This window comes from Adiantum capillus-veneris, chromosome 20 (assembly GCF_014529385.1).
Source record: "Adiantum capillus-veneris isolate H3 chromosome 20, ASM1452938v2, whole genome shotgun sequence".
Taxonomy (NCBI): Eukaryota; Viridiplantae; Streptophyta; class Polypodiopsida; order Polypodiales; family Pteridaceae; genus Adiantum; species Adiantum capillus-veneris.
The window spans coordinates 37,639,539-37,704,977 of record NC_140950.1 but is presented as its reverse complement, the minus strand read 5'-3'; the positions used below and the strand labels follow the sequence as shown (position 1 = coordinate 37,704,977).

Genomic DNA, 65,439 nt, shown 5'->3' with positions numbered 1-65,439 from the left:
GGAGCAGGATGCAGCACCAGAAGAGGAATGCGAGGAGACAACTCATATGCAAGAAGTCGAGGAGGTTGAAGACACAGTCGACCTTGAGGTTGAGTCAATTGAAGTACAAAGAAGTAAGATGCTCTCTGTGAAAACCACAGAAATCAAACTTCCATTGGATGTCAGTAACTTCACTGAGAAGCATGCTCAGATGATGTTGCCAGCTGTGCCTGACTTCAGGATTGGAGACACGACCTATATCTTCTTACATGATGTGCAAAGTGTGTTTTATTTAAGGGAGGATTTCTCCCTAGCTATTATTTCCAGAGTCCAAGAGGAGAGGAGTGGATTTGTTTCAGAGGATAGTAGTGATGATGAGGCAATGGAAACATCCAGCAATCCAATGGAATGCCTTCGAAGATGCTTTGAGAAAGCTGAAAAATACAAGGAGACACTACCTGATGAAGCCACCTTCCAAGCAATAAGACAAAGCCTAAGACCATAGAAAAGTAACAAAGAAGTGGAGGATTGGTTTAACCATTCAGGTCAGGGGTCAACTACATCTGTAGACCTGTGGCAAGAAAACCTCTTTCTGCAGGATGAGAGCTTCATGGTAACTCTCTCTCTCTCTCTCTCTCTCTCTCTCTCTCTCTCTCTCTCTCTCTCTCTCTCTCTCTCTCTCTCTCTCTCTCTCTGTTTGTGTCATTTCTGACATTGTATGTGCAGTCTTGGATTGCTGACAAGGATGACTTCCTTCGGCGCCGGACAAGAGAGTATCGAGGAAGGGATGCGGCCCTAGCACAGTACCTTTCAAAGCTCTGCGAGTCGCCGATAGTAGTTTTTCACAATTCCATGTCACAAGAGGGTTCAATAGCAACTTACACATTCAAGACACTATCACGCTTCTTGGGTGGACCGGTGCTGCCAAAAAGTGCAGATAAAGTCATTCTTGTTGACAAAGTGTTTGCTAGAGATTGTTTTGGTTACTGCCCAGGCTATACAGGTGGTCGGGCAGCGTATTACTACACCTACACAGCAATGGCACTAGCTCTTGGTAGACAAAACCCAGATGAACTTTTAGAGTATGGCAAACATCTCATGATTCGTTACAAGGGTGACGTGCCAAAAAACAAAATTGAACCTGCAAAATCTTGATACACTTCAAGTACCAATTGTATAAGATCATGTATTACATAAATTTTGTACAATGTCATCCACTCAGAGTATCTTTCTCCACTTGTGATTCACATACACCATTGTCTCTCTCCACCTTCGTTGACTTTCACGAGCTCCGGAGTTGTTGTATGCCATTGATCTTTTAGCTTTTTGTTGTTGTAAATGTCTGATGGCTTGTGCTGTTGCTGAATTTGCCAAGACTTCTTTTGCCTGCATTCGATGAATGATTCTACGATAGAACCATTCAAATAGTTCTCTCAAACTGTTAGCCTTGATTCGAGAGCCACCATGCCGTGTGTGCCTGAAATAAGCATTTCTCGCCATGTAATGAGACTTTTCCATCCCTTGGGTATTCCATATTGCCGGGTTCCCATACTTCTGTATAAAATATGGCAAATGATTGAAGATGATGTGCTGGATATGAAAACAGATTAGTTAGAATGTTTTACAGTCACATATTTGCACATAAGAGAGAAAGAAATACATGATAATACCATGTAGTGAGTAATCTGGGTGTCTGTCCATGCTGTCTTGAATGATTTTTTCAGAAGGTTGAGATTTTCCTTGAACTTGTTCATATCACCTTGTGACCAGTCATCTTTGTCTCACATCAAAAATAGGATGTCTATTGATCGCCAAACCTCAGCCTTCGCGTTACGAGTAGTTGGTTCGTGGTCTTTGACTGCAATATGTAGCTTTTTCCAGCTCTGATACTCTACCTTGCTAACATAAGATGTGTTATATATTTTTCCATGTTTTGTTAGCTTAGATAAAAACCTCCGTGCCTTCACCCCACCGATGGATGGTTTGCATGGGACATCCTTCTCAGCAGTTGATCTCTTTTCATCCCGCTGGATTTTCACATTGCCACCATGAAGCCCCATATCCGACAGTACCATTTCTAAGCACTGCAAGGCTACTTGTCGTTCTGCAGAGTTCTTAATCTTCCAAGCAAACCCGATGTATAAGTAGACCAATTTCTCTACAATTCTACAAAGGGCATGCATTGTACAAATGTGGACATTCACAAGTGGTATTTTCAAAACTGGTCGAAAAGCAGGATCCTCAATGTGACGTGTTGGAGCTTTTCTCCACCACTTTGGGTCCATGACCTTTGCAGGCTCCATGCAGAACAAACACGGTGACTTTGCCATTGCACCCATTCCACAATTATACATGCACTTTAATGTTTTAAGGTCACCTGCAAGATGCCACTGAACTTGAAAGTCTCCCCTTCCATCTAGACGTAGTACCTCTCCCTGGTTAGTCTGTCGATCAATCAGCTCCGGAATATTAGTTCGATGGAACACCCAATATAGAATCTCATGATCTTATTTCTTTACCTGCAACACAAAATAAATGAAACTTAAGTAGATCTGAACATTTGAGCTTACTTGAGAATATCGCTTACCTCAAACGCACCAAGCCACCATATGTTAGATTCTGATTGAACACTAAAATATAAAGGATCATCACTGGGACACTTTGAGAGGGCTCTATTCATTAAAGTAATAGTAACACGCTCTAGCTTTTTCTCTTTAACAAGCTCACACTCATCCAGTTTTAACACAAAATGTAATAGTCCACGTGACTCTTCAAATGTGATGTTGTAAAACTCCACCATTCTCTTCTGTAGTATCCGTAGGTCCATAAAAATATTGTTGAACTCATCATATGCCATGTTCGCTCCATGGCCACTGTAAGTTGCTTTAATATGAAAGGGCTGTCCAAGATAGTCTCCCTGTGCCTCTTTAAGCTGAAGCCTCTCTTTCCAAACACTTGAGGCTGATGGTAGAAGTTTGGATTTTATACCCTTCCTAACAAAGATGGATGAGACAGACTTTTGGATAGCCGAATATCCTCTTTTGCTTACACCAAGTGAATCAAGTGTGCCTTGTATCTCTTTTGCGGGCACTGAGTTCTCTGAAATAAAGCGGTCCACTACATTTCTTTGTAGAACCTTAAACTTCTTGTCATGTACTATATCTGCTACCAGGCTTCTACTTATAAGTGGCTTCAATCTCTTTCCTATATTGGCTTTGGGGTCAATGTTTTCCTTGTCAGGATAGATTGAGTCTCTACATGAAGACAATGCATAAGTAAATAACAGAAAATTTGCTTCACTAACACTATTTAGGCACATGAAAACAATGCATAACAAGAAAAAACAACGAGATTACTTAACTAAGACAATGTAGCCAACCAAGAAGCATCACCTTAATGCTCGGATTCTTTTCTTGAGACCTCCTGATGCAACCTGCAATGTTTCAAGATTGCGCAATTTCTTCTTTCGGATACGACCACCCAAGATGGTGTCCTTCATTTGACAACTTCGCACCTTTCCTTTCAGTTCTTGTACCTCTGTTTTATGTTGCAAAATGGTAACCTGATCTGTAGAATGTAAATGTGAAAGGCGAACAATCTCACATTGTTGAGCTTGGAGAATGCTCTTGTAAGTTCCAGCTTCTCTTGTAAGTGATTTACAATAACCCAGAAGGCCGTTTTCTCATCACCAGCAAAGGTCAATAAGCTTGTAGGATTGACAAACGGTGGAGACGCATTAGTTATTGGATTCTTAGGGTAGAGAGAGCCTCTCGTCCAGATATCTATGTGTTTAGCTCCTTGAGCTCTGAGCGTGTCTATGGAGGTGGGAGGTATATGTGTGTTTGTTTTACTGCGCTTAATCAATGGTTGGTACTCATTGTCCAAATCAATGTGAAGGTGATATTTGGCTCGTTTGTGGGTAACATTTGTGCCATTTGAGGAGTGCGCCATTAGCCAAATGTGCAGGTTTAATGGAAAGTGAATAGCGGCTACGGATTCGTCCCTCCATGTTAGCCTCATTCCCTCCGTATTGACGTTGTTCATTCAATGCAACTAAAAAGAGGATTATCCCTCAATCACTACGAACGAATGTTCAGAGGGGTAAGGAATCTACTTAAAGTACACTTTTTGAAGTTTTACTATGAAAGACCCAGCTCTTTTATTTGTCATTTTTTCTAGAGAGAGAGTGCAAAAAATACATTTTCTTAGAAGGCCCTCCAAATGACCTCCGAAATTTCCTAATGATGAAATAACTAGAGACAACGGACACCACTATTGACTTAACACTCTTTCGGCATACCTACAGGTATATGGATGACTTATTGAGTCTAAACAATCCCAATTTTGCAAAGTACTTACCACTAATATATCCCGAAACACTTCAAATTGAGCCTACCTCGTTGGATTGCGTGAACGATACAGAGCTGAATATCATTACTAAAACAATATTTCTAAATATAGAGTTATCACTTCTTTCTCCATTAACTAGGAGGTTTGTCACAAAATTCTCCTATAAAAGGGATAATCTGCACCTGAGCTTGATCGAATACGTCAAAAGGAAGAGTAATCGTCCACATAAGATAGCTGTAAAAACTTGTCTCGGCATGGTGTATTTGATTATGTACTCATCCTCGGACTCATTCTTAGCCTTTCAGGCAATTTGTCACCTTATGAAAAAATATAAGGCGAATGGTTTTTCCATGAAAGAACTACAAGGCACGGCTAGGAATTTTCTCGCTACAACTCTTGGCCCTTATGCTTGGCTGACAAGGACACTATTATTGAACTTCTAACACTCATAAACTGATACATTGGTTGTAGGGGAGGTCTCACCACTTGGTGATGACCCCCCTCACCAAGTGGAAGATCTTCCCCTGGGTAAGGGTGGGTCTCTCTCTCCCTCTCTCTCTCTCTCTCTATATATATATATATGTCCTATCTCTGGCTTGGTCTAAACACTAGACTAGATCGGACTGGATAGCATATCTACTACATTGTAACTATCTGATTTACTTTGACCCTTTTCTCTCTCTCTCTCTCTCTCTCTCTCTCTCTCTCTCTCTGTGTGTGTGTGTGTGTGTGTGTGTGTGTGTGTGTGTGTGTGTATCCTGCTAAAGGATTGGCGACTCTTCATCCATGGTAACTACCTGGGGTTTCTTTCACCCCTTGATATTATTGTGTGAAAAGAAGACTTCTTGGGCGCCTTGGACTTTTTTGAGGGTCTTCATTTTTCTAACCAAATATCTCATTGCATAATGAGGCGTGACAGCACATCATATCGACTTCAATGGCAGAAGTTAGCGCCGCTTACTGTTTTTAGGTTGCATGCACAGAGCACCGCCTGTCATCGGATGGGGGAGGAATCGAATGCGCTGCCACCCAGCCTCTCCATCTGCCCCGAAGAGGGATCCACGGCCAGTTGAATGCGACTGCGGACTTTCTTTGTCAATTCTATATAAGGTGAGCCTAAGCTCACTTAGCTTCCACTCCGCTTTGGGTTTCCTTTCTGTCTTTTTCAATACTGTTGAGATTGTGAGTGGCTTCATCCCTGCAAGTCCTTTGGTGATTGCTCCTAACAAGAAGTCGCTGGCCGAATCTACAGAGGTACCCTGTATGATTTTAATATTGAATGGCACTTTGGGCATGCTATGCTTTGATATAACGGTTTGAAATGAAGGTTTTTCTGCTGGGTAATTCATTGATGTTGCTCACACCATTATCGGTTTAAACTTTGAAAAATAATTAAAATATGCTTTCTCTCTCTAATGGGGAACATGGAAGCTCGTGGTTTGGGTTGTAGCAAGGCTCACTCTATGGTTTTTTGGATATGGTATGATTGGGTTTATCACAATAGCTCAATGGATCGTGCTGGGTAATCCAATGTGTTTAAAAGGTTGTACTGGCCTTGTATCCGTGTAGTGGTTGACACTGTTCGGGTGTTCTACTGAATGTGGTGAATAAAAGGATGGATTGTATCCTGTCTGGTGTTTGGTATGGGGTAATGTATGCTTTCTTATAATGTCCTAGCTATTTTGCAGACTGAGTTGTCTTTCTTTCTATGAATATCTTACAAAAGCTTAAGCTTCTATTTCGGTCTGTTGCATGGCTCAGTATATTCATTAAGGAGTAAGGTTTTGAGACAAGGTGTAGTCTCGGGTTGTTGGACTACTCTTCTCTCTCATTTTGAGGGGTTGGGTTGGATCTACCTTGACTCTTGGCATTATCTGGTAGTGATGTGTCTAATCAGTGGATGGACTGAGATTGATTGTTGACTATGTAAGGATCCTTGCCGTTGGTAAATATATGGTAAGGTAAGATATCCTATGCTGGTTTTGGCAGACTGGTTTGCTGTTGTTACTCACGACTACCGACTCTTAGGATTCCCTTACCCCGACTCTTGGCACTATCTGGTAGTGGTATGTTGGATAGGATGACTGGTTTTTTTCCAACTAATTGCTGGTGAATTAAACCGCTGCCTAATAGATACAACTATGATGCTTACTCTTGAATATTAAGTCTATCTTGCAATGATTGACGGATAGGATGGACTGACCTAATGAGTTGTTTAGGGCTGAAGCATATTCTTGCAATTGAGTTGGTTTGGGAACGGAACGGCTTAAAGGCTCCCCACTCTACGTGGAAAATTGTTTAATGGCCTTTGCTGGTCTTAGTTGGTGCCGGAGCCATACTCTTTTTCTCTGATTTTTACTGGCTGGTAGCTATGGCATTATTTGTTTTTCTAAAAGCCATATTTTACATACAAGGATTTGTACTAGCTAGGAGCTTTTGGTTTTTTTTGGCCTCAGAGAAATACCAATTGAATGACTGGACTGGATGTGAATGTATGCATATGTTTATATTGTTTCTATCTGGATTTAGGAGGTTGTTCGTGCTGATGCATTTTCTCACACTAGCTTGATTGAGTGACTGTATACATATGCTCTTTTTCATTTATAGGGATAGGGTTGCATGACCTTGGGACTGGCTCTTACAAATCTATACTATTTAGTCAATACAGCGTGTGTTTCGAACGGCTGGATGACATTGGTCTGGGAACGGACTGGTTTTTCCCTCAACTGACTTCTATTTTGGAGGCTACATAAAGCAATAAAGGTAGGGTATGTGGGTGAAATCATGTTAACGTGTCACACTTTTTCATGTCCCAAACAATGCTAACTAGCAGAATTTTGACATATGCTAACTATTACAATAACATGAGCTACATCTCCAAAATCTATGACGTATGATATATCGATAGAAAGCTCTTGAAACAAGGACTCCAAATGTACAACCTTTGACAAATTTTGATATTATTTATAAAAAATTATCGGACGCCCATGTTTTTTAAGATGTGCTAACTTGAAAATGCTAACTAGGACAAAAAGCGCGACACGTGAACATGCTTTCACCCATGTATGACTATTGCAGATTCTTTGCAGTAGGCCATTGTGGGTAGAGGGATTATTGTGCCAACCAGGACTAAATGGATCACTCTGCAGGTTCAGGGTTGCCTTTGTGGGCTTCCTGAACATCTATACGCCCAATGTGGCGAGTGCACGTACAAAGTTTTGGTCTCGGATTGTTCAGTCTTTGTCGCAGGTAGAGCAATGGTGCATTGGCGGTGACTTCATCATGTTGGAGGACCCCTCTGATAGGATTGGAGGTAGCCATACTACTGTGCATGGAGATAAATTGGAAACTTGGGAGAGGTTTTGTATTTCTCTGGGTGTTTCAGATGTGTGGTAGTGATGAACGCAAAGCGTGACACGGACCCCGACAGCCTCTAAAACGCCGGGAGCCAATGCACGCCACAAGCCAGTCACACAGTGAAGCGAACAGGGCCCACCACTTAGCTTTGAGCGGCTAGGACGCAGACACGGTGGTTTGAAATACAACGGACTCTCCACACACACACACACACACACACACACACACATCAAAAAGAGAGAGAGAGAGAGAGAGAGAGAGAGAGAGAGAGAGAGAGAGAGAGAATGACAGGTGATGAAAACCCTCTGGGGTGTGAGGGATAATTATTTTTTTGCAATATTTACAGCAACCTTATTTCCGACAAGGTGGCCATCATGGTGATAGAGACATAGAGGGAGAGATAGTGAGCCTACTTGGTGCGTTCTCTAGAGATGACTCACCGACAGGAAAACTTGCTAACATGAATGTGTGTGCATCGACCGTTTGAGTCGATATGTAGACATAGCTTCTTCACATAGTACAAATTCCCAAAGAAAATTGCTACACTAAGTCCCCTCTCGCGTGGTGCAAATGTTGTCGATTCCTCCCACCAAAATACTACAAATTGTTGACCCCTAATGAACTTGCCCCCCCACCCCCCGATAGTGACCTCTGAGTGCCTTTTTATAGGTGTTGGCTGCTTTAGATTAAGGTAATATGGTTTGATTAGGGTAATCTAATCAGGGGAGGCAAAGCAAGGTGGTGGGCCCTGGGTGGTTGACTCTTGCTTTGTCTTAGGAAAAATTATAAGGAAAACCTCTAGGTGGGCCTTGTCACCATCACCTAGAGAGATGAGAATTTACAAATTTGGGATTTTTTACAAGATTTGGTTGAAACTGGAAAAAAATGACGACAATCTACTGTTTTTAATGAAGAGAGCGTCGTGGACGCGATGCCGGCAAATGGCAGCCACGTTGGTGCGTCGGTGTAGTGCATTCGTCACTTTCGGGGTCGGCCGGGGCATGCCTTCGACGCCTTTGCTTGTTTTGGTGTCGGCGACGCGAGATTGAGCTGCCTCCTTTTCGTCGATGGCATTGAGTCCTTCGTTTTTTTATATTTTCCTGGTGTGTGTGTGCGTGTGTATATGTATATGTGCATGTGGATAGGCGTGTGTGTATATATGTGAGTGCGTGAGTGTGAGTGTGTATGGATAAGTGCGTCGGCCAATGTGCGTGGGAACAAGAATAATGTTATATATATATATATATATATATATATGTATATATATATATATGTATATATATATATATATATATATATATATATATATATACATATATATATATATATACATATATATATATATACATATATATATATATATATATATTGATAAATATATATTTTTCTTTTTTTTCGATTGGTTGCCTACTGCAGGGAACGGGAGGAGGAGAATGGGGGGGAGAGAGAGCTCGGGCGCCCCGGGGGGTTCACTAAATGTAAGATCACTATATCACGTGCGTTCAGGCTCTTTTTTTAAAACGCCTATTCTATGAAATTTTTAAGGAATACAATGAACCCTTTCTTTTAAATTCCGTAATTTTTTTTGAGATTTATTAAAAAAATATGCTTACATAAATTTATTTCTGTAAGTTTTAAGTGATTCAAATACCCTTCTGTTGAACTCACGTGATAGGTCACATACTATGTAAGGTGAACCCCCTAGGTCGGGCGTTGTGTGGGGGAAGGGAGGGTGTATGTTGTGTGTGTGTGTGTGTGTGTGTGTGTGTGTGTGTGTGTGTGTGTGTGTGTGTGTGTGTGTACATGTGTGTGTGTGTGATAGAGAGAGAGTTTTGATTTTACCCTGCTGCGCCTTTGGGCCGACTCAGAGAGAGAGAGAGAGAGAGAGAGAGAGAGAGAGAGAGAGAGACAGCGCTGCCTGCGTGCACCGGGGAGAGATGGGAGGGGAGGGAAGTGTGTGTGGTGTGTGTGTGATGGATGAGAGAGAGAGAGAGAGACAATATACAGTTTCACTGCGCCTGCATGGGCTGCTCGAGACAGGGCGAGAGTGAGAGAGGGCGGGGTGAGGGAGCGCGATGCCAGATGAAGGTGAGGGTGGATGAGAGAGAGAGAGAGAGAGAGAGAGAGAGAGAGAGAGAGAGAGAGAGAGAGAGAGAGAGAGAGAGAGAGAGAGAGAGCATATTCTGCGCCTTTGGGCTGTGGCAGAGAGAGCACCAAAAGGGAGTATGAGGGAGCGCGAGGCCCGGGTGGCCCGTGGTCGACAAAGAGCGAGAAGGGGGGGGGGGGGGGGGGGGGGGGGGGGGGGGGGGGGGTGTAGGGGGTGGCCATCGAAATGGGACAAGGGGGGCGATTTAGTGGTTGGAGAGAGAGAGAGTTACGAAAACATATCCATATAAACCAGTCGGGATTCATTGGGGGTAGATCTATTTTGGACAATATTTTGGTTGTTCAACTCGGGACTGAATATGCTATCAAAACAAACCAGAACTCAGTAATGCTACAATTAGATTATGAAAAGGCATTTGACACTGTAGCCTGGGACTTCATTTATGCTATCATGAAGAAAATGGGGTTTGGGACCAACATGAGTACATGCATCTTCTTGCTGGGGCAGCAGGCTACATCAAGGATTATAGTAAATGGCAGACTTTCAGGCCCAGTTCAGATCCAAAGATCGGTGACACAAGGGTGCCCCTTAAGCCCTCTTTTTTTTGCTGTCAGTACTCATCCTTTATTTTGCTTTTTGGAGAGACAATCAGCTCTAGGGAGAATCAATGGGATAAAATTTTCCAAGGAACAGTTGCTGGCTCTAGGTTTTGTTGATGACACTATGATTTTTCTACATGCTACCAATTTAAATCTGAATAAATGTATGTCTTACCTCGCCCTGTTTTCTTTGGCTACTGGAATGAACTTGAACTTGCAAAAATCTGTGCTTATTGATATTAATGCAGACCAGTTTAACAATCTTATTTGGACTGGCAGAGAATCCCAAAAGGACATGTCGTCAGATATTTGGGGTACCCAATAGGAATACACTCAAATAATAACCAGCTGGTTCAGTGGGTTTTATCCAAAGTCCGAACGAAATTCGCTGCATGGTACTGTGATGAGTGGCCGTTGCATGTCAAACTCAAAATCATACAGGCCATTCTTGTGCCATATCTGTTGTACTATCTGCCATTGTTGGACTGGAAAAAAGAGCACCTAGCTCAGATACAAACGTTGTTGACAAAATTCCTCTGGGGTAATAAAGGGAAAACTTGCGCCTTCATTAAATGGGACTTTGTTATTAGTCCTAGAAATCAAGGGGGATTGGGGGTGCTTAACCTACAGGCACATACTCACGCTCGACGGGCAACTATGGTCAAACATATGTTCAAACGGGACACTATTTGGTCTTGATGCATGTGGGATATTATTTCTCTGTCAGTGGTTTACTATCATGGCACATGGAACATGTCGGACTAGGACAAATTGTCTTCGCATGCCCCTCTTAAAACTGGTTGCATTACTTCTCAGCTGATGATTAACTCCTGGAAACACACATGCTCTAATTTGATATGGCAAGGTCGTCTTAGGTATACAGGCAATTCTCTTGGTCAGGAAAATGTTTTCTGGAGCTTTGTCTTTAAAACTCCCCCTGCCTTGATTATTAAAAAACAATCCATCAGGTTATTCAGAAAAGGTATCATATGCATTGATCAAATGTTGGACTCTCAGGGGTTGTTTGTTCCCTTTTTTGCAGCCAGGAGACAATTCAGACTGTCGAATGCTTTCAAAAGAAGTTGGATAGACTTATGTATTCAAACATTCAGGCTTCAAGTTCCCCTTACAGAGAACTTATGGGAAAGATTCCGAGACTGGCACTTACCAGGGAATGCAAGTGATTGGTGGAAATCTTCTACTGCACAATTCTACACTTTGCTTATTCCAGATTTGGACATCTCAACTAGATGCAACAGATATTGGAGGTTCAACAAATCACAAGAGTGGTGGATACAGCGGTTGATGGTATTATGGAGTCTTCCTTGTTCGAATAAGCACAAGATTTTTTTGTGGAGACTTCTCACAGGCTCTCTACCCTGTGGAGAATTGCTACTTAAGAAATGTATTTCAGATGGGAAATGCCCAAATTGTAAAGCTATGGAGACCATTAAACACCTATTTTGGAACTGAAAAAATGTAAGACAATGGTGGCTATGGATATTTCAACATGTACAAAAATGGGTCCCTGTCAAATTGTCTATCTTTTCTATGACATTTGGGTTGTGCAAATTTCCGGATGACGCAATACAGTTTTGTATGCAATCCTTGAGAGTTTGGTTACTGTTTTTTATCTGGAATGCTCGAAATTTTGCCTGTTTTGAGAAAATCTAGCTTTACAAGGTTACTATTCCTTGGGAGATTATCAAGAAAAAGATGATGGAGGACTGCCTTTGTATCATTGATAGGAAGATGAAAGAGAGATGTTTACAGTTCATAAGTCGGATCTGACATTGATCAATGACGAGATGATTGTTACGAGATTGGGCACCCTCCTGTTGTAGTGGTTAGCTGCAATTGGGATAGCTGGGTGTAATGGTTAATTATGTGCTGTCTATTTATTTTACTAATTGAGTTGATGATGATTTTGTAGAGTGGAATGCGGGGAGTTGATGAAGAGGCGACGGCAATTACTCTTGGCCATTTTATATTTGCACAGTATCTTAGAACATCATTTCAATAAGCCACTATGGCTCTGTAAATAGCTGTAGTGGGAACTCCCCTTATGGGTCATGCAAGAGCTAATGAGCTTCACTCATTTACAAAAGTGAAAGTGGTTGTAAAAGAGGGGCCTCAATTTTTGGCACCTTAAACTCAAAGTAATATATTAAATACCAACTCCACAAGAGAGGTGCCGTGGAGTTTGGGGCTAGATTTAGGCCTTTCTCTTGCAGATTCTCTTCTCTACTCTCTTAAGCTATGGTTATTTTGTTGTGTACTCTCTAATCTACTCTCCATCTCTTACACATCTCTTACACTCTCTTACAAGCTTGTCTATGTCAATTCTATGTTTACTGTGTGTGTGTGTGTGTGTGTGTGTGTGTGTGATAGTCTAGGTGAGTGTGTGTGCTTGGAAATTGAAAGAAGAGGTGGACAGTTTGATGGTGATGGCTTGAAAGCTTATGTTGAATATTCTAAGCGGTCGATCTCCCCCTCTTCTCCCAACAGTGGTATCAGAGCGAAGGTTTCGTTTCAGGAGTAATTGTACGAACATGAAGGCTCGATCTCAACAACCAAGAAGTCGATGCTAAGAAGGTCAAGGTAATTTTTTTTAATATTGTTAATAAAAATTCTACTAACCATATCAATGGCTACGCATTGGTCGAAGCAATTGGCACCAAAAGTTTCAAAAATTATGTAAGATTGAAATTGCAAAATCGAAGTTTGATTTTCTCTAATCAGATTTATTATAATGTTGACTAAGAAGCATAAAAGAAAGCAAATTTTTCATGCATATTTTTGCTAGCTCTTAAAGCTGGTGTAGAAGGGAAGAAGAGGAGCCAATATATAAAGCTTGGCATTCTTTGAATTTTTGTGGAAAGTAGCCTGCTGTAGTAGCTGATAATAAGACAAAGGAGAAGGGTTGTCATAAGCCTTGAACTATTGTCGATCGTGGCTAATCATAAATGTAATGTTGCATGTGATCTTCATTTCGAGACGAACCTCGGATCCGAAATTCCCACAAGAGTGCAAACGAGGTAGAGAGGAATCAATTAAAGGGTGAGTAATCAAGCTTATCCTTGGCTTCGCCTATCCATGCAAAGGAAGTGGATCATCTTCAAGGGATTGAGGATCGAGTGAAGGTTGAGCTTGGATCAGTGCAAGCTCTCAAAGCCATCAAACCAACAAGCTATAAGCTGAAATTTAAACATCTGACAGAAATTGCAAAAAAAAACTGTCGAGGGAGACCTCCCTTGCTTGAGAAGAAACCCCAAATTTGACCACCACAGAATGCTGAAAAAACCACTCTCAATGTGGTCGCCCGGGAAATCTCCGCACCCTTTTCTTCATGCGCGAGAGCCAAGACACCTTCTACAAGTCGTGAGCTCATCAACATCCTCTGCGCACCATCTGTGTCTGACTGACGTTACCTCCCATGCTTTTAGCCTATGACCACACACCTTTCAAAAAAAGGTGTGGCTTAAATTTTGTTTTACTTTCTGCCGCTGGGCTCTAGAAACCACATCCATTTCAACATTAGTTCGCACCTCCTCTCAACTCCTTAACTCCTTAGCTTCACAAAAAAGATAAAGAAAAAAGATGGCTCCAAATTAACCAATGCAATTGACCACCCGCTCACTCTCAAGGGTTCATAATCCTTAAGGGTGCAATCACCCCCACGCCTTGAATTCATGGTTGACCATGAGTGTTCGAGAAAAATGTCTTAGCTTAATATGGTGTCATTTTTAATTTTGAAAATGTCGGTTGAGAGCAACGAGGAAAAGGAGAAATTCCACCCCAAAAAGGGAGAAAAATAGTGGTACCCCCACCCCCCCCCCCCCCCCCCCCCCAACAAAACAAAAACAAACAAACAAAGTAAAAACTAATTTAAAAAAAAAAAACATCTTGGCAAATTCAAGAAAAGGAATTTTGTATGTTTGAAGAAAATGATTTTGTCCGAACACTATCAACCACCCACTTGGTACACAAGGGTCAAATCCTCAAGGGCATGTCCATCCTATTACACCCTTGACTGGCTGTCCCATTAAAAGATTTTCTCTATCGATTACCCAAACACGGGTGCACTTCACCAAACTCCAAAGTCATTCACTTAAATTTCTTTTTGACCACCCAATTTACACCTTATTTTGACCGCCTAACCTTGGTTATTTTGTCCGCCCTTACCACTTTTGCTGCCCATTGCATGCCTAGTCTTTTAACAGGTAATTCTTTGCCATCTAACTCTTGTTTACTAGTCTCCCATGTTAATCTTGCACTATTTTATAAAAAATGACCTTGTGACCTTAAATTTTGAACTTTGAAAGTCGACTTTCTGAGAAGCCGGCCCTATTCCCACCAAGGCCTTTGACGTTGGCCCCCCAAGTCGATACACCCCGATTCATAAGAACTCGGACCCAATTTCAAATTCTAATTTCACTCAACAACCAAACAGGACAACTAAGTTACAAATATTTTGAGACATTGACATTATCATTCCAAGAGAACTTGGAAGTAGTAGCTTGTGTTCTGACGAATACCCAAGAACAATACCATTGTCGAGCTCATTGTACAAACTGAACACCGCTAATGCTGATGATGTTGAAAACCTCTCGAAGCGGATAGAAACTATCAAAAGGGCTTACAAAGAAGCCTACTAGATTTGACACCCAGATAAATTAATTTAAATTTATTATATTTTCTTGAATTTTCTTGAAACATGTGTTTAAACAAGTTTTATCAGATGAACTTGTTTTATTAACTCTCCATGAATTTTTCTCTATTTGTAAGTTCCAGAGATGGCACCGAGAAGACAGTGGAAGAATCCACTAAGCACATGTCTGTATTTGAAGCCATTGGTATTGGCTAACCACCAACAGTCAAAATACGTATCTCAAAAGTTTATAATGACCTTGGGTGATGTATCTCTTTCTTTATTTTTCATCAATACCAAGACAGAGTGTATGTCCGTGAATATAATTCGTAAGTTTCTCTCCTTTCTATCTCTTTACAACAAAAATTGTTGACATTCATTCATGATAATAGTCAGTTTGTTATCATTTATGGATCATTACTTGACAAATGTGGTTTATCATTGATAACTCCATGTTATATGTTTTTCAATCTTCATGCTACTAATCATAGCACAAAGGCCACTTTTAGTTCTAATGTTGACACATCACACAACCACTCACTCTTTACTACACATTCTCTCACGAATTGTGAGCTTCAAACTCCAGATAAGTATTCAATTTACAATGGTTTACACTCTTTTCAAAAATCCAAATGCCAAGTTATTGACGTGTGATTAAATTGCATCATTAATTTACTAGTTATGTGCTAGCTTAAATTCAAAGCTACAAAGATGTCTGTATAATGCAATAGACCAATTGTTCCATAATGGTATTTAATTATTTTCTTCAAAAAGTGCATATATTACCACATCTCTTGAATTTTTTACATCTAGACATTGGGCTTCCTAGCCCTATAAGGTACTAAATTTTTGGTGAAGTTTTCTTTTCAGATATTCAGCCTTATGGCACATAAAGTGGGCAGGAGGACTGTTAAAATGCCTTCAGCTCATGCTTGGATACTTACTATATTTTGGGTCATGGTGTAATGCCCAAACAGATTTAAACAAGATGTCTCACCTTGAAATGTACTTTAATAGTATAATTTCCCTTCAGATTGCCACCTTCACAATGCATTTCACATTAGTCTTTTACGACCATTCAGAGGACCCCTACCTACACACCACATTTATAAAGAGCCATCTTCACTTGTAGACCAAGAAGAGCAACTCATCCCTGATAAAATAGTTGACCATGAGACCACCACTATACGCACTGGAATCATTTATAACCATTACCTTTTGACTTTCAAAGGCCACCCTAGAGAGGATGCCAAATGGATGCCTGAAAAGTTTTTTCGCAACTTTCCCGATCTTCTCCACACTTTCCATCACTCACGGTCCAGTTGATTTCTCTATTGAGCAATTGAGGACATTTGCTATCCGTGGTGGGAGGGATGTTACGAGACTGGGCACCCTCCTATTATAGTAGTTAGCTGCAATTCGGATAGCTGGCGTAATGGCTAATTATGTGCTGTCTATTTATTTTACTAATTGAGTTGATGATGATTTTGTAGAGTGGAATACGGGGAGTTGATGAAGAGGCGATGGCAATTACTCTTGGCCATTTTATATTTGCACAGTATCTTAGAACATCATTTCAATAAGCCACTATGGCTCTGTAAATAGTTGTAGTGGGAACTCCACTTATGGGTCATGCAAGAACTAATGAGCTTCACTCATTTACAAAAGTGAAAGTAATTGTAAAAGAGGGGCCTCAATTTTTGGCACCTTAAACTCAAAGTAATATATTAAATACCAACTCTACAAGAGAGGTGCCTAGGAGTTTGGGGCTAGATTTAGGCCTTTCTCTTGCAGATTCTCTTCTCTACTCTCTTAAGCTATGGTTATTTTGTTGTGTACTCTCTAATCTAGTCTCCATCTCTTACACATCTCTTACACTCTCTTACAAGCTTGTCTATGTCAATTCTATGTTTACTGTGTGTGTGTGTGTGTCATAGTCTAGGTGAGTGTGTGTGCTTGGAAATTGAAAGAAGAGGTGGACAGTTTGATGGTGATGGCTTGAAAGCTTATGTTGAATATTCTAAGTAGTCGATCTCCCCCTCTTCTCCCAACAATGATGTAATATATATGTAAATAATAAGTTTTCCCAAAAGAGAGAGAGAGAGAGAGAGAGAGAGAGAGAGAGAGAGAGAGAGAGAATATTACCCATAGTGGCGGGTTCCCACCGTGGGGAAGAGAGTGAGAGAGTGTGTGAGTGAGGGGGGCAGGGGGATATTGGATAAGAGGTTATGTGGAGGGAATGTATTGAGAGAGAGAGAGAGAGAGAGAGAGAGAGAGAGAGAGAGAGAGAGAGAGAGAGAGAGAGATTCTCTTCTATGCTTGCGGGGCCGCTCACCCAAAGGGAGAGAGTGAGAGCTAACTGAGGGAGGGGAAGACAGGGGAGGATAGGGCAGTGGTTTGCCGGTGGGAAGAAAACAGGGGGGGGGGGGGGGGGGGGGGGGGGAATAGGGAGGAGAGTGGAGCTGAGGGGGTGTGGACAAGAGGGAAGAGGGAGGGGTGTAGTATGGCGGCCTGCTAGGGCTGGAATATGGACGAGCAGAGAGAGAGAGAGAGAGAGAGAGAGAGAGAGAGAGAGAGAGAGAGAGAGAGAGAGAGAGAGAGAGAGAGAGAGAGAGAGAGAGAATTTACAAAATGTGTGGCGGTGCGCCAGAGGGGGTGTGACAGTGGTATCTCGTTTTATGTTCCCACTGGGCCAGGTGATGCAGCGAGCAGGGTAAGTGAGATGAGAGAGAGTTGGCAGAGCCAAGCAGGAGAAGAGAGAGGTCTCTATCTTCTGGAGATAATGGAGAGATGTGGCCAAATTAGTGGCGCCCCGCTAGTGGTTAAGCCTAAAGGATGGTGAATGTTAAAGAAAATTCTTTTTTCTCTTGGTAATATGCTCTCCCCTTCTTCGGGTTTGGTTCTCGCGGTCGCGGTTTTGAAAACCGGCCGTCATTAACCCTCCCGTCTGGCTAGAGGCATTCATGCTTCTAGCTCTACCTCTGATTCTTTAGTCGCGGAGTTAGAGGCTTCTCCCTCTTCTAGAATATCTAGCATGAACTCTGGATCAAACCTAAGGAAATAACTTTTTAGCCTCCATCCATTGACTCTAGTCTTGTGAAATCTCCCATCTGCTTCCATCAGCTTATAGCTACCTTTGTCATAGCGCCTTTTAACAATGAATGGTTCTTCCCATCGGGGTTGAAATTTCTTGTCCTTCCTGGTGTCAAGTCTGTTGTCATATCTCAACACTAACATGCCTTTTTCCAGGCCCTTTTCTTTAAGCCCTTCATTGAAGGTGAGCCGACATCGCTCTACTTGTGCTACATAGTGATTGATTGCATCTTACCTATCTAGTTGGAGTCTTTCCAGATCTAGGATGTGGTTGCGGAGATTTACAATTGGGCGCTGTAATTGGCTAGCCATGACTCGTAAGCTGGCTATCTGTACCTCAATGGGCAGAATTTCCTCCTTTCCGTAAACTAGACGAAAAGGGGTGAAACCTAATGATGTTCAGAATGTCGTTCGGTAGGCCCATAGAGCAGTCATGAGATGTTTATCCCAGTCTCCGGTGTGGTTATTCACCTGCTTTGTGATGATTTTGCAGATCATTCCATTTACCTTTTCTACTAGACCATTACACTGTGGATACTATGGTGTGGAATGTCGGCATGTAATGCCTAACTTTTTCATCAGTTCTCCCACCAAATCACCTCTGAAACCTGGTCCCCTATCCGATATTATCTCTAGAGGAGTGCCAAAACGGAAACAGATGTGCTCAAATATGAACTTTGCTACCTCTTGGGCTGTAATGCGGGTGGTGGTTGCTGTTTTCGCCTATCGGGTCATGTAGTCTACACCAATTAGAATGTATAGTTTACCTAATTGGGGTAGAGGACCGATTGCATCTATTCCCCATTTCTCAAATGGACCGTATGCGATGATAGGAGTCTTTGGCTCATAGGTTAGTGTGCAATCACTAGCCACTTGACAAGCCTTGCATGTTTTACACCAATGATGCACATCCCTGTTCAAACTAGGCCAAGAGTATCGTGCCTGTAGAATCTTCCTACTGGTGATATCTAAAGCAAAATGACCGCCGCAGACACCATCATGGTAACTCGAAATTACCTCTGTGATCTCACTGAAGGTTGGTACTCGCCTGAGAATCTGATCCTTGCCCTTACAATATAAGTGGTCGTTTACAAGGCGGTATCTGGTAGCCTTCTTTACCAGCCACTGTTTCTGGCCTCTAGTGTACCCTTCTGGACATTCTCCTATATGTAGAAAGTTGATGATATCAGGCATAGCATCACTACCTTGAAAGACGGGTAGTTTTAGTTTGATTGCTCCTATGGGAACGTCTTGTATTCTTTCCTTGGCTAGAGCATCTGCCTCTTGATTTTTGTCCTGGGGACATGAAATAATTGCACTGCTTCAAAATTTCTTAAAAGATCCTTAACTTGGCGTAGTTGACCAAGTAAAACCTGATTTTTGCAAACCCAAGTGCCGTTTCTATGCTTTATCAAACACATTTAGGCGATGAATCCCTTGCGAAATACAATGTTCCAACCCAGGAATTAAAGTTGCATACTCTGCTTTGTTGTTGGAGTGGGAATGTAATAGCTGTCCGATGGAGAATACCCTTTCCTGTTGCTCATTGAAAATGACTATGCCAGCTGCTGATTGGTCCACTGTTCTCTTGTATGCTCCGTCAAGAAAAGAAAAGAGAGTGAGCTCTTTCTAGCTTAGGACTTGTAACCTAACTAGCCATTTAGAGATACTAGATGAGACATCCATGTGTCACATTACATACGGAAAAACCTTCTCCATTGGTAGACTTAAAAAAGGTCTAGGCAGTAGATAAGAGCGGAACTTTGTGGTAGCAAGCATTAGTGCGAGCACCATGTGGTCTACTCTAGTGAATCCCTTTTCTGATGGGGTCATGACACGACTAGAGAAGTAGATAGGATGCATGAAAGAAGTTTGGGGGTCCTTTTGCATTAGTACGGATCCGAGTGTATCACTTCCTACACTGGGGCTCACATAAAATGGCTCGTCCATCTGGGGGGTGAAATGGTGGGGAGCGTGGCTAGGATTTGCTTTACTTCGGTAAATTGTTGGTCATTTTCTTCACTCCATGAGAAGACATCCCTCTGGGTGACTTGTTATAGAGGGAGAAATACTTCAGATAGCAAGAGAATGAACCTGCTTAAGTATCTTACCTTCTGAAGGAAAAAAAACAACTGCTTAACTGTGGTGGCTGATGACAAAGATACCAGAGCTTGAATCTTGCTAGGGTCAGCCTCAATCCCTTTTGCTGAAATTACATGGCCAAGGAGAGTGACTTTGCTTTCACCAATGTGACACTTATCCACGTTGAGCTGGCCACCCAAGGTTTGCAGCCTGGTCAGGCCATCATAGACTCTCCCTTGGCCGTGCTTGTTCCTACCATTGTCCTGACATTAATCCCCCCTTCGAGAAGGGTTTTCGTCCGCGAAAACACAATTGATGGTATCTTCATAAGAACACTAATTTTTTCTACCGTAACATTCCTCATAGATCCAACGGTTCATTTAAGCGGAACCCGGTTCCGTAGGACGTTCAATGAAACCAAGTGTAACATCTTGATCTTCTACATTGTTGTCCATTTGTAACCATCTAATGGTATCGGTTCCTATCCAAACATAGTGTGTAGACTCCATTTAGAACGCTCATGAGCATGGTAAACAAGTTTATCACAACAAAGATGTACCACAAAGAGTACCTCTTTGCACTTTCCATGAAAGTAACTTGCTGACATAACTCATCAGCCAAATTTAAGTCCTTGACTTGTTCCCAATTTTCATCATCTATAAACAACCCCACCCTAACGAGTGTTCAAGGTTGATAACCTGAGTTATACATGAAGAGACTACACCTAGTCGCAAACATGCTTTAACTTATAGTAAGAAAACTCTAAGTAGAGCAATAAATGCTTACTGATTGGATCGCTTGGTGCTAACGTATGCACTTTGCATATCCTTCAGCACCATATTACACTTTGTAATCTGCCTATCCCCTTGGATAACTGACAGTACTGAAGTGTGTTCCCTCACGGTTTACAGACAGTCGTTGGAAAGGGGGAAATGGGAAAACCACCAGCACATACTATCAATGCCTCTCTATAGCCCAGTGATCTCACAACACCCTTATCCCCTAGTAAACAAACACCTTGACTCACAATCTGGAGACAACTATTGACCAATCCCGAACACAACCATCTTTGACTGTATATACTCGGTCGCTAAGCATACAATAAACTATCTCGACCTCTGATCCTTGATAGCACCATACACTCACACATGAGCAATTCTTACACTCACACATGAGCAATTCTGACGCCCTTAGGCACCTCAAGATCATTGGCTGACTCAAGTTTGCCCACAAGCTTCCATCCTCACAACCATATAGATAGCATTCACTAACTCAATATATCCGACATACCACAAGACTTTTGTAGCCCTTTGCACACACCTTGCTTGCACAAAAACCATTCACATACACAACCCGCACATAGGCATGAGAGCAAAAGACAATGTTATATATTTGCTATATTTGCTCAAACAATGAGCAAAGGGAGCCAGATTTTCTTAAACTTTAGATCATATACAACAATGGATTACATTGGAAAAAAATACCCTCGGCATAGCATACGGAAAGTCTATGGTGAAGTATGGGCGAGAGAGTGTGTATGGATGCGCTCCTCCTTCAATTTTTTTTGCGTGATTTTGTTTGTGCAACCAACGAATCCCTCCTGAGTCCTAGTGCTGCTTTTTTCCCTCTATTGCGATGCCCTACCTCTCTACCAGCTCATAACCGTGCTCACCTCCATTGGTTCTTGCAATATTACCTTCTTGCCTAGCTATTAAAGCATCACACTCTTGCTAGCACCCCGGCCTGCACCCTCTTGGAGCCCCTCGGATTCTATGGAGCTGGCACCTCAGCTCTCCCTCACCTTCTATGCTTTTGTAGGCTATGGCCCCTATTGTTCGCCTCGGCCACACCGACCATTCATCTCCTAATTCCCACCTACAACTGATCGCCTTCTCCTCCTCTGCAGCGTTCCCTTGACTGTAGCCGGCCCCTCAGCCTCTCTGTAATCAACCCCCCATCCTTAGCTTGTGATTTCGCACCCCTTATGAGTCGCTCCTTCAAAAAAATTCTTTGACTTGGGCCTTGTTCCCACCGAAATCCATGCCTTTGTGTAGCTTTGCTCACCAAAGCATAACCACCCGATAGAATGACCAAGAGTAAGCTTCAAGGCTCCTCTATTGAAAGCATCTCCAGGAGAAGAACTCGCCAAGCAACACAATGTGATCATTTCTTCAGCTTTGAACTTAATGCGGCATCCGACATAACGTTATCGACCGCAATGATTAGGCTGGCTCGAGCTTCATCTTGTTACCCTCTTCTCAATCCAGTAATACCTTGAAATAACGAGCCCAAAAAAATCGAGCCGTGTTGTACTTTAGACACCTGTAAATATTTCGATCTGTAGAGCTTCAAAACCAAACTTGGCTAGTAAAAGCCGCGTGTGGCTTACACATCACTGTGAGACCTGCTCCAAAATGCATTTGAGTCCTGCCAAAATCCGAAATCATCATCCAGCCTAATGTCGGGTACCTGTTGTTGGCTTCCCCATGTGTCGACACAAACTGGGTGCACCATCATTACCCACCCCCTCGTTGAGCATTCATGCTCAACCATAGAATTATTTAGATTAAATATGACTGTATAAAGAGAATGATATAACATAGATATATAGTGGCTATATAGATAGGATAGAGATAGAGAGAAAAGCATCTGCTATTGCATCACCCTCCAAGGTCAAATGGAAAGCTCGAAGCTTCCCCAAGCATGGTGTAGAGTCCACTTGGATCAAAAGTCAAACATTGGCCATAGCCATCCACCTATGCCCCCCTTTGCACGTGCAATCCCAAAAAAAAGGCCACCCTTCCAGCTCTTTATATCACGGAGCGTTGTCACCCTGCATCCATAAATCTTCGTGTCCGCTATAAGCACATTTTCCATCACTTGAGAAACCTGAATCATAAGCAGATATCCTGCCATCTGCTATAAAACCCTCCATGGTATTGTCTACTTCAAGAAAACCTCGCTGCTGACACAAAAATACCTGTAAAGCAACCTCCAATATCATAGTTATTAACCATACAACACATAGCTTCAAAACCATGCCATTTTCTTGAGCCTGCCGCATAGCCAAGCAAACCTGATCCCTTTGCAAACCTGTATCCAAACTGTCTGAAAACGACTCCAAGGCCACCTTTTCATACTCAAGAGTATGACTTGCTAGAGCTTCAACCTGTTCATCAAATACCTCATCTCCTGCAAGGTTGGCGGCACCTTCCTCTTTGCATGGAACCTTTCCCTTAAAGGATGCACCTTTATCAGTTTCCATAGAGTCATCTGTCGGAGCTAACTCTCCACGGCTACACACAAACTCTGAAACTATACTATGCACCTCTACATGCTCACCAAGGCAAGGTTGCCCTACCCCCTGCATAGAAAAATCAACTAAACATACCTCCACTTCTGCTTCTAGCTCCTGCAAGTCATCCTCGAAAACCTGCTCTTCAATTAAGTCTGATGCACAATCAAACCATACCTCTTCGTCCGATAGGGACTCACCATCACACAACATTTGATAGGGTTGCTCGACAAGGGGCTTCCACACTTGCACTATGCTTCTCTTCAACCTTTAGCTGGATGGCAGGCAACTCGCATGCATTGTTCATCACTTCATCCACATAAAACACATCATAAGTCTCATACCTAGAAGACATGGATTTTGTCTCCCATGTAGCATTGGTATCCAAACTGCTGCTGGAGCTATGAGAACTATCAGACTCCTCTTTCAAACTTGCCAATTCTTGGACCACTGCTACCTTCCTCGTTGTTGGTTCTAGAACCAACACTTCGTCTTTAAGATCTTCTATCGCCTTGTCCTCTTGAGCAAGCAAACTGGGTGGCACTCTAAATATGCCTCGCTGTATATTTTGAGGCCTGGTTGGCACTTCTTCTACCTCTTCTACCCTGGCATCAACTTCACGTGCTTTGATCACATTCATATCAAAAAAAGAAAGGGCTTTTACCTCTTGATGATCATCCATCTGTTTGGGTTTAGGTCCACTGGCTACCGTGATTGCCGACTGTAGCAATCCTGCCTTCATCTTCTTCTTCATTTTTTGACTCTTTGCTCTGGCGACTCTGACATCTTCATCATAAGTGCTTGGATCGTCATAGTCCACTCTCTCACGAACATAGGGATGTAAACAAGATAGAAACCTTTCCCGCTTAAAGTATCCCGCATTGGTTGCTTGGGTAGTAGCCACAAAATCCCCTCAATAAGCTTCAAATTTATCAACAAAAGCATCAAAATTTGCACTTACATCCTGCTGCAAGCCTTTTATCTTCCCATCTGCTTCCGAGGCCGACACAACCTTTCGATACCTTTGTAGAAAGTGCTCTCGAAATCCGATCCAGTTCTACTTGTGCACATCTTTTAAGCCATCAAACCAAACTTTTTCTTTACCTCACAGCACCAAAGGTAGAGTCTGGAGCTTTGCTTCATCATCTGGCATCTGCAATACTACCAGCATAAATAGCTCAAAATCGGCAATCCACTCGTCAGCATCTTCATCTCCTTTGAACACTGTACCAAACTCCTGCTTCATATTGACTCACGAACACTTTGTTAGGAAGCAATCAGTGGATCCTCCGTGGGGCCCCCACAAGATGGAAAGGGGAAATGGGAAAACCACCAACACATACTAATCAATGCCTCTATATAGCCCAATGATCTCATAGCACCCCTATCCCCCAGTAAACACACACCTTGACTCACAATCTGGAGACAACTATTGACCAAGCCCAAACCCGACCAGCCCTGACTGTATATACTCGGTCGCTAAGCATACAATAAACTATCTAGACCTCTGATCCTTGATAGCACCATACACTCACACATAAGAAATTTCGACGCCCTCAGACACCTCAAGATCATTGGCAGACTCAAGTTTTCCCACAAGCTCCCATCCTCACAACCATATAGATAGCATTCACTAACTCAATATATCCAACATACCACAAGACTTTTGTAGCCCTTTGCACACACCTTGCTTGCACAAAAACCATTCACATACACAGCCCGCACATAGGCATGAGAGCGAAAAACAATGTTTTATATTTTCTCAAACAATGAGCAGAGGGAGCCTGATTTTCTTAAACTTTAGATCATATACAACAATGGATTACATTGGAAAAAAAAACCATCGGCATAGCATACGGAAAGTCTATGGTGAAGTATGGGCAAGAGAGTGTGTATGGATGCGCTCCTCCTTCAATTTTTTTGCATGGTTTTGTCTGTGCTACCAACAAATCCCTCCTGAGTCCTAGTGCTGCATTTTTCCCTCTGTTGCGACGCCCTACCTCTCTACCAGCTCATAACCGTGGTCACCTCGACTGGTTCTTGCAATATCACCTTCTTTCCCAGCTATCGAAGCATCACACTCTTGCTAGCACCCCAGCCTGTACCCTCTTGGAGCCTCTCGGATTCTATGGAGCTGGCACCTCAGCTCTCCCTCACCCTCTATGCTTTTGCAGGCTATGGCCCCTGTAGTTCCCCTCGGCCACACCGACCAGCCATCTCCTAATCCCCACCCACAACTGACTGCCTTCTTCTCCTCTGCAGCGCTCCCTTGACTGTAGCCGGCCCCTCGGCCTCTCTGTAATCAACCCCCCATCCTTGGCTTGTGATTGCACACCCCTTATGATTCGCTTCTCCTCTGTACCATGAGCCCCCTCCAAACCGGTTTCCCTGCGCGTTCTGGTGGCGGACCCCCCACAGGCAACCCCCTCCTGCACTGTATATCGGTGGGCTGCAGCCCCCGTCACCCTCTCAGATGCCGCCCTCCTGCTTGGTGCAACACTTGGCCTTCCCCTCTTCTGCATGCGCCATCACCTGGCTTCCTCCATGCATTCGGACCCACACACAGATGGTGCACTTTCCCTGCTCGCGCTGCTCGTCTAGTGCAGACAGACATACGTTTTTTTTTTCCTTTTAATAGCTCAAAGCTATGCTTTTTATAAGCTTGCTTGGCGATCGGTCCCACCACCCTTCAAAAAAATTCTTCGGCTTGGGCTTTGTTCCCACCGAAAGCCATGCCGTCATGTAGCTTTGCTCACCAAAGCATAACCACCCAATAGAATGACCAAGAGTAAGCTTCAAGGCTCCTCTACTGAAAGCATCTCCAGGAGAAGAACTAGCCAAGAAACACAATGCCATCATTTCTTCGTCTTTGAACTTAATGCGGCATCCAACATAACGTTATCAACCGCAATGATTAGGCTGGCTCAAGCTTCATCTTGGTACCCTCTTCTCAATCCAATAATACCTTGAAATGACGAGCCCAAAAAAATCGAGCCGTGCTGTACTTTAGACACCTGTAAATATTTCGATCCGTAGAGCTTCAAAACCAAACTTGACCAATAAAAGTGGCGTTTGGCTTACACATCAGTGTGAGACCTGCTCCAAAATGCATTTGAGTCTTGCCAAAATCCGATATCATTATCCAGCCTAATGGGCACCTGCTGTTGGCTTCCCCCTGTGTCGACACAAACTAGGTGCACCATAATCCCAAATGACTGGTAAATGGGAATCACAATATCGTGTAGCATTGTTGAGTCCGGAATAACCATCCTGGTTAACTTGAGAAATTCACAAACACCCAACCGAGCCATGACCTCTATTGGGGATTAGTAGACCCAAAAGCAATCTCATAGAGATACTGCACATAGAGTGCAAAATGCTTCATAAGCAACAACTTGAGGAATCTGCATGCCATTCCAAATCAACCTTTGCTAAACACTAGGACCCATATCACCTAGTGTGCATGCATTTAGCAAAAAAGAGATCCGATCGTGTATATCCATGGTGATCCTTGCCAATACTTATGAAAAATGTGATGCGCCTAGCACACATTAAAAAGGAATGTAAATAGTTTTGAAAAGAAACTAAATACTTTCAGTTGTGCAATCTTTTGCAAGCCTTGCTGAAATGTGTGAATCACAATAGAAGGTGAAACATTGATCACTTCTAGGTACAGACAATGAAACTTTTCATTAACAACTTAGAGCTTTGCTATATGTATAAACAACCATCTGTAATGTTGTTTAGCAGTACTTGTACCTCAACAAGTCATTCTAAGTATCCGACAATTTTTTGCCACCAAAATTGCTCTTGATACATCGTGCTGAAAGTGGTCTAGAACACAGATTTGACTAGCACCTAAGGACTTTGTCATGACACATATTTTAAATCACTACAAGAGGTTGTGTGCTCTTGTGACGCTTTTAGCGACGGAAATACATTGGGTTTTTATAACCCCCGGCGTCGATACGGGGACGTCGCTATAAGCATCACTATGCTAGTCGCTATAAAAATCACTATAAACGTCGCTATATAGCGACGCCTATGGCGACGCTGCAGGGCCATTAATAGTGACGCTTATAGCGACGCTGCAGAGCCTAATATAGCGACGCCTGAGATGAAATTTTTTTGGTGGCAGGGCATCCATCAACCATATTGAATGTTTCATTTGTCTAAATACCTTTGAAAAAAAGTGCAAAGGTAAATATAGACCCAAAATAGTCACCCACAAGACAATATAATCATTAAGTCCATCATCCATAGTACATATTGTTTGCAAAATAAAGATACAAAGATAACAATCATGAATTGATGAAAGTAAATCAATGACAATTGTAGACATAGGCAATGTTGGACGGATACGCCGCGACGGACGTCAGCACAACGAGAACTCACCTAATAAGATTTGTCAGTTAAGGACGAAGCTCGACCCGCAGGCGCGTGGAAGTAAGCATAAGGTGTCCAACCTACACTCGACCAACTCCTAACTAATTCCTACAGAGGTATCTACCAATTGTCTAAGTCACAGCCTTCCAGAGTGCATAAGAGGAAACTTCCTACAACGCTGTCTAGAGCCGAATACCCATCAAACAATCTCGAAACACCATAGAACTTGAAGGAGACCCTACTAACACCAATAGGTTGCTCTCCCTAAGGTCTATGAACCAAAATCCCAACCCAAAACACCCGGTGCAAAATCACGTAGGATGTCTGGCCAAAATTTGCAGGTCTTCGTTTCCGAAATCTAAAGTGCCTAATGTGTAGCTCTACTCAATGTGAATGCGTGGATATGATGCAATGCAAAATCGGGACAACGTATGCTCACCAAATCACCAGATGAAGCTCGTAGAAGGAGCTCACAAAACCGGACCGTACGCACGCAATGTAGGTATCGGCGTGTAGCTCTCGTCGGGGGCAACATGCTGCACTTCTCCGCACTCGATTCCGACCACCGGTGCACACGTAGCGTCAAGATGAAGCTCACACTCTCTCTCGTACACAGTATGCTCACTCAGAGACTTCAAAACTTGTTTTTAAAATGACAAAAAGGTCCTTCTATTAAGGTCAAAAAGTGGTATATACCCCTTACAATTCTCAAACCCTAAAGTTCCAAATCAAACATCTACTCCATCTAACTATCAAAACTGGGATACAATCTGGAAACTTCTGTAAGCCCCAATATTTACAAGGTGAAAAACCAGGTTTCCTCAATAAATGAATAATTACAAAAAATGATAATCTTCCGAGTAGTTAGTTGTCGTGGGGTGTATCCAGCTTCTAACACTCTCTACCTCCTTGCTCATGTCGTCCCCGACATGGCCGCCGAGCTGCTTCTTCATCATATGGTTTCACACATCTTGATCAATGATTCGTATCTTGCATGTAGATTCATCATTGTTGGGCCAAAAATATCAGTGTTTATTGTGAAGAAGCCGGTGTAGAACACTTCTTCAAAGGCCTGGAGGTGATAAGACGGTAGAAAAATTATCCTTTGATACAACGCATGTATCACCTCCTTTGAAGGTTGACCAGACAGATCATAGGCACATCTGTAAGTATCTTGGAAGAAGAAGATATTATCTGTCACCTGGCCTAGCTTGAATGTCTCAAATACTGCTAGAAGAGTTTTGCAGATTTTCTTCATCATGATGCACGTAAGGTCAGGAGAGCCAGTGAACAATTTGATGGCGCCCGTTAGGGTTTTCACCATGTATTGGACACTTATTCTCTCACCTGCATTCAAGCCCGGCAGCTTAGGATAATTCACCCAAGTGGGTTGGCTCCTTTGTAATATTTCCTGGGCCTTCCATGTCCTGATCCTTGGTAGAGGACAAAAGCTGAGGTTATCTCTGATGTTTTTCGGTGCCTCTACCAAATGGATTAGGTATTGTGGGTACTTCGTCAGCCAAGCCTTCCTCCATTTTGTCTGAGAGTCAACTATTAGCCTGACCCCTTCTAGTTGGGAGGTATCTGCATTGTAGAGTGGTACGGTTGGCTCTACTCTATCCGCTTATTGATGGTGGCTGCTTCATATTTCAACAAAGGATATGGGAGAGAGGGTTGAAGCCATTTGCGCCTGAGGTTGCTGGCATCAATCTTTTGGATGGTCATGGAATTCAAAACCCTCTACTCCCACTCCAAGGCTTCCTTTGTTGTCTCTCTGATCTCCACCTCTATTGCCTTACACATCTTTTCTTCCTCCTCCTGTGTCAGATCTTGTGGCTCTTGAGAGGATCCTTCTAGGATTTCCTCTTGCATAGGTGTGTCCACCGGATCTGCCACATTTTCTAAATCTATTCCTTCATTGGCTGCTGGCCCTATGCCCTCTTGCTCTACGGCTTGCTATCCTCTCACCTCCTCAATCTGCTTTAGGAGTTTCTGTTTTTCTGTTTCAACTTCTTCACCCATATTCACGAGGAGGTCGTTCAATTCGGCGTTTATCTTCTCTGCCTCCTCGAGCTTTCTTTTGATACTTTCTACTTCCTCTTGCAGGGCTTTTTGATCTTCTTCCATTCTTGTCTGCATAACTATTGACCCCTCTACCATCATCAATCGTTGCTTTTTCTCTAGAGTCAGCTCCTTCTGAAGTTCTTGCATCTGTTCTTCATAAAGTTGGCTTTCCATAGTAATGTGAATCGAGCTAGTAGCTCTGACTCTGGCAGAAGATGCCCGCAGCCTCTGGATGGTTTGATCTTTCACTTTGAGCTGGTCTTTGATCTCAAGGACCTCATCCTGGCTAGCTTCTTGATCTATCTCCGCCTTTTCTTTGGCGTTCCGCATTGCTTCAACTTATTTAGACTCCTCCGCCAGCTGTAGGGTCAGGTTATTCCTTTCCCTCTCGGCATCTATCAGTGATTTGTTGAGTTGCTGACATTCCTCTTCAACTCCTTGCATTATTTGGGCTGCTGCCTTATTTTCCTTTTCCATTTCCTAGAATCTTTGCAATGCCCTTGCTAGGCTGGCCTGTAGCTCCGCTTCTCTCTCTTTCTGCCTTTGACTTTGTCCTTGCAAAGCGTCTTGTCAGGACAAGGGTCCTACGGGGCAAGGCCCAACCTAGGGGTCCACGGACCTAGGCCAAGGGCCGGCTGGACCAGTGCGGACTGAGGATCCGTTTAGGGAAAGTGCTAGGAGCTAGCCTATATAAAAGGCGGTAGGGAGGAGGATCCCAGGTTCAGTTACCCTAGGTCTTATATTGGTATCAGAGCTCAGGGGAGAAGGGCATGGAGGAGTAGCCATGGAGGAAGGAGAGGACTAGTGCTTGCTCTTGCATGAGGTTGCATGGTCTCTCTCTCTCTCTCTCTCTCTCTCTCTCTCTCTCTCTCTCTCTCTCTCTCTCTCTCTCTCTCTCTCTCTCTCTCTCTCTCTCTCTCTCTCTCTCTCTCTCTCTCTCACACACACACACACACACACACACACAGCTCATGGACAAACCCTCTGCCAAGAGAGGTGCAGGCTGTCGTGTGCAGCCGCCCTAAGCAGGGGATGGAGGAGATCTCGACTGCAGCGGGCATGGCCCCTTGAGTAGGAGAAGGGCCGTTTTGGCCGAACGCGGGGCAGAGCCGCAGGAGCCACCCCTTAGAGGTATGGTGGCTCAAAGGAGATCCGTGGGAAATACCCCCTGCACACAGGCGGGCAAAACGGCGAGCATCACCAAATCAATAGAGGTTTGGATTGAATTAATTGCGCTGCAATCAGGAACACCATCCGTCATTGCACCATGCGCGTTGGAGCGCCATACGCAGAAGTCCATGCACCCGCCTGCTTCGTGCACGCTGCTCAGAAAGCCATCGCTACATTTTATTTTTATTTTTTTTAAAATCTCTTGTTTTTTGTTTTGGGGTCTACAATCGGGCGCCCCAGATTGGGCACCCTAGCCATAAGAGCCTTATCCCACGGCACAAATCTCTATTTTTTTGGCTAATTGCAGACACGCAGCAATGCGAAGCCCTTGGGGTTTCGTAGCCTTGGCATAAGCGATTTTTTGGTTCTCAACCGTAGATGTACGAGATGCTGCAGATTTTGGCATTGTGTGGTTCACACAAACAAGCCGGAAAGAGGTCGTTGAGAACCATCGACAAGCATAAGGGTTATTCAACATCGCCACCGATGTGTTGCCCTGACCTTTACGTCCATAATTGCTTCATATTTGTTGGAGATGGCGATCATGACGTTTTCGATGGACGGTAAGTACTGTACACTTCAAATTGATGTTTCTTATTCATTTCGATTTTGCAGAAGTTTGCAAACAAAGTTGTTCATCCGTAGTACATGCAAGTATAGGCCAGGTGTCGCGCTTAAACGGTAGACTTGTGAGTGTATGAGTCAAGTACTCCGCAAGGCCGATCATTACCTGCAATCCCAAGTAAGTTGCTCGAGCTTCATTTCTAGCCAGTTATCTGCTCAAGACATCAGTGGAGCAAGGCTCCGTCTACGTCATCATGTCAAGAGGCATATCTATTCCAACTATTCTTCTTTTTTCAGCACATTGTACAACTGGACAAGGTCGATAATTTGTGAATGCTCAACACGGTCGACTTCCTCTTGCTATTCCATTGTGCCTCGGTAAGATCATCTATTACGTCCAATTTTGGTAGTCATTACCATGATTTGGACTACAGAGCACGGCTCCAATAAAGATAACCTCTGTACGGGTTTTTCCACGAGGCATGGTTGTCTCATAGTAGAGGCAACTCGGGCATGGCTTGTGCCTTATACAGCAACGGTGATTGGCAAGTCAGATTCCGATTATAAATTTCATTCTCAACAGGAGGCACTCAAAACAGGTGAAGTTGAATCCATTGTCAGCCATGTCTATTGAACCAAACATCAATATCTGGAAAATAGTTTCTTGATTTTCTTCTTGATGCCAACTCGTTCAATTCTTACAACGGCAATTTCATCAGTAGGCGTACTTCACGAGCATTTGTTGGCAATAATGGCAGACATAGTTCTACGAAGCAAGGCTTCAATTTCTACATCTTGCACTGAAGCTGGTCACGTTTGGCATATGCTATGAGCATACACAATGGGGAAGGAATAGGCAAGGTGTTTGCAGGTGAATTCAAGTTTGCAGATTATGGCCTTATGTACCAGACAGGTGTATAAGACATACGAGGGTGTCTGTGCAGATATGGCTATGGGCCATTTTGGAATGATTTTTTCTCCCAACTTTCATGACAACTAGTTGCAGCAACAACGACCAGGTTAGCCAAGTTTAAGTTTTTCTTGTTTTTTCCTATTTACACTTTACGTGGCAATTACTGTCATTGTGCAAAGAAAAGTGCTTTGGCAATTGTATATGCACCAAGGCTTCGAGGAACTAGCCTAATAGGGATATCACCTCACAGAATCCCTACCAATCTCGCCGGTACAAGGCACTTATGGTTTTGGGCTCTCACCTTTGCGGCCGTCACTCTCGCCAAGGGCTTGCCACTCTACATGCACGGCATGCTAGCCAGGTGAAATGAATTCCATCACTTGTTGGTTTATGCTTCCGCTATAACACCAGACACTCTGTCAAGGACAAGATACATTTTGGATTGTTTGACATGATTTTTGGGTTGTTGTCAACGCACAACAACACTAAAAAGAACCTAAAACTTGGACTTGATTCATGGGCAAAGTGCCAATGCTAAGTCGTCCTCATACAATCACGACCCCTGCAAGATAGGTGGATTGGAATGAGTTTTATGTTTTTCTGTTGCCTCTCTTGATGAGAGCGTTACACAGACAGATTGTGGAATGCTTTTAGGATAAGCTGCAATTCAAGCATAAGATGTCTAAGAGCACACATTATGGGCACACACTCTACAAATTTAAGGAAAGTTCCTTAGCCCAGCATGCTCTTCTTTTCTCTCTTCTTCTTATTTCTTTCACGAATAACGAAACTCTTCTAAGAAGCTTTTGATACATATTCTGCTTGTGAGCCAGCTTGGGCCACAATGCTCTCACTCGCAGGTAGCACGTGGCTAAGATTCTACTCAAATTAGTCTTCATCGCTTCGTCAATTGAACACTATTTTGCATAAGGACTATGAGCCAAAGAGGGTAAGAGCCGTTGTCCGGACAAGGGTAGGACCCAGCTATTGGCATTCTTTGGGTGATTGTTTTCAAACTCTACCGAAGGAAGTACACATCGATGTTAAATGACAAGCAAGAGTCTTGTCATTACGAATGTTTAGGGTGTCATTTTTGCACTACATGTTTTTAGTGCGACACTCAACGTGAGTTTTCAATAATCTTCAACTCACAGCAGCTTATCTATACAAGAAAGTATAGATGCAGTAATCAGTTGCGACAGCATGGCTGTCCATAATAGCTCAGAACTTCACTTGTGTGGATTTCTTGCTCTATCTATAGCACTACGGAGTGCCTATGGACATACTGATTTAGGGTAAGACCCAATCGTTGATTGTTACATCACCCCATAGGCATTAAGGATCATAGTTTGATCTGCATTGAGGATCACAGTTGATCTCTCCCAATTATACTTTCAAGGAAAGAATTCCGCAATCTACCAACGCGGTAGTAGACGGACACACTTTTCAATTGGAGTCTTACCAATGGGTTTGACTACGTAGATTCTAATCTAAGGGCTTGGATTGCAAAGGAAACACCCAGGGTTCTTAGTGCAATGCTGTTTATTTCTCTTAGGTAGGGGACGTGCTCCTCTCCATTTGAATACAGGGAAGTGTACATTACGTTCACATCTCTAGGTACGCATCTATTGATTTGGTGTTATTCCATTTTTAGTATGCTTTGCTTGGTTTTCCAGGACGTCTAAGTAAGATTGAATGCTACAGAGCCATGCCAAAGGAATGTCAACACAAAGTATTTTGGGCAAAGTGTCCAATCTATCTTTCTATCTTATGATGTTACGAACATACTTGTAGGGTTCAATTTGGCACACGTTGTCACATGGGATACAACATGGTCTAGGAACTCAAGGAGTTCGGTTTAGCCAGTGTGGAGCAAGGATACTGAGGGTCCCTCTCACTCTCGTCGTAGGGTGTTTGCAGTTACCTCCACACACAAGTACATCTTGTACTTGAAGGATGTTCTTTTTTACACATCCTTACATGATACATATTCTACATGTGGAGAATATGAGTCTCTGAACTGACACTGGCGCCATTATTTCAATTTTGTGTCACGACAAAGTCCCTAGGTGCTGGTCACATCTGTTTTATAGACCATTTTTAGCATGACATATCAGGAGCAATTTCGTGGCCAAAAATTGTCGGATACTTAGAATGACTTGTTAAGGTACAAGTACTGCTAAACAACATTACAGATGGTTTTTTATACATATACCAAGGCTATAAGTTGTTAATGAAAAAATTTCACTGTCTGTACCTAGCAGTGATCAATGTTCCACCTTCTACTGTGATTCAGACATTTCAGCAAGGCTTGCAAAAGATTGCAACTAAAAGTATTTAGTTTCTTTTCAGAACTATTTACATTCCTTTTAATGTGTGCTAGGCGCATCACACATTGCCATAAGTATTGGCAAGGATCATTATGGATATACAGGTTCGGGTTAGTTTTTGCTACATGCATGCACACTAGGTGTTATGGGTCCTAGTGTTTAGCAAAGGCTGATTTTGAACGACATGCATATTCCTCAGGTTGTTGCTTATGAAGAATTTTGCACTCTATGTGCACTATCTCTATGAGATAACTTTTGGGTCTACTAATCACCAACACAGGTCATGGCTCGGTTTGGGCGTTTGTAGATTTTCTCAAGTTAACCACGATGGTTTTACACTACTGTGATTCCCCATTTACCAGTCATCTGGGATGACTGTCTGTAAACCATGAGGAAAACACATCTCAGTACTGTCAGTTATCCAAGGGGATAGGCAGATTACAAAGAGTAATCTTGTGCTAAAGGATCTGCTAAGAGCATACGTTAGCACAACGCATTTCTGAATAGATGATTTTCTTCCTATTCTAGAATTTGCTTAAGTACGATCTTCGACTTTGAACACCTCTTGTGGTGGGGTTGGAGATTGTATAAATACTTTCATACGTCAAGGACTTATCAGGTGTGCTGACAAAGTATGTTGACAAGTAACCTTCATTAGGGATGAACATGTAGTTCTTTGTGTTCCAAACTATTCAGAATTCTAACACGAGGACATTCCCTATCTACGGACTTTTCAAGATACTCACGCGAGTAGGAAATCTGGCTCACAACTGCATGGAAAGTTACGCCAAGGTTTCCTTGCATTATTCCAGTACCTTCAAAAGATCTGAAAACTGGTTATGCCTTTGGACAACTCTTAGTTGTGGTTACTCCTTTACAACACTCAAGTGAGTCATAAATGGAGTTACCATTTTAGACCCAAGTGGTTGCAAATGGACAAAAATGTTGAAAATCAAGATGTTGCTCTTGGTTTCATTGAACCTCCTCACTGCACCAATTATCGGTCATACAGACAACTGGCTCACTTATGGGACGTCAGTAAATAAAACATCAGTATTCTTAAGAAGATATTACTACTTGTGTTTTCGAGGACAAAAACTCTTCCTTAAGGGGGGAGTAATGTTAGGAGAAGGGTCCTACGCGGCAAGGCCCAACCTAGGGGGTCAAGGACCTAGGCCAAGGGCCGGCTGGACCAATGCGGACTGGGGATCCGTTTAGGGCAAGTGCTAGGAGCTAGCCTATATAAGGGGCGGTAGGGAGGAGGATCCCAGGTTCAGTTACCCTAGGTCTTATAAGTCTACTTCCAACTTTATCTTCCACATCCCAATCCTTGGAGGGCGGGTGCAGGTCCACTGTATCTGTGGCTATCTCTTTTAGTTCTACTAACCTGATGCTTTGCATTTGTTCCTTAGGCTCTGTGCTTGCCAAGTCGAATGCGACTATGGCAGCCTCTTATTTCGTGTATCCTGCCGCTAGCAGGTCCAAAAATGTGTTATATGAATCATTTGGCTCTTGTTGCCCACTTTGAGGCTTAGCCTCTTCCTTTGGTTCCGGCTCCTGGCTCTGCTCTTGCTTGGCCTCTTCTTGTTCTTCTGGTTTGTTTTCCTCCTCTTTCTCTTCTTGTGGAGGGCTGCTAGGAAATGGGGAGGGTGGTGGGCTGGCCGGTAGAGATGTAGGCTTTTTCTTTGAATCTCGGTCTGCCTTAGTCTTTCTTTCTCTCTCTTGGCTCTCCTGCTCGTCTAGCAGTTTCTGTCGTCCCTGCTCCACTTCTTCTTCTGTAAAAGGTACATGCGGAATATTTTCTGATGTGGTGATAGCCAACTTTCGAAAATCAAAGGAAAAAAAAGGAAAAAAACTCATTTCCCCCCCCCCCCACTCTCAGTACCCCCCCCCCCCAGCTTATTTCCCCCTCCCGCCCGACGGGAATTGGATAAATAAAAACCCCCTCTCTCTCTCTCCCTCATTTTCCTTGCATACCCCCCCCCCCCCCCCCCCAATATCCTCTCTCCCAATTTAACCCCACTCTCAAACCCCCTCCGGCCAGGCGGAAGCTTTGAAAAAACCCCCGGACCCCTCTCTCGTGCTCCCTCGGTGTGAGCCGCATGGAAACCCCCACCCTCCACTCTCTGTATTCTAACACTCACCCTTTACATTCCCCCCTCACATTTTCCCCCTCCCACTCTCATTACCCCCCCCCCCCCCCCCCCCCCCCCCCCCCCCCCCCCCCCCGCTAATATTCCCTCCCCGACCCCTCCTCCCTCTTCCCCACCCGCTCGCCTCACCCTCCCTTGGTCTCATTCCCCTCCCATTGGCCTCATTCCCCCCCCCCTCTTGGCCCGCTGATATATTCCCTCACTCCCACCCATTGACTTATTTCCCTCCCCTCGTCCTCAAGCTTCCAGGTAAGACAATAGAATCCCCCCCCTGATCTCTCTCTCACCCACACATCTCCCCTATCCCACTCCAAAGCCTCACCCCTCTCTCTCCCTCACATTGTCTCTCTCTCTCTCTCTCTTATCCAAAGCCTCACCCCTCCCTCTCCCTCACAATCTCTCTCTCTCAGCACAGTCCGCAGGACCACTCTCTCTCTCACCCGGGCGCTCAGACCACGCAAGCATAAATCATCTCTCTTCTCTCCTTCTCACGGACAGCAGCAATAGGACCACTCTCTCTCTCTCTCTCTCTCTCTCTCTCTCTCTCTCTCTCTCTCTCTCTCTCTCTCTCTCTCTCTCTCTCTCTCTCTCTCTCTCTCTCACACACACACACACACACACACACACACACCATACATACACACACACACAATCACCCCCCCCCCCTTCTCCCCTTCAGCGCTGTGCGCTCAGTCCGCAGGACCACCCTCTCTCCCACCCGGGCGCTCACGCACCGCAACAAGCCATCCATACACACACACACACACACACACACACACACACACACACACACACACACACACACACACACACACACACACACCGCACACACACTCTCTACCCATACCCCATTGCCCCCCCTCTCCGCCTCACGCAGTAGAAAGTGGACCGCCGGCCATCCGCCATCAACAAAGAAAAAAAAAACTATATATATATATTATATCTATAAAGCCCCCTTCCCACGCACGTTTTTCGCACACACATACATATATATACACACACCCGCTCTCATGCATATACGCACCCCACCACAAATACAACGGAGGAGAAACGACTACGACATCGACGAATAAAGAAGAAGGATCCAAAGCACGTGCCGCCAACAACAAAAAGAGAAAATGCGTCGAAGGCATGCCCCGGCGGACTCCGAAAAGAAGTACGCTCGACACCAATGCACCAGCACCACATCATTCGTTGGCAACACGCAACCACGATTCCATCCCAGTATTTTATAGGTTATTTTCATCATTATCTTCAGTTTTCACCCGAGCCATTGTAAATTTCCATTTTTTGTAAATATCCTCTCTCTAGGTGATGGTCACGAAGGCCCACCTAGAGATTCCCATCTTTTAATAACCTCCCAAAAAAAAGCAAGGGTCAACCACACCGGACCCACCACTTGCTTTGTCTCCCCGATTAAGCTTACCCTAACCACACTAGGATTACCATAATCCAAGCAGCCAACACCTATAAATTGGCACTGAGAGGTCACTATCGAAGGGGGGCAATTCATGAGGAGCCAAGGATTTGGTAGAGTGTAGTGGGAAGGTTTGACACTATCGCCATCACGAGGAAGGGGGTCTTGTGTGTTGGGTTTGCCTTGGAAATTGCACCATGCGAAGGGAACCACATCCATCTCTCGACTCCAATGGTCGATGCACACACACATGCATGCTCTTGGTGGTAAGTATTCACAATCATTGAGTCGTCTTAGAGAACACACCAAGTAGGTTGCACCACCTCCTCTCCCTACCTCTCTACCACCACGGCATGCCACTTTGTAAATATTGTAGAAATAATTCACCCTCACACCCCTGAGGGTTTTCATCGCTTGCAAATCTCTCTCTCTCTCTCTCTCTCTCTCTCTCTCTCTCTCTCTCTCTCTCTCTCTCTCTCTCTCTCTCTCTCTCGGTGTGTAAGTTTGCGGTGTTCATATCATCGTGGTCTTGCGTCCTAGCCACTCAAAGCTAGGTGGTGCCCCCTGTTCACTTTACCGTGGCAGACTCAAGGCACGCCATTCGGCCCCTGGAGTTTTAGAGGCCGTCGGGGTTCGGGGTCCGCTTTGCGTCCATCATTTGGTGCCCCCACTGAGGAGGGCTTTATTAAGACCCTTCATTTTACAATGCTGAAAGTAATGCCCACTATCAATCATGGACGATTGGCTGAAGGAATTTTCTAACTGGAGGATGGAAGAAGAGGAGATGAAGGAGGCACTAGAAGCCTTCATTGAGGTGCTACTGCCAGGCTGTAGTGTTGTCAGCATTCAAGAGGTAAATTCTCCATCTCGTGTCGCTCCTTCTAAGTATAAATCGAAAGCATCAGGTGGGAGATTGGTGAAGTGCCATCACTGTCGTCAACCAAGGCACACTGTCAATGAGTGCCAGCAACAAAGGCAGCAAAAGGGCTGAAGTCATCTACATCGACATTCATCACAAAGAAATCATTCACATCAAGGAAGGGAAGCAAACGGTGAGACCTCTTTTCCCTAAAGAAGCTGCAGTCAAAGATATAACTCCAAAGTGGCCTAAAGGGGCTACACGAGCCAAAGGCAAGGAGAAGATAAGCCAGTCTGGAAACACATGACCCCGAAGGGGGAAGCATCTGGCTAAGCAAGTGCTTCAAGCTCAGAAATCCGGGTTGTACCTACTTTGTCAAAGAAGAAGTCATCTGAAGCTAAGCGGCAGAAGGTCGCTACCGATTTGCACGACGCATGCGAGCACTACCAATCCACTTTGACAATCTAGAAGAAGAAGTGCTAAGAAGATTCCCATGTCCTAAAGAAGAGTGGTTCTGTTACTGCTCTCGCTGTTTTGAGAAGCGAGTGGAGAACCTTCCTCCTCTCCCTGTACAACTTAACCTGAAGAAGCTCTCTACCATGGGAGAAACCCAGTGGGCTCAAATTGTATATTATTTTCACAAGAAAATAATATTGGGCCCTCCTCTATTTGTTTAAGCATCATACACTTGTGAAAAAGCATGATTCCCCTTGGATGCATACAAGCAAAGGGCCCATACAAGAAGACTTGGAAGCAAAAGGTTCCCTAGCCTAGTGTGGACCTTCCAAACCGAATTCTTTGGTGCATGGGCGTGAAGAATAGTCCAAATTCATATCAAACATGTTGAGAAGGTCAAATTTTCCTTTTGAAGCATGTCATTCCGAGCTACAGGTAAAAAGTTATGGTCAAAATAGTGTAAATCTGTCAGATTCGCAACAAAAGGGAACTGTAAATCAAGTAAACCAAGAGGGTGAGATCTTATTTTTCCCCTACTCATCTTCTAGAAGATCAATGAGTGTTCAAGGTCACTTGCATGTGATGGGACCAACCTAAAGATGCTTTCTAAATGCCAAGATAGACAAGTTGAGATACCCCGCAGGAGCCACCCGTAGGGCCTCATGGTGGGGCCCACCTACATTATGCACCCCTATGGAGCCTTCACGGTCTAAAATGATATTTTTGGTGAATAAATAGTCCCTTTTATGTCCAATATTCAATGAGTGGTCAAAGGACACTTAATTAGGGCTAATCACTCACCCTAATTAAGTGTAGCATAATCCCACTCCTACACAACTATAAATAGCCCCCCTTGGAAAGACTCAAGGACACACACCTATATTTTCAACTTCATGTTATTCTTGATCAATAGTAGAGGAACCCCCAACTCTCCCTCTTTCACATCCTCCCTCCTAACCCTCCTTTTTGGAGGAAGTGCAACTCTATCCTCCACTCTTTCTATTCTACAATCTCTTACTCCATCAACCCAATAAATCATTGTAGCATCTCAATAACTTGTAAATACATCATGATCTCTCTTATGGTTATGTTAATGATCATTAAATCATCTTCAAACAATCAAGTGTCACAATTCGTGATGGTTAGCCAGCGTCTGTCTACCCCTTAAAAGGTGTGCGAGAAATCAAGTGTTCTACTCTCAATTTACCATTGGTTTGTTTCTCCACACTTATTCAATTAGTCTAAAGAAAATTCTCACTCCAACTCTCTTTTGCTTCATTACATATGCATGTGGCTACCTCTCATGGTGATTTTATTTGTCAGGGCATTGCATAGATGGAGATGAGCTCTCTATGCAAAGTGTGTTAGTTCGATGTAGGTGATTCTCTTGTGTGTTTGAGAGGCAGGTCTTGTGCCCATGATTTTTTGATGAGTGCTTGAGAGAGGAGGAGTTTGGATGTATCATGGGTATTCTTACGGGGAGAAGGTGAATGCTATTCCACAAATTGCATATTTACATTTGATGCACGGCATTGAGTTGCATAATCGTTGATGGTGTCAAGTGTCCAAAGTGTACATAGAGTAAGGGTTCTCAAAGTGTGTTGCTTGAGTGGGTGAGTGCAAATGTTATTTTGATTGGTTTCCTTCTCCACTCCCAAAAGAAGGTGGTGCCCCAAGTAGTGTGTGTACCTCTTTAAGAACATTTTGTGAGGGTAGGCCCATTGGTTTGGGTTTAGAGGCCCCATTTCAAAAAGCTCCCCTCATAAAAGTGGTGCCCCCAATGAGGAACATATTTCCAAGTTAACTTCAAATTTTTAGTGATGAACAATGGAGTCTCCATCTATCCATTTCATTTTGCACAACACATTAGAGTAAAAGTTCACATAGATAGAAAAGTCTTTTTCCAGCAATGCATTGTTTTTATGTTTGGTGCCGAAAGACTTAGAGAAATACTGGCATCACCCAACCCAATTATACTTCCAATCATCAATTATGAAACTTCTTTTGATGTTCACGTTTTCATTTTGTTTTAAAGGCAGGAACAAGGAGTGGTGAAGGGGTGCTCAAGGGCCATATGAAGGAACGAGGTCTTCAAACCAACAATGAGGAGTAGCACATGAATCACGATCAAAAAAATGAACCTTTTAGGCCTATTTCTCGGCAATCCATTCATATGATCATTGCAACTAAGTTTAGGTTTAAAATCATGGTGGTGCACCTAACTTTCTAAAAAAAGAGAGATTCATGGCTGGCTTGTATCCACTTTTAAAGGGGAAAGTGGAGCTAAAATTCCCATCCACCTTCGAAGCAGCACGTGAGGTAGCCATCATCAAGTTTAGAAAACTACACTTCCAAGCACATAGAGCAAGGGGTTTGAATGAAGTGAGTGAGAGGGAGTCTTCACAAACCATGGAAGCACCAATTAGGGCCCCTCTTGCACAATATTCACAAATAGGAGATAACTCTCAACAAGAGGTTTTACAAAGGCTAACTCAACAGCTTAAGAACCTCACTCTGAATTTAGTACAGGGTCTACCTCAACAATGACAACCAAGAGAAGGGAGTCTCAATCAACGAAGACAAGCTCAAGAGTTGCGATGTTGGAATTGCAATGAAATGGGCCATGGCATGTACAATTGTCCACATCCAAGGCGACTTCCGGGAGACATATATCCCCTCAGACCGCCTCCTCTCACTGTGCAGCAAGAACTAGCTCAAGGCCCACAAATCCTTCGTCGACCACCACCAGCAAATATACCTCCTATCCCACATGAGGAGGAAAAAAGAGGAGTCAACATCATCAAGCTAGAAGAGGTAATAGATGAGCAAACTCTAAACTTTGATGTTATGCCGGCAGAAAAACGCACAAGAGCACATGATAAGGATGAAGACATGAGAAGTGAAGGAACAAATTCAGCCAGAAGGGACAAGAAGAAGAAGTCAAAGATGGAAGAAGCTGAAAGTAGCAGGAAGAAAAGATCAAGGCGAAGGGAAATTGGTATCAACGACTTCCCATTGGGAAAGGAACTAGAGCCCTACAACATCTTGGAGGATTTACAAACCCAAAAGCCAAACATTTCATGGCCTCAACTTCTACACCTATCAGCCAAAGTAAGAAGGCAATGGCCAAAGTTGGTAAGTACAAGAATTCCAAAGAAGAAAGCAAATCTTTCCATTAAGGTTGTGTCCTCAAAGCTACAAAAAGATGTGGAACCCATTGTGGATGCTTACATAAGGGGTGAAAAGGTGTCTAATGTATATGTTGATGGTGGAGCTCAAATGTGTGTGATCACGGAAAAGTCAATGAATAGGTTAGGGCTTGAAATTACAAAGTCCTCTAATTGTCAAGCTAGTCTAGCCAACAACTCAAGTGTGAAGTGTTTGGGGATCATTGAAAATGTAAAAGTCTCTGTATGTAACATAGATGCACGAGTGGATATGTATGTCATGCCAGTTAAGGGAGAGGGCTATCCCATCATCCTAGGGAGGCCTTGGCTCATTGCTGTGAATGCAGATCAAAAATGGGGAAGTGGTCGTTTGATTCTTAAGAAGGGTCAACCGGTGGTGTATGATTGGCGAGAAGGAAAGCAACTAGATATCAACTATGAAACCACGGCAGATGAAGAGAGCGAGGAGGAGAGTCCTTACTCAAGTGATGAGGAAGCATCAACCAGTGCACCAGCCAGTGAAGAGGAGTCTTCTTTGGAGGTAATGGGAATTGTATTTAACGCCAACACCCGAGATGTTTGTGTAGAAGAAAAGCCAACAGACAATCACACATAAGGGGATGAAAGATGCCACCACCTTGAAGAAGGATTTGAGAATATGCTTGCAAAAGATCTTACTTGTGAGGAGAAGAGGTCCTACATGAATATGTTAAGGAGGTATCCCAATTTGTTTATCAGTGACTACTCACAAATAAGAGGTGTAGATGAAATAGAGCATCGAATTGAATTGAAACCAGGACCAAACCCGTGGCTCAAAAGTTAAGGCGACTAGGATCTGTGCAACAAAAGGCTCTCCTACAAGAAGTGAATCGACTCTTGAAGGCTGGCTTCATCTATCCAGTATCCAACTCCGAATGGGTATCACCTATTGTAGTCACTCCCAAGAAGAATGGTAAGTGGAGGGTCTGCATGGATTACAAACCCCTCAACACTGTGACAAAGAGGGACCACTTCCCTCTCCCTTTCCAAGATGAAATTTTGAATGAAGTAGCAGGTCACGAATGCTACACTATGTGTGATGGGTATTCAGGATATTTTCAAATTAGAATAGCAGAAGAGGACGAACCAAAAACCACCTTCATCACACCTTGGGGATGTTTTGCATTCAAAGTAATGCCTTTTGGGCTCACCAATGCTCCTAGCACCTTCATGAGATTCACAATATTTGTATTTTAGCCATTCTTTGGAAAATCTATAAGAGTCTTTATGGATGATTTCTGTATTTATAGTTATAGATCACTTCACTGCCAAAAGGTTGAAGATGGGCTTAAGAGGCTCCATCAATTTGGGGGGCAACTCAACCGAGAGAAGTGTCATATCGGTGAATCTCAGGTGGTTTTGCTAGGCCATGTGGTTTCTTCACAAGGAATTCAAGTGGATCCCTCTAAAGTAGAGGCCCTTTTGTCATTATCTCCACCAACAACAACTAAGGAGCTAATGACCTTCAACCACAAAGTGAGGTACATGTCTCGCTTCATCCATCTCCTAGCAGAAGCCATCGCCCCTTTGCATAGGTTGGCAAGCCAATCTACATTTGAATGGGGGAGGGAACATGCAAAATGTTTTGAGGAAGTGAAGGGCATTCTTAGCTCTCTCCCAATCCTAATGCCACCAAATCCAAAGGAGACCTACTATGTCACTCCAAGTGTAGGTTTCGAAGCAATTGGTGTTGTTTTGATGCAAAAAGATCCTAAAACATCATACATGAGGACGATCTATTTTGCAAGCAAGGTGATGACTCCGGCCGAGAAGGGATACACTGAAATGGAGAAAGTGGTCTTTGCAATCTTGTTTGCGGTAAGGAAGTTTCGATCGTATCTTCTCCCTGTGCCATTTGTTTTTCTCACCTTAGAGCACAATCTACCATATGTAGTACAACACATGAGCCTCTCATCTAGAATAGCAAAGTGGGTGCTTGAACTCCAAGAATTTGAATACACTTTCATTGTAGAAGATAGCACAAGAGCAGGACTTGCAGACATTCTCACCTACAAAGTGAGAGAAAGGGAAGGATCACGACTACAAAGAGAGGAAGGATCAAAACAGTTCAAAGTGAAGGAGATTGATAATGCCCATACTTTATGCTTTGACAGAGCTTATCAACGCCAACAAGACAAAGCAGCAGGGGCAATCATCATTTTGAACCCACAAAAGGAGGTAATGGTTAGAAAAGGTATCACTCTACCCAATGTTCACTCTAACAATGAGGCTGAGTATGCTGCTCTAACCCTTGGGTTAGAAGAATGCAAAGAATTACGCATACAAAGACTTATTATAAAAGGTAATTCTTTGCTAGTGGTCAGGAAAATCCAAGGGACTTGGAGGTGCAAGAATCGTACATTTTTTGAGTGTCTTAGTAGTGTAAGAGCTTTGATGAAGGGTTTTAAAGCAACACAGGTACAACACATTGTGAGAACTCATAACAAGGAAGCAGACTTACTCACAAATGAAAAGATTCAAATGGCGGTAGGAGGTGTGAAACTATATGAACCCAAATATCAAGGTCAAGAGGAGATAAAAGACATTATCTTCTTTCTACAAGCAGGTGAGTGTCCCAAACACTTAGACAAGGTGCAAAGACATAGACTAGTTAAGAAGGCCACACCTTACCAGTTGATCGGGGATGATTTATATCACAAAGGGAAAGATTTGGTCTTGAGGAGAGTACCAAGTGTGCAAGAGATAGAGAAAATTCTTCTTTCATGTCATGATGATGTCTATGGTGGTCACTTTTCTCAAGATATTACAAGTAGGAAGATTTTACAAGCACGGTTTATTTGGCCGAGCTTACATCATGATGTCCAATATTGGTGTAAGGTATGTAAGCCATGCCAAATTGCTAGGGATAGAAGACTAACATATGAGCCTCGAGTCCCAATAATATCTTATGGCCCTTTTGAAAAGTGGGGTGTGGATGCAATAGATCCCCTACCTCGTACTTCTACAGGGAAGGTTTTCATCATCATGGGTGTTGACTACATGACACGATGGGCGGAAGCAACAAGCACAACCCGAATCACAGTTGAAGAAGTATCAAAGTTTATTTTTGACCATATTTTTAGTAGGTTTGGAACACCCCTAGAAATCTTATCAGATCGAGGCCCGGGTTTTAGGGATGACCTTCTTAATGATCTCTTGAGGAGGTTAAAAGTGAAACACCTGCATTCCACACCCTACTATCCTCAATGCAATGGATTGGTGGAAAAAGTGAATGGAATGATATGTAAGATCATTTCTAAGCAGGTTGTGGACTGGCCTAATGATTGGGATCGCCATTTGACGGCTGCTCTTTGGGCGTATAGGACATATTTCAAGGTATCTACCCAATTCACCCCTTTTCATCTAGTTTATGGACAAGAGGCACTTCTCCCCATTGAGGTAGAGCTCTCAAGCTTGCGCGTTCTTGCAAGAGTGGCAAAAAAACCAAAAGAGGTTCTACATGAAAGGATCTTAGATCTCCAACGACTTGAGCTAGATAGAGAAGAGTCCATTGATCACTACATCACCAAAGCGGCAAGCCAAAGGGACAAAATCAACAAGAAGCTCAAGGGGAAAGCATTGAAGGAAGGTATGTTGGTTCTTCGCTATGATAACCGACTTGATACTCGACTTGACAAAAAGTTTTTGCAAAGATGGGAGGGACCTTTCATGATAAAAACAAAGTTTGGAAATGGTAGTTACAGATTAGCAGATTTATCAGGAAAACTCCACAAGACCAGAATCAATGGATGGAGATTAAAGCCCTACTTTCAACGTATCAATCCGTTGATAGGCAGTCATCTGCCTACATCATCTAAGCTCCAAATTGGCATGGCTCCCTTCAGCTTGGCAAATGATCCACCTATTTTTAAAGCTTTGATGTGCAAAGAAGAACCAGCCTTGGAATCTGAACATACCCAAGACAACCCTCCCATCTCTGATTTATGGGATTGAGGTAATGAAAAGCAGGTCTAATGGAGTAAAAGAGTGCATGACACTCCTCCTATTGAAAAAAAAAACTGGAAAAGGAAAATGACAAAAAAAAGAGAAAAAAGAAAAAGAAAAAGAAGCAACACCGTCCTCCTAAAGATATGAATATCTCTAGGCTTGGGGGAGGGCTAAACTGAGTGGCATAAAATGGTAACCATCTTTTTGCAACATTTTTCAGCCTACTCAACGTCCTCTTCCTCATATGTGTATATATTTTTCTACGCTATTAAGTTATCTAGAGTAAATTCCCCCTCTTCGTTTAACCTTTGTGGCAACACATACATTGTACTCTTCCCAAAAAATGTCACCTTAGTCATATATTTATATTACCACCCTTTTCTTTTTGGCTTTGTAAATAAAAGTAAGCATACAATAACCAACTATCTACCCCCAAACTTTCTTACCTCTTGTGAATTAGTAGTAGAAAAATAATATATCCATCTTCCATCCCATATAGATAAATTACCATGCAAAATCAACTCTCCACTTGTCTTTACCAAAGATTATGGTCCATCTCTACAAGTCTTCAATGCCCCCTACATAGGTGGCCCAATATCTCTTAAGAATATACATATAGTTTTTCTCCTTTCAAAAAAGACTCAAATTGTATATTTTTTTCACAAGAAAATAATATTGGTCCCTCCTCTATTTGTTTAAGCATCATACCCTTTTGAAAAAACATGATTCCCCTTGGATGCATACAAGCAAAGGGCCCATACAAGAAGACTTGGAAGCAAAAGGTTCCCTAGCCTAGTGTGGACCTTCCAAACCGAATTCCTTGGTGCATGGGCATGAAGAATAGTCCAAATTCATATCAAACATTTTGAGAAGGTCAAATTTGCCTTTTGAAGCATGTCATTCCGAGCTACGGGTAGAAAGTTATGATCAAAATACTGTAAATCTGTAAGATTCGCAGCAAAAGGAAACTGTAAATCAAGTAAATCAAGAGGGTAAGATCTTATTTTTCCCCTACTCATCTTCTAGAAGATCAATGAGTGTTCAAGGTCACTTGCATGTGATGGGACCAACCTAAAGATGCTTTCTAAATGCCAAGACAGACAAGTTGAGATACCCCGCAGGAGCCACCCGTAGGGCCTCATGGTGGGGCCCACCTACATTATGCACCCCTATGGAGCCTTCACGCTCTAAAATGATATTTTTGGTGAATAAATAGTCCCTTTTATGTCCAATATTCAATGAGTGGTCAAAGGACACTTAATTAGGGTTAATCACTCACCCTAATTAAGTGTAGCATAATCCCACTCCTACACAACTATAAATAGCCCCCCTTGGAGAGACTCGAGGACACACACCTATATTTTCAACTTCATGTTGTTCTTGATCAATAGTAGAGAAACCCCCAACTCTCCCTCTTTCACATCCTCCCTCCTAACCCTCCTTTTTGGAGGAAGTGCAACTCTATCCTCCACTCTTTCTATTCTACAATCTCTTACTGCATCAACCCAATAAATCATTGTAGCACCTCAATAACTTGTAAATACATCATGATCTTTCTCATGGTTATGTTAATGATCATTAAATCATCTTCAAACAATCAAGTGTCACAATTCGTGATGGTTAGCCAGCGTCTGTCTACCCCTTAAAAGGTGTGCGAGAAATCAAGTAAGTGTTCTACTCTCAATTTACCATTGGTTTGTTTCTCCACACTTATTCAATTAGTCTAAAGAAAATTCTCACTCCAACTCTCTTTTTCTTCATTACATATGCATGTGGCTACCTCTCATGGTGATTTTATTTGTCATGGCATTGCATAGATGGAGATGAGCTCTCTATGCAAAGTGTGTTAGTTCTATGTAGGTGATTCTCTTGTGTGTTTGAGAGGCAGGTCTTGTGCGCATGATTTTTTGATGAGTGCTTGAGAGAGGAGGAGTTTGGATGTATCATGGGTATTCTTATGGGGAGAAGGTGAATGCTATTCCACAAATTGCATATTTACATTTGATGCACGGCATTGGGTTGCATAATCGTTGATGGTGTCAAGTGTCCAAAGTGTACATAGAGTAAGGGTTCTCAAAGTGTGTTGCTTGAGTGGGTGAGTGCAAATGTTATTTTGATTGGTTTCCTTCTCCACTCCCAAAAGAAGGTGGTGCCCCAAGTAGTGTGCGTACCTCTTTACGAACATTTTGTGAGGGTAGGCCCATTGGTTTGGGTTTAGAGGCCCCATTTCCAAAAGCTCGCCCTCACCAACCTCCAGTGAAATCACATAGGTAATTTCAAGTTTCCATGATGGTGTCTGCGGCGGTCATTTTGCTCTAGATATCACCAGTAGGAAGATTCTACAGGCAGGATACTTTTGGCCTAGTTTGAACAGGGATGTACACCATTGGTGTAAAACATGTAAGGCTTGTCAAGTGGCCAGTGCTCGTACGTTAACCTATGAGCCACAAACCCCTATCATTTCATATGGTCCTTTTGAGAAATGGGGAATAGATGCAATCGGTCCTGTACCAAGGGCCCAATCAGGTAAACTGTACATCATAGTCGGTGTAGACTACATGACTCGATGGGCAGAAGCAACGGCCACCACCCGCATTACAGCCCAAGAGATCGCAAAGTTCATTTTTGAGCATATCGTTTGCCATTTTGGCACTCCTCTTGAGATAATATCAGATAGGGGACCAAGATTCAGAGGTGATTTGGTGGGAGAACTAATGAAGAAGTTAGGCATCACACGTAGGCATTCCACACCATACTATCCACAATGCAATGGTCTGGTAGAGAAGGTAAATGGAATGATTGGCAAAATCATCACAAAACAAGTGAAAAACCACACAGGGGACTGGGATAAACATCTCATGGCAGCTCTTTGGGCCTATAGAACAACATTCCGAACATCACTAGGTTTCACTCCTTTCCATCTAGTTTAGAGGAAATTCTACCCATTGAGGTACAAATAGCCAGCTTACGAGTCTTGGCTAGCCAGACACATCGTCCAATTGTAAACCTCCGATACCACATCTTGGATCTAGAGAGACTCCAACTGGATAGGAAAGAAGCAATCAATCACTATGCAGCACAGGTAGAATGACGTCGTCTCACTTTCAATCAAGGGCTTAAAGAAAAAGGAATGGAAAAAGGCATGTTAGTACTGCGATACAACAACAGATTTGACACTAGGAAGGATAAGAAATTTCAACCCAGATGAGAAGGGCCATTCATCATCAAGAAACGCTATGACAACGGCAGTTATAAGCTGATGGAAGCAGATGGGAGAATTCACAAGACTAGGGTCAATGGATGGAGACTGAAAAGGTATTTTCTTAGGTTTGACCCAGAATTCGTGCTAGACATTCCAGAAGAGGGAGAACCCTCTAACTCTATAGCTGAAGAAGCAGAAGAAGGGCTAGAAGCATGAATGTCTCTAGCCAAACGGAGAGGGCTAATGATAGCCGACTTTCAAAAATCAAAGGAAAAAAAAGAAAAAAAACTCATTTCCCCCCCCCCCCCCCCGCTCTCAGTATCCCCCCCCCCAGCTTATTCCCCCCTCTCGCCCGACGGGCATTGGATAAATAAAAACCCCCTCTCTCTCTCCCTCATTTTCCCTACATACCTCCCCCCCTAATATCCTCTCTCCCAATTTACCCACACTCTCAAACCCCCCCGACCAGGCGGAAGCTCTAAAAAAACCCCCCGACCCCTCTCTCGTGCTCCCTCGGTGTGAGCCGCATGGAAACCCCCCCCCCCCCCCCCCCCCCCCCCTCCGCTCTCCGTATTCTTACACTCACCCTTTACATTCCCCCCTCACATTTTTCCTCCCCACTCTCATTACCCCCCTCCCTCTTCCCCACCCGCTCGCCTCACCCTCCCTCGGCCTCATTCCCCCCCCCCCCCTCTTGGCCCGCTGATATATTCCCTCACTCCCACCCATTAACATATTTCCCTCCCCTCGTCCTCAAGCTCCCATGCAAGACAGTAGAATCCCCCCCTCTCTCTCTCACCCACACATCTCCCCTACCCCACTCCAAAGCCTCACCCCTCTCTCTCCCTCACTCTCTTTCTCTCTCTCTCTCTCTCTCTCTCTCTCTCTCTCTCTCTCTCTCTCTCTTATCCAAAGCCTCACCCCTCCCTCTCCCTCACAATCTCTCTCTCTCTTAGCCAAATCCGCAGGACCACTCTCTCTCTCACCTGGGCGCTCACGCCACGCAAGCAAAAATTCTATCTCTCTCTCCTTCTCATGGATAGCAGCAATAGGACCACTCTCTCTCTATCACACCATACACACACACACACAATCACCCCCCCCCTCTCCCCTTAGGCGCTGTACGCTTAGTTTGCAGGACCACCCTCTCTCCCACTCGGGCGCTCACGCACCGCAGCAGGCCATCCATACACACACACGCACACCCACACACAGCGCACACACTCTCTCTCTACCCCTACACCCCCCCCCCCCCCCCCCCCCCCCTTGCCTCGCATAGTAGAAAGCAGGCCGCTGGCCATCCACCATTAAAAAAAAAACAAAAAAACTATATATATATTATATATATAAACCCCCTTCCCACGCACGTTTTTCGCACACACCCGCCCTCATACACACACACGCATATACGCACCGCACCACAAATACAAAGGAGGATAAACGACTACGACATCGATGAATAAAGAAGAAGGATCCAAAGCACGCGCCGCCAACAACAAAAAGAGAAAATGCGCCGAAGGCATGCCCCGGTCGACTCCGAAAAAAAGTACGCTTGACACCGACACACCAGCAGCACATCATTCGTCGGCAACACGCAACCACGATGCCATCCCAGTAATTTATAGGTTATTTTCATCATTATCTTCAGTTTTCACCCGAGCCATTGTAAATTTTCATTTTTTGTAAATATCCTCTCTCTAGGTGATGGTCACGAAGTCCCACCTAGAGATTCCCATCTTTTAATAACCTCCCAAAACAAAGCAAAGGTCAACCACACCGGACCCACCACTTGCTTTGTCTCCCCGATTAAGCTTACCCTAACCACACTGGGATTACCATAGTCCAAGAAGCCAACACCTATAAATTGCCACTGAGAGGTCACTATCGAAGGGGGGCAATTCATGAGGAGCCAAGCATTTGGCAGAGTGTAGTGGGAAGGATTGACACTATCGCCATCACGAGAAAGGGGGGCTTGTGTGTTGGGTTTGCCTTGGAAATTGCACCATGCGAAGGGAACCATATCCATCTCTCGACTCCAATGGTCGATGCACACACGTACGCACGCTCTTGGTGGTAAGTTTTCACAATCATTGAGTCATCTTAGAGAACGCACCAAGTAGGTTGCACCACCTCCTCTCCCTACCTCTCTACCACCACGGCATGCCACTTTGTAAATATTGCAGAAATAATTCACCCTCACACCCCCGAGGGTTTTCATCGCTTGCAAATCTCTCTCTCTCTCTCTCTCTCTCTCTCTCTCTCTCTCTCTCTCTCTCTCTCTCTCTCTCTCTCTTGGTGTGTAAGTTTGCGGTGTTCATATCATCGTGGTCTTGCATCCTAGCCGCTCAAAGCTAGGTGGTGCCCCCTATTCACTTTACCGTGGCAGGCTCGAGGCGCGCCATTCGGCCCCCGGCGTTTTAGAGGCTGTCGGGGTTCGGGGTCTGCTTTGCGTTTGTCAGCGGCATCAAGAATCTCAATTTTTTTTATGCAATCTTCGAATCTATCCCTTTTCACCCTTTGGGATGATCGTGACATTGCCTCTAGAGATGGCTTCCAGAGTTCACTTAAATTGCCTTTAAGGGCCCTTTCTGCTCTGAAGCTCTCCATCAGCCACTCTAGCTTTGCCCTTTTTGTGACTTTGTCTCTTTTTCCAGCACTTGGACAGACTCTTTTTTCCCCTTCTTTTGCTCGGGCTACTCCTCTTGAACAGGCTCCAGCCGTCTTTTCAATCTGGTGGAAACCCTTGGTGCTCTTTGTGGCTCGTCTTCTTTGTATTCTTTGAGCCTCAGCCAGTGGTTCTGTGACTGGGGATCATGCCATCTTCCTTTTGCATGCAATGCCCCATAAATCACCTTAGTGAATAGTTCTCCTGGCACAATATACGTTGGCTTCTTGTTACCCATCTTCACTAGGTTGTCATGCATAAATGCTACATAGTTGATTATCTTTGGAGTGCTCTTCATCATTTCCCAAGTGAACGTTGTGGGAATTGCTCCTGGCCGCATTCGGTACTTTTGTGGCCACTTTGTGCACATATGGAAGTATTGGTTGTACAACTGACTCATGATTGCCACTTTTGGGTTGGAAATATCTTCAAAAGTGTAGTTACCTTTCTTCTCATTGTACACCTTGACATCGTCTCTTCTTTTAGTTACACTATCCCCCTTGTTGGAGAGTTCTAGTGCATCTCCTACAACCTTCTCGGTGATGACTATTTTTGTTTCTGGCCTGCCTTGCAGATCTATTACTCTGGCCACTCCATCTTCCCTTATTGTTGTCACAAACTCCCAGACTCTCTTTATGTCAACCCCTGCCGGCACTGCTTCAAAATAGTCGTGGAGATCAATCTTCTCCAAGCACCCGGCCATCTTGCTTCTCACGAACTCATTGAGTTCTTGCGGCAGCAGTGGTAGCTCGATCACATTCCCTTCAGTGTCTTTGAACACTCCTTGGTAGATCTTTAGGTCGTTCGACTCTAGAAGATCTTCTTGGATCCATGTGTTGGTGGGGCTTTAGTGTTCCTTCTGGTATGACGAAGAGCTCCACTTCTTGTAGGTAGTCCTTAATGGTCATTCTTTTCTTCTTTGCCAGTGACTTCGCGGCTGCCATAGATCCTGTTGCACTCAGTAGTCCGAAGTTAGCGTTTTTTCCATATTAACTGAGAAACTGAGTTTTAACTATCCAAATGAGTTGAAAATTGAAAATAAATCTTAAAAGGAGCTTGTTAAGCTGTGCATGTGCTCACAATGCAACTCTGGCCAAAATTTTCCATTTAGACATCCTACGTGTAGGATGTCTTTTTCATCAGAATTGGTTGATACTTGACATGCTGGTATTGCATGGCTTATGGAACATGGCTATGTGCTTGGATATGGATTTGGATATTAAAAAGTGGATTTTTTGGCTGATTCAGGCTTTATGTCACAAATTGGGTAGAAAGTCTATAACAGGTAGCAAGTGATGTCCAAATGGGTTGAAAATTGGTATATGGACTCATTGCACCATGGTATTGGCTTCCATGATGTCACTCCTTGCACAGAAGGCCTAAATTATGCTGGAGACATCCTACGCGTAGGATGTCTATTTCATAAAAATGGCATGGGATTTGTTCTGTGGGTAGTCCTTGGCCTATGGAACATGGCTTTGCTCTTGGATTTTGATTTGGACAAGGATTGATGCTTGCAAGAGCCTGTGTAGTGTTTTTGGGCTCAAAAAGTGTATCTTGAAGGTGTTGGGAGTAAAACTTGATTAGAATGGCTTCAAAATTGATATATGAGCTATTGATGATGAGGTGATTGGATCTGGAATGGACAAACATCCTCTGTAGGCCGAAAATTTCAAATAGACATCCTATGCGTAGGATGTCTACTTCACCAATTTTTGCTTTTGACCACACAGATTGGTTGGTGATGTGCTTGTGAATGTGTTGTGCAAGTTTCATGTGATTTGGACAAGATTTGGTAGGTCTATGGCCCATTATTGCCTCTATGCCCTAACTTTGCGTTTTTCATGCATATGAGGTCAATATTGGTCCAAATGTGATGAAACTTGGTGGATAGCATGTGAAGGTCATTCAGAAAATGTGTGTGATGAAAAATGTTGGGATCTGTGTCCAGAAATGCCCTTGAGACATTCTACGCTGATGGGGGCTTTTCACAAGCCAAGCTCCCATACCCCTCTTCTCTCGTCCCCACCCCATGAAAACCCCCTCTTAGGGAGGGAGTGATAAAAGGCATTGGAAAAAGTAAGAAAAAAATAAAGTATGATTATGTAAATATATAAGAAAGGTAAAATAGGCCACCTCATGCCTGCGGGGTAGCCCATCCCCACCTTGCCTCTTTTTTCTTCATTGTTGCCCCACCGTGTGTCCCTTTTCCTCTCCTCTACTCAAAAGGTCAACCCCCTCTCTCTTCCCCTTGTCCTTTCTCCTTTCTCTCTCCCCTCAAGCTACCCCACCTCTCACCAATAATGCATTATAACTCACTAATAATGCACCAACTCACATGCAACTTACCCTATCTTCCAAAATAGTATACCCCACCCCCTCTTTCTCTCTCCTATCATATCCCCTGACCCAAATACCCCCCTCTCTCTCTAAAGGGTGCCATGTCTCTTGTCTTGTAGCTAAATAACCTCCCCAACACTCACACACACTCAGTTTCACTGAAAAAGGTGCCCACAGACCCATCCCCACCCGGTGGTTACCTGATTTTTCTTGTGTTCACACACATCTGCACACAGATTCACCTCTGAACACACTCCCCTCTCTCCCCTCTTGTAATTACTTTATTCTCCATGTCACCTCTCACTTTTTTTCATCAACCCAGCTCTCTCTCTTATACTCTCTCTCATGAGACTGTTGTTCTGGCATATATACACACAGCCAGACAAGTGGGGCCCACAGTCACATGGCCTATGTAGATAATGATTTCTTCATTTCTAAATTCTAGAATTTATCCCGCCTCCTCCCCTATATAAAGAGGGGTCACCATCACACTAAGGACACACACAACATCACCAAAGAACACACTATGCACTGTGTGTGCCTAGTGCACACACACACACCCACACCATCACCATCACCACAATCACCATGCTTGTCTTGAGCATGACCTCTACACCCTTGGCTATGGAAGATGAAGGGCAACTAAATGAAGGATGATGGCCATAACCCTCGTGCGAGTCTTCGCCATCAACTCCCACCTATCCACCATGTGCTCTACCACTCTCTCCCTTCTCATTCCCCTACCCTATGCTCCCCATTTCATCGCCTTATTCTCTAAATAAAGCTTGAGGTTTTGTGAGTATGTTTTCTTGCAATGTTTTGCCCATGTGAGGTGTGCGGAATCGCCACCTAATCTTGTATTTGGAGTGATCTTGTGTATGTGTGAAGGGTGTGCGGATTCGCCATCCTTTTGTGATGCCTAAGTACTAAGCCGCTATACCCCCTCCCTCACTCTCTCTCTCTCTCTCTCTCTCTCTCTCTCTCTCTCTCTCTCTCTCTCTCTCACTTGATCTCATTTCCCTTCCTCTTCATCATTACTCCCAAGCATCCATCTCTCTTGGATGAAAACTTTGTTATGGTGGTGTGTTGTTTGCGTCGTAGCCACTCAAGCTAGGTGGTGCCCCCTGTTCGCTTTACCGTGATAGGCTCGAGGCGCGCCATTCGGTCCCCGGTGTTTTAGAGGTCGTCGGGGGTTCGGGGTTCGCTTTGCACCCGTCATTTGGTGCCCCCACTGAGGATCTTTTCATGAAACCCTTCAGTTTACAAGACTGAAACCCTTAAACTATTGTGAATGGATGAATGGCTAGCAGGATTTGCTAATTGGACGACAGAAGAAGAAGAGCTCCAAGCACAACTAGACGAACTCCGCATCTCCATCGAAGCTCGAGTGCCAGGCGTAACGGTAATCGATTTTTAGTGGGAGAGTCAACCAACACGCCAAACCTAGTGGATATACATAGGCCAAGTGCCAAGAAGAAGAAGGAGAAGGTCGAAACCATGTCCGCAACCTACAACCAACCCACAACAACAAAATGGAAGGAGCTCTACAAAATAGAGAATCAACACTATTCTACTTTGAGAATCGGGTAACTCAAGTCACCGAGGTAATTACCACAGTCAGTTTTCAAGTCGCACTTGATGCTGCAGCACAGATAACGGAAGCATTGGCTCACACTCTCACTAGAGAAACTAGGGATCTACTGAGTTTGTTTCAGGAAAGAACACCACCTTCTCCCACAAGCTTGGACAGTGACTAAGCACCTCTAAGCTTCACATGAATTAGTACAACCTACCTCAAGACAAATCACACATACCAACACGTGTACGCTCAATCAAGGTAATACTGGATTTGAAGGCTCACTACCAGCACGTCATTGACACCATGCCGGGTGGGGAGCGGTTTTTGGAGGTTCTGGCATCAGATCAACCATTTGTCTTACCTTTGGTACAAGGCAATGTACCGTTTGAAGTTTTAATCTATGTCCTAGTATAAGAGGGTATACACGCCTCCTTGTAAAGAAGAAAAAAACTTTTGCAAGTTAAGCAGTGTGTCTTTCTAGCTCACTCTCAGTAATCATGGCAAGTGTAGCATTTCCAACATTTAAAGGAAAGAAGGGGGAGGATTTGGTAACAGACTTCCTAGATGACTTTGAAGTAGCATGTGTAGTGAGCAACAAAGATACGGATGAATCCCGGGTTAGAATCTTTAAGCATCTCATGAAGCTAGAAGCTAGATCATGGTACAATGCACTTCCACAAGCAACCAAGGATGACTGGGAACCCTTAAAAACCGCTTTTAAGAGGCGCTTTGGGGGAGGTACCACTTCAGAAAAGTTGTGGGACAAGTTGAGAGACTTGAAGCAGGAGGGTCTTTTAGAATATGCCACCTATGAGTCCAAATTTGTGGATTTGTGGGAACGATGGGTTGAGTCACTAGCTAGGGGGGAAGCTGCACCCGATTTCCTAAAAAAAGATCGGTTCACGCATGGCTTATGGCCGCTTCTCAAGGAGAAGGTGAAAGGTAGATTCCCGGCTACGTACGAGTTAGCCGTTGAGATTGATCGCCTTAAGGACAAGAAGCTGCGAATGAAAGCCAAAGAAACCGAGTCAACAGAAGCAGGAACATCGCGTCGACCAGCAACTACGACAACCACCATACCACCACCACCGGCTCTTGGGGTAAGAGATGACCAACAAGATATGTTGGCCCATATTACTGACCAACTGCAGAATTTGTCTGTCCACTTAATACAGCAAGGGAGGAGCCAAGAAAGAGATCAAGACCCTGGAAGAGCATAACGACAAAACAGGGAGTATCATTGCTACAACTGCGGAGAAGACGGTCACGGTATGTACTACTGTCCCAAACCACGACAAAACTATAATAGAGGAGGTAGGAGGAACCAATTGTCATCCCCTAGAGAAAGAACACCCCCACCCCGAGCACCACCCCCACCAACACAAATTCTACGTCCACCCCAGACACCATTACAAGCATCCATCCCACCTCTTCCACCAGCCCCACCACCTGATCACCCTGTAACATCATAAGGCTAGAAGAGAAAGGAAAAGCCGTAGTAGTGGATCCACCCAGAGCAAAGGAGAGGGACAAGGGTAAGGAGAAGGTAACCTTTTTAGAACCACTTGAAGCCATGACTGTGAAAAGAGCTAGGAGGAAGAAAGCTACACAATCAGATGATGAGAGAAGCATGAGAGGAGAAACTAGCAAGAGGCCATCCAGGCCACGATGGAAATTGGGCATCACCGACTTCCAGCTAGGGGAAACTTCTAAGCCCTATGATCTAACATTGGATGTGGCAGAGCAAGGACCGAAGATTACATGGCCACAACTGCTACATCTTGTACCTAAAGTAAGGCGACAATGGTCTAAAATGGTAAGAACAAGACGCTCCAAAACAAAGGTAGCCGGAGCAATTTCGGGATGCAACATGGATGACATCCTTCCAATTGTCGACGTAAACATAAAAGGAAAGAGGGTTGGAAACACCTACATTGATGGAGGTGCACAAATCTTTGTAATGAGCGAAGCTATGATGCTTCAATTAGGGCTCGAGGTTGACAGGCCTTCTCCATGCAAGGCAAAGATGGCAAACAACGCAAAAGTAAAGTGTGTGGGTGTGGTAAGTGCCGTAAAAATCAAAGCTTTCAACACTGAGGTAGAGGTAGATGTTTTTGTAATGCCTACTAAGGGGGAGGGCTATCCACTAATTTTGGGAAGGCCATGGTTGATGGCCATGAAGGCAAAACAGGACTGGGGTACTGGCCTTCTACACATGACCGATAAGAAAGGGGAGACAATCTACTACGACATGAGGATTGGCAAGCAGAAGCAAATGAATCTGGAAACATCGGCAGATGAAACCACTAGCGAATCTTCCAGTTCTGAGGAGGAGACCACATCCACCGACGAAAGTGACAGTTCCATTGATGTGATGGGTATCATTATGAAGGATCCAGGAAGGGTAAGCACAACTGGTGATCCATCACCAAAAGGGCAACCCAATGAAGAGGAGAGCAAATCACCTGGCCTAGGAGGAAGTAGGTTGAAGGGTATGTTGTCTACGGAATTAACACTTGAGGAGAAAGATAGTTTTTTGCAAATGTTGATGGGATTTCCTAACCTGTTCATTGACAACTATGAAAGAATCACAGGCATTACAGTGGTGGAACATCATATTAAGCTGAAGGAAGCGGTAAAACCAGTTGTGCAAAAGCTACGAAGACTGGGGGTCATACAAGAAAAGGCACTCTTGGCCGAGGTAAGGAAATTGCTGGAGGCGGGATTCATCTATCCTGTAGAAAACTCAGAATGGGTGTCACCCGTAGTGGTGACGCCTAAAAAGAATGGTAAGTGGAGGGTCTGTGTTGACTACAAACCACTAAATGCAGCTACAAAGAGAGACCACTTTGCTCTCCCTTTCTTGGATGAAATTCTGAATGAAGTAGCGGGTTTTGAATGCTATACCGTCTGTGATGGTTATTCTGGATAATTTCAAATACGCATAGCCTTGGAAGATCAGCTAAAAACCACTTTTATCACTCTATGGGGTTGTTTTGCATACAGGGTTATGCCATTTGGTCTCACAAATGCACCTGCCACATTCCAAAGATATGTCACATATGTTTTTCAACCGTTCTTTGGAACATCCATAAGAGTGTTCATTGATGATTTTTGTATATATAGCTCCCGTATTTCACATTTAGAAAAGGTAACTGAAGGTTTGGCCAGGTTGCAGAGCCTAGGTGGGCAATTAAATGTGGATAAATGCCACATTGGGGAGAGTAAAGTCATTCTACTAGGCCATGAAATGTCAGCAAAAGGTATCAATGCCGACCCAAGTAAGGTGTCCGCACTCATAGCCCTACCTTCACCAACGACCGCACGTCAACTGGTCTCTTTTCTACAGAAGGTGAGGTACTTAAGTAGATTCATACATCTACTATCACAACTTGTTCTACCACTGCAACAACTCACTCAAAGATCAACTTTCACTTGGGACGAGGAAAGCGAACATCACTACAACAAGGTAAAGGAGGTCTTAGCCACTCTGCCAACTATCTCACCACCTAAGTGGGATGAAAAATTCTATGTCACCTCAAGTGTTGGTGATGACTCATTGGGGGCTGTGCTACTCCAAAAGGATACGACGACATCTTTCATGAGGCCAATCTACTTCTCTAGTCGAATGATGACAGCAGGAGAGAAAGGTTTCACCCATGTGGAACACTTAGTCCTAGCTCTTAGATTTGCAACTACAAAGTTTAGGTCATATTTGCTGCCTAAGCAATTTGTGATTCTAACCACGGATGAAATATTTCCCTATGTTGTACAACACATGGATGTGTCTGCTAGAATTACTAAATGGCTAGTTCGTCTGCAAGAGTTTGACTACACGGTACAAGTAGAAAGCACGAAAAGGGCAAGTTTGGGGGGAATCATGACCTACCAAGTCTTTGAAAGGAAGGAGAAGCAATCTAAGGAAGGAGAAGTCCGATTACCTTCAGTACCACCGATGGTAGAAGGAGCATACTCTCTCTACTTTGATGGAGCCTACAAGCGAGCGTCCGACAAAGCAGCTGCAGGCATAGTGGTCTTTGATGACAAAGGTATTTTCGTTGGGCCAATTCTTAGATTCACATTCTAACAATGAATCTGAGTATGCAGCACTAACCAAGGGTCTACAATGGTGCGTCTCGCAAGGTGTACAACGCCTTAATGTATTTGGGGATGCTCTACTTCTGGTAAGGCAAGTAAAGGGAGCATGGACATGCAAGAATCCTAGTTTAAGGACTCACTTAAGTGGTGTAAAAACCTTGTTGGGTAAGTTTGAAGAAGTTCAAATACACCATATCCTAAGGGCTCAAAACCAAGAAGCAGATGCCCTAGCAAGTGAAAGACTACAGGAAGTGGTGGTTGGAGCAATAAAACTAAAGCTCCCTCTATTTCAAGGAAGTGATGCCTTGCCTGACATCATGCATTTTTTTGGAAACAGGGGAATGCCCATCAGATTTAACAAAGGGACAGAAGCAATGGCTGACGCGGAAGGCCACAAGGTATCGACTCATCAATGACGGTTTGTACTGTAAGGGTAAGGACCAAATACTCAGGAAGGTCCCTCTCTCTCAGGAAATCACGGGAGTAATTGCTAGTTGTCATGACGGGGTTTGTGGTGGTCACTTTGCCCTAGACATAACAAGTAGGAAAATCTTGCATACAGGCTTCATATGGCCTAGCCTCAACCGTGATGTACACCATTGGTGCAAAACGTGTAAGTTGTGTCAAAAGGCCGGCACTAGGTCACTTATGCCTGAACCACAGACACCTATTCTCTCATATGGCCCATTTGAAAAATGGGGTATCGATGCCATTGGGCCATTACCTAGGGCCAACTCAGGAAAATTCTTCATTATCATGGGGGTCGACTACATGACTAGATGGGCAGAGGCTACAACCACCACTAGAATCACAGCGGTAGAGGTAGCTAAATTTATCTACGAGCACATATGCTGTAGGTTTGGCACACCTTTAGAGATCATCTCTGATAGAGGGCCAGGTTTCAGAGCAGACTTGGTAGGAGAATTAATGCAGAAACTGGGCATTACAAGGAGGCACTCTTCACCATATTACCCTCAATGTAATGGCCTAGTTGAAAAGGTAAATGGAATGGTTTCTAAAATTATTACCAAGCAGGTAAACAATCATCCTGGAGACTGGGATAAGTATCTACTACCAGCTTTATGGGCCTACAGAACTTCATTTCGTACATCCTTGGGATTCACACCGTATCATCTAGTATTTGGTAAGGAAGCAATCTTGCCCATTGAAGTGCAACTACAAAGTCTCAGAGTAATGGCAAGCTAGCTTCAACAGCCCAACATGCATTTGAGAGATCACATCATCAACTTGGAAAGACTGCAGCTGGACAGAGAAGAAGCAATAAATTATTATGCAGCACAAGCAGAGCATAGACGGCTTAGCTTTAACGAGCATCTCCGGAAAAAAGAATTGAAGAAAGGAATGTTGGTGCTCCGCTACGACAATCGCTTCGACACGCGCAAGGATAAGAAACTCCTGCTCCGATGGGAAGGCCCTTTCATCATCAGGAAAAAGTATGCCAATGGAAGCTACCAGCTTATGGAGGCTGATGGAAAACTTCATAAAACCAGGGTAAATGGTTGGCGACTTAAACCTTATTTTCTTTGGTTTGACCAGGCTCCACCAATTGACATTCCAGATGAGGACACACCATCATCCACCACCTCCGACGATAATGATCAAACAGATGAGCTAGAGACATGAATGCCTCTAGCCAAAAGGGGAGGGCTAATGATGGGGGCTTTTCACAAGCCAAGCTCCCATACCCCTCTTCTCTCGTCCCCACCCCATGAAAACCCCCTCTTAGGGAGGGAGTAATAAAAGGCATTGGAAAAAGTAAGAAAAAAATAAAGTATGATTATGTAAATATATAAGAAAGGTAAAATAGGCCACCTCATGCCTGCGGGGTAGCCCATCCCCACCTTGCCTCTTTTTTCTTCACTGTTGCCCCGCCGTGTGTCCCTTTTCCTCTCCTCTACTCAAAAGGCCAACCCCCTCTCTCTTCCCCTTGTCCTTTCTCCTTTCTCTCTCCCCTCAAGCTACCCCACCTCTCACCAATAATGCATTATAACTCACCAATAATGCACCAACTCACATGCAACTTACCCTATCTTCCAAAACTTACCCTATCTTCCAAAATAGTATACCCCACCCCCTCTTTCTCTCTCCTATCATATCCCATGACCCAAAAACCCCCCTCTCTCTCTAAAGGGTGCCATGTCTCTTGTCTTGTAGCTAAATAACCTCCCCAACACTCACACACACTCAGCTTCACTGAAAAAGGTGCCCACAGACCCATCCCCACCCGGTGGTTACCTGATTTTTCTTGTTCACACATATCTGCACACAGATTCACCTCTGAACACACTCCCCTCTCTCCCCTCTTGTAATTACTTTATTCTCCATGTCACCTCTCACTTTTTTTCATCAACCCATCTCTCTCTCTTAGTCTCTCTCTCATGAGACTGCTGTTCTGGCATATATACACACAGCCAGACAAGTGGGGCCCACAGTCACATGGCCTATGTGGATAATGATTTCTTCATTTCTAAATTCTAGAATTTCTCCCCCCTCCTCCCCTATATAAAGAGGGGTCACCATCACACTAAGGACACACACAACATCACCAAAGAACACACTATGCACTGTGTGTGCCTAGTGCACACACACACACCCACACCATCACCATCACCACAATCACCATGCTTGTCTTGAGCATGACCTCTACACCCTTGGCTATGGAAGATGAAGGGCAACTAAATGAAGGATGATGGCCATAACCCTCGTGCGAGTCTTCGCCATCAACTCCCACCTATCCACCATGTGCTCTACCACTCTCTCCCTTCTCATTCCCCTACCCTATGCTCCCCATTTCATCGCCTTATTCTCTAAATAAAGCTTGAGGTTTTGTGAGTATGAGGTGTGCGGAATCGCCACCTAATCTTGTGTTTGGAGTGAGCTTGTGTATGTGTGAAGGGTGTGCGGATTCGCCATCCTTTTGTGATGCCTAAGTACTAAGCCGCTACACCCCCTCCCTCACTCTCTCTCTCTCTCTCTCTCTCTCTCTCTCTCTCTCTCTCACTTGATCTCATTTCCCTTCCTCTTCATCATTACTCCCAAGCATCCATCTCTCTTGGATGAAAACTTTGTTATGGTGGTGTGTTGTTTGCGTACTAGCCGCTCAAGCTAGGTGTGCCCCTTGTTCGCTTTACCATGGTAGGCTCGAGGCGCGCCATTCGGTCCCCGGTGTTTTAGAGGCCGTCGGGGGTTCGGGGTTCGCTTTGCACCCGTCAACGCGTAGGATGTCTCTTGATGATTTTTTGATCGATTGTGCCACTAGTGCCTGCCCTTAGTCCCCCTGAGTCCCTTTTAAGCCTAATTTCAACAAAAAAGTCAAATGGATAGAGAATAACTCCCTATGTGGACTCTAGAGCCGCCGAGCCGTTTTCTGACTTTTGGAGTGCTTTTGGCGATGAAATTTCTTGATGTTGGTGTCTATAGCTTCCCGATCCCTTAGGGATCCTTGCCGTATGGTTTTGTCAACTTTGGCTTCACCGGAGCTTCATTTGGCAATTTGTCGCTCTAGAAGCACCAGTGGTTGCGTTTACATATCTTCGATGATTTGTGGTGGTCTACCACCATAGGAATTGGGTGTTGATGGTCTAGGAAAGCCACTCGTGAAGTTTGGTGGCAAACGGGCATGCTGTTTGGCCGCGAGAGCTATTTGACGCTTTGTGTGTCTGATGCCGTTTCTGAAGTTTAGTGCCGTTTTGGGTCACTTTTTGGTCATGTGGGCCACATAGACTTGTCGAGCATGTCGAGATGCTCCTATCCATGAAATTTGGTAGCATTTGGGCGCCTTTTCGCCGATTTCCCATTTGGTGGCCTCTTGCGGGATTCTAGGAATTAGGGTTTTTCCCGATGGTTTTCTACTACCTTTGGACATCCAAGACTGGTCTCCTATGCTAGGGTAAGCTGCCGATGAAGTTTTGTTGCTTTTGGGTTAGCCATTAGGTCGCCGCCTCTACTTGTAGGTCTCTACCGCCCGCTTTGTGTGTGAATCCTATGCTAGTTTTCGCAACAAAACGACAAACATGCGCGAAAAGCTCAAGGTGGTGAGCCTACCCCTCATGTCTGAAGCCCGTCGGGTGGTCATGCGCGTCGTAGAAGCTGCTGGAAGGTCCGTCCGCTCTAGGTGGCAGAAGCTCTCTCCACAAGGTCAATAGTGAAAATGAGCTAAAAATGAGGTGAAAATTTCTTATAATGGAGGTCCCCGAACCACTTTTCATGAAATTTGACATGTGCTCTTAGCTTCTTGCAAGATGCGATTTAGGCTCAAAAATTTCTTGATTTGGACTCCATTTGCTCTGTTTACGAGAAATTTGGCATTTCGGTCAAAACCTGGTCAAAACACGCTTTCCGCTTCACTCTCATAATTGCACCCCCACTGTACCATAGGTTGTCCTATAGTCACTGATCATCCCCATATTTTTTATTTTTCATTACGATAGTTTTTCACCTGCTTTTTGTATTTTTGAAGTTGTTCTATCGAAAATTAGCAAAATTAAAAGGAAATAGCAAATCAAACCCCGAAAATCCCCAAAAATCATAGTAAATCACAAACATCTCCTCAAAA

At 43.8% G+C, this 65,439-nt stretch overlaps 1 protein-coding gene and 1 pseudogene across 1 annotated transcript; both read right to left on the bottom strand.

The window, feature by feature from the left end:
* Positions 1 to 21,592: 21,592 nt before the first annotated feature.
* LOC147432378 (uncharacterized) lies at positions 21,593 to 24,283 on the bottom strand (annotated as a pseudogene).
* Positions 24,284 to 25,654: 1,371 nt separating this feature from the next.
* On the bottom strand, positions 25,655 to 26,094 carry LOC147432377 (uncharacterized). The gene has a single exon (XM_086491571.1). It carries the CDS (start codon positions 26,033 to 26,035, stop codon positions 25,667 to 25,669), a length of 369 nt encoding a protein of 122 aa, XP_086347697.1. The 5' UTR covers positions 26,036 to 26,094; the 3' UTR covers positions 25,655 to 25,666.
* Positions 26,095 to 65,439: the final 39,345 nt, after the last annotated feature.

What these genes read in the sequence shown, in the direction of transcription:
- LOC147432377 (XM_086491571.1), bottom strand. Translation starts at nt 26,035, where the DNA reads ATGCAGAAGAGGGGAAGGCCAAGTGTTGCACCAAGCAGGAGGGCGGCA.